The following is a 72,089-nucleotide window of genomic DNA, read 5'->3' as shown; positions in this document are numbered from 1 at the left end:
TGTGTTGAATAGATTGCGCGGATCATAAACCGGCGGGAGTCGAGACTGGGCCTTCTGATGCCTCCTTCTCATGACCTCGTTGGCCGCGTTCTGATCCATCGTGAGTTGGAAGGACTGCGCCTGAATCAACTGAGTCCGGGCGTCGAGAGCCGCCCGCTCCGCCGCCAGCCTGATCCCTTCTGCTGCAAGATCCTCTTTTGCTTTCATCAGATCCAATTTTAACTGTGCCACCTCCGCGTCATGCTGGGCTTGATCTGCCGGGTCAACCGTGGCAGTTAACAGGGCCGTCATTTTATCTGTGAGATCCATCAGCATCTGAGCCGGGGAAGGCTCCGGGTTTTCTGATCCGGTAGCGGGGTTCTGAACAGGCTGCGCACCAGCCATAAAAACTCCGACCTGACTTGGCGGCTCAAAAAGGTCCGGAATACTGTTGCCATCGGAATAACTCATGAGCCTGCCATCTTGAAGTTGGTACAACGAGTTTGACTCATCAGCGGCCGACTCGCCGTCAGAGCCGGCGGCCGCCTCATCCCCAGACCCAGATGGATCGGAGGGCCTTCCATGGATGCATCCCACAAAAGCGCGTTTAAGGCAGGCCGGGCCCGGGCGGGTCGTGCGCGCTGAGCCGTTTCGATGAGATCGGCGCAGAGACCCGGCTCGGGGCCCGGCTCACCAACCTTGCCAATGAAGACATGAATTCCGCCAAAGGGGACCCGGTACCCGTACTCCACTGAGCCGGCGTCGGGGCCCCAGTCCGCGTCGTCGATGTAGAGCCTGCCGCGACGACTCTTGGTCATCCGGCCCACAGCGTATCCCTTGAGCCCTTCGAAGCTGCCCTTCAAGAACTCAAATCCACCGTGCGCTGGCCCCACGGTGGGCGCCAACTGTCGTGGAATTGTCACGGCAGATGTCCTTGGGCTAGGACTTAGTCGTGGAGCCATCGCAACTAGGAAGCTTGAAGGGGTTATGCGGGACAAGGAACACGAGGGGTTATACTGGTTCGGCCCCTTACGGTGAAGGTAAAAGCCTACGTCCAGTTCGAGGTGTTATTGATTAGGGTTATGATCGCCAGGGAGCTAAACAGCTATCCCGGCTCTCGGAGAGATTGTTGTCGCCCCCAAACCGCTGCCGGGTCGTCCCTTTATATAGGGAGGCTGACGCCCAGCAGCCCTTAGAGTCCCGGCCGGCTCATAAGAGTGTCCGGCTCGGACTCTAAAACAATACTTGCCTTACACTACAAGTCTACTATAACAATGATTGTAACTACGGGCTTTAAGTCATATCCGGGTCTCAGCCCATCTCTGGCCCATTATCCTGAAACTTAGCTCCGGGCTTCTGGTAATGATCCTTGGAGTAACCCGGCCCTCCTGGCGGGTGACCCCCAGGTCTATATCCTCAACACACAGGTACCAATCTGAGGCTTTGGGACAAAGATTGGATACAAGAGATGAACTAGGGTTTGAGAGGAGATGGTGCTGGTGAAGGTGTTGATGGAGATTGACCCCCTCCCGACGAGAGGATCGTTGGTGATGACGATGGAGATGATTTCCCCCTCCCGAAGGGATGTTTCCCCGGCAGAACAGCTCCGCCGGAGCCCTAGATTGGTTCCGCCAAGGTTCCGCCTCGTGGCGGCGGAGTTTCGTCCCGTAAGCTATTACCTATGATTTTTTCCAGGGTAAAAGACTTCATATAGCAGAAGATGGCCACCGGAGGCCTGCCAGGGGGGCCCACGAGGCAGGGGGCGCGCCCAGGGGGTAGGGCGCGCCCCCCACCCTCGTGGATGGTGGGTGGCCCCCCTCTAGTACTTTCTTCCTTCAGTATTTTTTATAAATTCCAAAAATAACTTCCGTGAAGTTTCAGGACTTTTGGAGCTGTGCAAAATAGGTCTCTAATATTTGCTCCTTTTCCAGCCAAGAATTCCACTGCCGGCATTCTCCTTCTTCATGTAAACCTTGTAAAATAAGAGGGAATAGGCATAAGTATTGTGACATAATGTGTAATAACAGCCCATAATGCAATAAATATCAATATCAAAGCATGATGCAAAATGTACGTATCAACTCCCCCAAGCTTAGACCTTGCTTGTCCTCTAGCGGAAGCCGATAACGATAAATATGTGCACATGTTTAGAGACAGAGGTGTCGATAAAATAAAATATGGACATGAGGGCATCATGATCATTCTTATAACAGCAACATATATAAATATTGTCATATGATTTCTTATGCTCAAGTAACAATCTATTCACAATGTCAAGTATGAATCAAAAACTTCATAAAAAACTAACAAACTATAATCTCGGTCATTGAAGCAATTGCAATTTATCATAACATAGGAAAGAGTCGATATAGGATCTTTTCAGCAAGTCCACATACTCAACTATCATTTAGTCTTTCACAATTGCTAACACTCACGCAATACTTATGGTTATGGAGTTTTAATCGGACACAGAGAAAGATAGGGGCTTATAGTGTTGCCTCCCAACCTTTTACCTCAAGTGTAATGTCAACAATAATAGTTCATGCTAACTTACATCCAATTGGATATATATATATATATATATATATATATATATATATATATATATATATATATATATATATATATATATATATATATATATATATCAAGATCTTTCCAACACAATGTGCTTGCCAAAGGATAAAATATAAAAAAGGAAAGGTGAAGGTCACCATGACTCTTGTATAAGGGTATAAGGCAAGAATGAAAGATAGGCCCTTCGCAGAGGGCAGCAGAGGTTGTCATGAGCTTTTATGGTTGGATGCACGAAATCTTAATGCAGAAGAACGTCATTTTATTTGCCACTTGTGATATGGACCTTTATTATGCAGTCCGTCGCTTTTATTACTTCCATATCACAAGATCGTATAAAGCTTATTTTCTCCACACTAATAAGTCATAGATATTTAGAGAGCAATTTTTATTGCATGCAACATGACAACTTACTTGAAGGATCTTACTCAATCCATAGGTAGATATGGTGGACTCTCATGGCAAAACTAGGTTTAAGGATATTTGGAAGCACAAGTAGTATCTCTACTTAGTGCAAAGAATTTGGCTAGCATGAGAGGGAAAGGCAAGCTCAACATGTTGGATGATCCATGACAATATACTTTATTTCGGATATAAGAAAACATAACCCATTACGTTGTCTTCCTTGTCCAACATCAACTCTTTTAGCATGTCATATTTTAATGAGTGCTCATAATCATGAAAGATGTCCAAGATAGTGTATTTATATGTGAAAACCTCTCTTTCTTTATTACTTCCTATTAATTGCAACGATGACCAAAACTGTGTTTGTCAACTCTCAACAACTTTTATGCATCATACTCTTTATATGTGAAGTTATTACTCTTCATAAGATTAATGTGATCTCTTTATTTCTTTTTATTCTTTATTTTATTTTTATTCCCTCAAGATCATAGCAAGACAGCAAAGCCCTTGACTCAAGACTAATCTTTATTATATATAGCTCACGGACTCGATTACATAGAAGGATCATAAAGCAAAAACTCAAAACTAGAACATACCAAAAACATTATTCTAATAGATCAAGATATTACCAAAAGGATTGAACTAAGAAAAACGATAAAGATAGGAGTGTGATGGTGATACAATACCGAGGCACCTGCCCCAAGCTTGGCAGTTGCCAAGGGGAGTGCCCATACCCATGTGATTATGTCCATGGAGGTGATGAAGGTGGTGCTGATGATGGTGGATAGTCACACATCGAGCGTAAGAGCTCTTCCAATTTGCGGATAATGCCCTTGAGTGCGATGATATGATCCTTCAACAAAATATTTTCACGTGTGAGATACTTGTTTTGTATGTGAGCTAACTCAATCATCTTGAAAGCTTCAATCTCAGTTGGGGTAAAGAGGTTGGGAAGAGGTTGGATGTCTTCTTCTTCTCCCGCCGGAGCTTGTTCCTCCATGGCTTCCTTGATCCTATCATCCTTTTTGATCTCCCCGGGTTCTTCTCTCTTCAGCTCTATCTTCAATAGCCAAGCATCCTTGTCTTCATTGTTGGAGGAGGGTGACGTCATGATGCCTGGCCTTGACAAATCTGACAGAAAACAGCTCGAAACAAGGACAGGGGATATTTGCGTGATACGGTGGTTAAAACCTTCGGGAAATTATATAATGAATTTTTACCGACCAAAAGAAGTATCGCGCAAGAAAACAGAGTCCGGAGAGTACACGAGGTGCCCACGAGGCAGGGGGCGTGCCCTCCACCCTCGTGGATGCCTTGTGTCCTTCCCGGACTGCTTCTTATTTTCCTATTTTTGTAAATATTCCAAAACGGAGAAAAATTACCATTAGAACTATTTTGGAGTCGGTTTACTTACCGTACCACATACCTATTCCTTTTCGGAGTCTGAAACGTTCTGGAAAGTGTCCCTTATGTATTCCTCCGGGGTTACGGTTTCAATAACATTAGTTTCAACATTTATGGGATTACCTGAGATATAATTTTTGATTCTTTGACCGTTCACCACCTTCGGATTTGTGCCTTCTAAATTGTTGATTTTTATGGCACCAGAACGGTAGACCTCCTCGATAACGTAAGGGCCTTCCCATTTAGAGAGAATTTTTCCTGTAAAAAATCTTAAACGAGAGTTGTATAGCAAAACATAATCACCTACATTAAACTCACGCTTTTGTATCATTTTGTCATGCCATATTTTAACTTTTTCTTTAAACAGTTTGGCATTCTCATAGGCCTGGATTCTCCATTCATCAAGTGAGCTAATGTCAAATGACCTCTTCTCACTGGCATGTTTGAAATCATAATTGAGCTCTTTAATGGCCCAATATGCCTTATGTTCTAGTTCGACAGGTAAGTGACATGCTTTTCCATAAACCATTTTATACGGAGACATACCCATAGGATTTTTATATGCAGTTCTGTAGGCCCATGAAGCATCATCAAGTTTCTTGGACCAATTCTTTCTAGATCTATTAACAGTCTTTTGAAAAATTAGTTTAAGCTCTTTGTTACTCAGTTCTACTTGACCACTAGACTGTGGGTGATATGGAGATGCAATTCTATGATTAACATCATACTTAGCAAGCATTTTACGAAAAGCACCATGAATAAAATGTGAACCACCATCAGTCATTAAGTATCTAGGAACTCCAAACCTCGGAAAAATAACTTCTTTAAGCATCTTAATAGAGGTGTTATGATCAGCACTACTAGTTGGAATAGCTTCTACCCACTTAGTAACGTAATCAACAGCAACTAAAATATGTGTATATCCATTAGAGGAAGGAAACGGTCCCATATAACCAAAGCCCCAAACATCAAATGGTTCAATAACAAGTGAATAATGTTGGAAATATGCCCTAGAGGCAATAATAAATTGGTTATTATTATATTTCCTTGTTCATGATAATCGTTTATTATCCATGCTACAATTGTATTAATAGGAAACTCAGATACATGTGTGGATACATAGACAACACCATGTCCCTAGTAAGCCTCTAGTTGACTAGCTCGTTGATCAATAGATGGTTATGGTTTCCTGACCATGGACATTGGATGTCGTTGATAACGTGATCACATCATTAGGAGAATGATGTGATGGACAAGACCCAATCCTAAGCCTAGCACAAGATCGTGTAGTTCGTATGCTAAGAGCTTTTCTAATGTCAAGTATCATTTCCTTAGACCATGAGATTGTGCAACTCCCGGATACCGTAGGAATGCTTTGGGTGTAACAACGTCACAACGTAACTGGGTGACTATAAAGGTGCACTACAGGTATCTCCGAAAGTGTCTGTTGGGTTGGCACGAATCGAGACTGGGATTTGTCACTCCGTGTAAACGGAGAGGTATCTCTGGGCCCACTCGGTAGGACATCATCATAATGTGCACAGTGTGACCAAGGAGTTGATCACGGGATGATGTGTTACGGAACAAGTAAAGAGACTTGCCGGTAACGAGATTGAACAAGGTATCGGGATACCGACGATCGAATCTCGGGCAAGTAACATACCGATTGACAAGGGGAATTGTATACGGGATTGATTGAATCCTTGACATCGTGGTTCATCCGATGAGATCATCATGGAACATGTGGGGGCCAACATGGGTATCCAGATCCCGCTGTTGGTTATTGGCCGGAGAACGTCTCGGTCATGTCTGCATGGTTCCCGAACCCGTAGGGTCTACACACTTAAGGTTCGATGACGCTAGGGTTATAGGGAATAGAGATACGTGGTTACCTAATGTTGTTCGGAGTCCCGGATGAGATCCCGGACGTCACGAGGAGTTCCGAAATGGTCCGGAGGTAAAGATTTATATATGGTAAGTCCTGTTTTGGTCACCGGAAAAGTTTCGGGTGCTATCGGTAATGTACCGGGACCACCGGGAGGGTCCCGGGGGTCCACCAGGTGGGGCCACCAGCCCCAGAAGGCTGCGTGGGCCAAGTGTGGGAGGGGACCAGCTCCAGGTGGGCTGGTGCGCCCCCCCACCCACCAAGGCCCAAGGCGCAGGGAGAGTGGGAGACGGCAAACCCTAGGTCCAAATGGGCCTTAAGGCCCACCCTAGTGGCGCCCCCCTCTCTTTTCCCCTTGGCCGCACCCTAGATGGGTTTTGGGGGCTGCCGCCACCCCTGGGAAGGGAACCCTAGATGGGGGCGCAGCCCCTCCCCTTCATATACTTGAGGTATTTGGGGCTGCAAACACACGAGATGATCTCTCTCATAGCGCAGCCCTACCCCTCTCCCTCCTCGTCTCTCGCAGTGCTTGGCGAAGCCCTGCTGGAGTGCCACGCTCCTCCACCACCACCACGCCGTCGTGCTGCTGCTGGACGGAGTCTTCCCCAACCTCTCCCTCTCTCCTTGCTGGATCAAGGCGTGGGAGACGTCACCGGGCTGCACGTGTGTTGAACGCGGAGGCACCGTTCTTCGGTGCTTAGATCGGAATCAACCGCGATCTGAATCGCTACGAGTACTACTCCTTCATCCGCGTTCTTGCAACGCTTCCGCATCGCGATCTACAAGGGTATGTAGATGCACTCCCCTTCCCCTCGTTGCTAGATTACTCCATAGATTGATCTTGGTGATGCGTAGAAAATTTTGAATTTCCGCTACGTTCCCAACAGTGGCATCATGAGCTAGGTCTATGCGTAGTTTCTATGCACGAGTAGAACACAAAGTAGTTGTGGGCGTCGATTTTGTCAATTTACTTGTCGTTGCTAGTCTTATCTTGATTCGGCGGCATCGTGGGATGAAGCGGCCCGGACCGACCTTACACGTACACTTACGTGAGACTAGTTCCACCGACTGACATGCACTAGTTGCATAAGGTGGCTAGCGGGTGTCTGTCTCTCCCACTTTAGTCGGATCGGATTCGATGAAAAGGGTCCTTATGAAGGGTAAATAGAAATTGGCATATCACATTATGGCTTTTGCGTAGGTAAGAAACGTTCTTGCCAGAAACCCATAGCAGCCACGTAAAACATGCAACAACAATTAGAGGACGTCTAACTTGTTTTTGCAGGGTATGCTATGTGATGTGATATGGCCAAAAGGATGTGATGAATGATATATGTGATGTATGAGATTGATCATGTTCTTGTAATAGGAATCACGACTTGCATGTCGATGAGTATGACAACCGGCAAGAGCCATAGGAGTTGTCTTAATTTATTTTATGGCCTGCTTGTCAATGAATAATGCCATGTAATTACTTTACTTTATTGCTAACCGTTAGCCATAGTAGTAGAAGTAATAGTTGGCGAGACAACTTCATGAAGACACGATGATGGAGATCATGGTGTCATGCCGGTGACGAAGGTGATCATGCCGCGCCTCGAAGATGGAGATCAAAAGGCGCAAGATGATATTGGCCATATCACGTCACTTTATGATTTGCATGTGATGTTTGTCATGTTTACATCTTATTTGCTTAGAACGATGGTAGCATAAATAAGATGATCCCTCACTAAAATTTCAACAGACGTGTTCCCCCTAACTGTGCACCGTTGCGAAGGTTCGTTGTTTTGAAGCACCACGTGATGATCGGGTGTGATAGATTCTAACGTTCGAATACCACGGGTGTTGACGATCCTAGCATGTACAGACATGGCCTCGGAACACATGCGAAACACTTAGGTTGACTTGACGAGCCTAGCATGTACAGACATGGCCTCGGAACACAAGAGATCGAAATGTCGAACATGAGTCGTATAGTAGATGCGATCAACATGGAGATGTTCACCGATGATGACTAGTCCGTCTCACGTGATGATCGGACACAGCCTAGTTTGACTCGGATCATGTATCACTTAGATGACTAGAGGGATGTCTATCTGAGTGGGAGTTCATTAAATAATCAGATGAACTTCATTATCATGAACATAGTCAAAAGGTCCTTGCAAATTATGTCATAGCTTACGCTTTAGCTCTACTGTTTAAGATATGTTCCTAGAGAAAATTTAGTTGAAAGTTGATAGTAGCAATTATGCGGACTGGGTCCATAAACTGAGGATTGTCCTCATTGCTGCACAGAAGGCTTATGTCCTTAATGCACCGCTCGGTGTGCTGAACCTCAGCGTCGTCTGTAGATGTTGCGAAACATCTGACATACACGTTTTGATGACTACGTGATAGTTCAGTGCGTAATGCTAACGGTTTAGAATTGTGGCACCAAAGACGTTTTTGAAACGTCGCAGAACATGTGAGATGTTCCGAAGACTGAAATTGGGATTTCAGACTAATGCCCACGTCAAGAGGTATGAGACCTCCGACAAGTTTCTTAAGCCTGCAAACTAAGGGAGAAAAGCTCAATCGTTGAGTATGTGCTCAGATTGTCTGAGTACTACAATCACTTGAATCGAGTGGGAGTTAATCTTCCAGATGAGATAGTGATGGTTCTCCATAGTCACTGCCACCAAGCTATTAGAGCTTAGTGATGAACTATAACATATCAGGGATAGACATGATGATCCTTGAGCTATTCGCGATGTTTGACACCGCGAAAGTAGAAATCAAATAGGAGCATCAATTGTTGATGGTTATTAAAACCACTAGTTTCAAGAAGGGCAAGGGCAAAAGGGATACTTCATGAAACAGCAAATCGTTTGCTGCTCTAGTGAAGAATCCCAAGGTTAAACCCAAAACCGAGACTAAGTGCTCCTGTAATGAGGGGAACGGTCACTGAAGCAGAACTACCCTAGATACTTGGTAGATGAGAAGGAAAGCAAGGTCGACAGAAGTATATTTGATATACATTATATGAATGTGTACTTTACTAGTACTCCTAGCAGCACCAGGGTATTAGATACCGGTTCGGTTGCTAAGTGTTAGTAACTCGAAATAAAAGCTGCGGAATAAACGGAGACTAGCTAAAGGTGAGATGACGATATGTGTTGGAAGTGTTTCCAAGGTTGATGTGATCAAGCATCGCATGCTCCCTCTACCATCGAGATTGGTGTTAAACCTAAATAATTGTTATTTGGGGTTTGCGTTGAGCATAAACATGATTGGATTATGTTCGTCGCAATACGGTTATTCATTTAAGGAGAATAATGGTTACTCTGTTTATTTGAATAATACCTTCAATGGTCTTGCACCTAAAATGAATCTCGATCGCAGTGATACACATGTTCGTGCCAAAAGATATAAAATAGTAATGATAGTACCACATACTTGTGGCACTGCCATTTGAGTCATATTGGTATAGAACGCATGAAGAAGCTCCTTGTAGATGGATCTTTGGACTCACTCAGTTTTGAAAAGATTGAGACATGCGAACCATGTCTATTGGTATATACGCATGAAGAAACTCCATGCAGATGGATAGTTTGGACCCACTTGATTTTGAATCACTTGAGACATGCAAATCATACCACATGGGCAAGATGACTAAAAGGCCTCGTTTTCAGTAAGATGGAAGAAGAGAGCAACTTGTTGGAAGTAATACATTTTGATGTATGCAGTCCAATGAGTGTTGAGGCATGCAGTGGATATCGTTATGTTCTTACTTCACAGACGATTTGAGTAGATGCTGAGTGTATTTACTTAATGAAACACAAGTCTGAATTATTGAAAGGTTCAAGTAATTTCAGAGTGAAGTTGAAGATCGTCGTGACAAGAGGATAAAATGTCTATGATATGATCATAGAGATATCTGAGTTACGAGTTTGGCACACAATTAAGACATTGTGGAAAGTGTTTCACAATTAATACCGCCTGGAACACCACAGTGTGATGGTGTGTCCGCACATCATAACTGCACCCTATTGGATATGGTGCATACCATGATGTCTCTTATCGAATTACCACTATCGTTTATGGGTTAGGCATTAGAGATAACCACATTCACTTTAAAAGGGGCACCACGCAATTCCGTTGAGACGACACTGTTTAGAGAAACCTAACTTGTCGTTTCTTAAAAGTTTGGGGCTGCGATGCTTATGTGAAAAAGTTTCAGGCTGATAAGCTCGAACCCAAAGCGGATAAATGCATCTTCATAGAATACCCAGAACAGTTGGGTATACCTCCTGTTTCAGATCTGGAAGTAAACAGGTCCTTTCTCGAGGAAAAGTTTCTCTCGAAAGAATTGAGTGGGAGGATGGTGGAGACTTGATGAGGTTATTGAACCATGACTTCAACTAGTGTGTAGCAGGGCACAGGAAGTTGTTCCTGTGGCACCTACACCAATTGAAGTGGAAGCTTATGATAGTGATCATGAAACTTCAGATCAAGTCACTACCAAACCTCGTAGGATGACGAGGATGCGTGCTACTTCAGAGTAGTACGTGATCCTGTCTTGGAAGTCATGTTGCTAGACAACCATGAACCTACGAGCTATGGAGAAGCGATGGTGGGCCCATATTCCGACAAATGGTTAGAAGCCATGAAATCCGAGATAGGATCCATGTACTTTGGTGAACTTGCCCGATGATCGGCAAGCCATTGAGATAAATGGATCTTTAAGAAGAAGACGGACATGGACGGTAATGTTACCGTCTATGAAGCTCGACTTGTGGCAAAGAGTATTTTCACAAGTTCAAGGAGTTGACTACGACGAGATTTTCGCATCCGTAGCGATGCTTAAGTCCGTCGGAATCATGTTAGCATTAGTTGCATTTATGAAATCTGGCAGATGGATGTCAAAACAAGTTTCCTTACCAGTTTTCGTAAGGAAAGGTTGTATGTGATACAATCAGAAAGGTTTTGTCAATCCTAAGGATGCTAAAAGGTATGCTAGCTCCAACGATCCTTCCATGGACTAGAGCAAGCATCTCGGAGTCAGAATATACGCTTTGATGGAGTGATCAAAGTTTTTCAAAGGAAGACCTGGATAAAGCTGCTTACATATTGGGCATCAAGATCTATAGAGATAGATCAAGACGCCCGATGATACTTTCAAAGAACGCACACCTTGACATGATTTTGAAAGAGTTCAAAATAGATCAGCAAAGAAGGAGTTCTTAGCTGTGTTACAAGGTGTGAGTATTGAGTAAGACTCAAGACCTGACCACAGCAGAAGAGAGAAAGGACGAAGGTCGTCCCCTATGCTTTAGACGTAGGCTCTACAGTATGCTATGCTGTGTACCGCACATGAAGTGTGCCTTGCCATGAGTTGGTCAAGGGGTACAATAGTGATCCGGGAATGGATCACATGACAGCGGTCGAACTTATCCTTAGTATCTAGTGGACTAAGGAATTTTCTCGATTATGGAGGTGAAAAGGAGTTCGTCGTAAAGGGTTACGTCGATGCAAACTTTGACACTAATCCGGATGACTCTGAGTAGTAAACCGGATTCGCATAGTAGAGCAGTTATTTGAAATGGCTCCAAGTAGCGCGTGGTAGCATCCACAAGATGACATAGATATTCGTAAAGCACACATGGATCTGAAAGGTTCAGACCCGTTGACTAATAACCTCTCTCACAAGCATAACATGATCAAACCAGAACTCATTGAGTGTTAATCACATAGTGATGTGAACTAGATTGTTGACTCTAGTAAACTCTTTAGATGTTGGTCACATGGTGATGTGACCTGCGAGTGTTAATCACATGGTGATGTGAACTAGATTATTGACTCTAGTGCAAGTGGGAGACTGTTGGAAATATGCCCTAGAGGCAATAATAAATTGGTTATTATTATATTTCCTTGTTCATGATAATTGTTTATTATCCATGCTACAATTGTATTGATAGGAAACTCAGATACATGTGTGGATACATAGACAACACCATGTCCCTAGTAAGCCTCTAGTTGACTAGCTCGTTGATCAATAGATGGTTACGGTTTCCTGACCATGGACATTGGATGTCGTTGATAACGTGATCACATCATTAGGAGAATGATGTGATGGACAAGACCCAATCCTAAGCCTAGCACAAGATCGTGTAGTTCGTATGCTAAGAGCTTTTCTAATGTCAAGTATCATTTCCTTAGACCATGAGATTGTGCAACTCCCGGATACCGTAGGAATGCTTTGGGTATACCAAACGTCACAACGTAACTGGGTGACAATAAAGGTGCACTACAGGTATCTCCAAAAGTGTCTGTTGGGTTGGCACGAATCGAGACTGGGATTTGTCACTCCGTGTAAACGGAGAGGTATCTCTGGGCCCACTCGGTAGGACATCATCATAATGTGCACAGTGTGACCAAGGAGTTGATCACGGGATGATGTGTTATGGAACGAGTAAAGAGACTTGCCGGTAACGAGATTGAACAAGGTATCGGGATACCGACGATCGAATCTCGGGCAAGTAACATACCGATTGACAAAGGGAATTGTATACGGGATTGATTGAATCCTTGACATCGTGGTTCATCCGATGAGATCATCGTGGAACATGTGGGAGCCAACATGGGTATCCAGATCCCGCTGTTGGTTATTGGCCGGAGAACGTCTCGGTCATGTCTGCATGGTTCCCGAACCCGTAGGGTCTACACACTTAAGGTTCGATGACGCTAGGGTTATAGGGAATAGAGATACGTGGTTACCGAATGTTGCTCGGAGTCCCGGATGAGATCCCGGACATCACGAGGAGTTCCGGAATGGTCCAGAGGTAAAGATTTATATATGGGAAGTCCTGTTTTGGTCACCGGAAAAGTTTCAGGTGCTATCGGTAATGTACCGGGACCACCGGGAGGGTCCGGGGGGTCCACCAGGTGGGGCCACCAGCCCCAGAAGGCTGCGTGGGCCAAGTGTGGGAGGGGACCAGCTCCAGGTGGGCTGGTGCGCCCCCCCCCCCACCAAGGCCCAAGGCGCAGGGAGAGTGGGAGAGGGCAAACCCTAGGTCCATATGGGCCTTAAGGCCCACCCTAGTGGCGCCCCCCTCTCTTTTCCCCTTGGCCGCACCCTAGATGGGTTTTGGGGGCTGCCGCCACCCCTGGGGAGGGAACCCTAGATGGGGGCGCAGCCCCTCCCCTTCCCCTATATATACTTGAGGTATTTGGGGCTGCAAACACACGAGATGATCTCTCTCATAGCGCAGCCCTACCCCTCTCCCTCCTCGTCTCTCGCAGTGCTTGGCGAAGCCCTGCTAGAGTGCCACGCTCCTCCACCACCACCACGCCGTCGTGCTGCTGCTGGACAGAGTCTTTCCCAACCTCTCCCTCTCTCCTTGCTGGATCAAGGCGTGGGAGACGTCACCGGGCTGCACGTGTGTTGAACGCGGAGGCACCGTTCTTCGGTGCTTAGATCGGAATCAACCGCGATCTGAATCGCTACGAGTACAACTCCTTCATCCGCGTTCTTGCAACGCTTCCGCATCGCGATCTACAAGGGTATGTAGATGCACTCCCCTTCCCCTCGTTGCTAGATTACTCCATAGATTGATCTTGGTGATGCGTAGAAAATTTTGAATTTCCGCTACGTTCCCAACAAATAATTCATAGGAATTTCTTGACGTCTGCTAATATTACCAATTCTTTGACATTCATCACAAGACAAGACAAACTTACGGGCATCCTTGAAGAGAATAGGCCAATAAAAACCGGATTGCAATACCTTATGTGCAGTTCTATCTCCAGCGTGGTGTCCTCCATAAGCCTCGGAGTGCGTAGGATCTGTTCCTGTTCATGCTCAGGTACACAACGTCTAATAACACCATCTACTCCTTCTTTGTAAAGGTGTGGGTCATCCCAAAAGTAATGTCTTAAATCATAGAAAAACTTTTTCTTTTGCTGATATGTGAAACTAGGTGGTATAAATTTAGCAACAATCTAATTAGCATAATCAGCATACCATGGAGCAGTACGAGAAGCATTTATGACATCTAATTGTTCATCAGGAAAGCTATCATCAATAGGTAGTGGGTCATCAAGAACATTCTCTAACCTAGACAAGTTGTCTGCAACGGGGTTCTCAGCTCCCTTTCTATCAATAATGTGCAAATCAAATTCTTGTAGCAAGAGAACCCATCTAATAAGTCTAGGTTTAGCATCCTTCTTTTTCATAAGATATTTAATAGCAGCATGATCAGTGTGAACAGTTACTTTAGAATCAACAATATAAGGTCTGAACTTATCACAAGCAAATACAACTGCTAAAAATTCTTTTTCAGTAGTAGCATAATTTCTCTGGGCACTATCTAGAGTTTTACTAGCATATTGGATAACATTTAATTTCTTATCAACTCTTTGTCCTAGAACAGCACCTACAGCATAATCACTAGCATCACACGTAATTTCAAAAGGTAAATTCCAATCAGGTGGTTGAACAATAGGTGCAGAAATCAATGCTTTCTTAAGTATTTCAAATGCTTCTACACAATCATCATCAAAGACAAAAGGAATATCTTTTTGTAAGAGATTAGTGAGAGGCCTAGAGATTTTTGAGAAGTCCTTAATGAACCTCCTATAAAAACCGGCATGACCAAGGAAACTTCTTATACCTTTGATGTCCTTAGGGCATGGCATCTTTTCAATAGCATCAACTTTAGCTTTATCAACTTCAATACCTCTTTCAGAAATTTTATGCCCCAAGACAATACCTTCATTAACCATAAAGTGGCACTTCTCCCAGTTCAAGACAAGATTAGTTTCTTCGCATCTCTGCAAAACTCGATCAAGGTTGCTTAAGCAATCATCAAAAGAAGATCCGTAAACTGAAAAATCATCCATGAAAACCTCAACAATCTTTTCACAAAAGTCAGAGAATATAGCCATCATGCATCTTTGAAAGGTAGCAGGTGCATTACATAAACCAAAAGGCATACGTCTATAAGCAAAAGTACCAAAAGGGCACATAAAAGTGGTCTTTTCTTGGTCCTCTTTTGACACGGGTATTTGAGAGAAACCGGAATAACCATCTAGAAAGCAAAAATGTGTATGTTTGGATAATCTTTCTAGCATTTGATCGATAAAAGGTAAAGGGTAATGATCCTTTTTAGTAGCTTTATTTAATTTGCGGAAATCAATTACCATCCTATAACCTGTAACAATTCTTTGTGGGATCAATTCATCTTTATCATTAGGGACAACAGTAATACCTCCCTCCTTAGGGACACAATGGACAGGGCTTACCCACTGACTATCAGCAACGGGATAAATTATACCTGCCTCAAGAAGCTTTAGTATTTCTTTCCTTACCACTTCCTTCATCTTAGGATTTAACCGTCGTTGGTGATCAACAACCGGTTTAGCGTCTTTCTCCAATTTTATTTTGTGTTGGCATAGAGTGGGACTAATGCCCTTAAGATCATCAAGAGTATATCCAATAGCAGCACGGTGCTTCTTCAGAGTTTTCAATAATTTCATTTCTTCATGCTCTGAAAGGTTAGCACTAATAATAACATGATATATATTTTTCTCATCAAGATAAGCATATTTAAGAGCATCAGGTAGTGGTTTAAGCTCAAACACGGGATCACCCTTGGGTGGAGGAGGATCCCCTAGGATTTCAACAAGCAAGTTGTGTTTCAAAATAGGTCCCTGTTTAAAGAATTCTTCATCTATTTCCCTTCTTTCATTCATAAACATATCATTCTCATGGTCTAGCAAATATTGTTCTAAAGGATCATTAGGAGGCACGGCAATAGAAGCAAGACCAATAATTTCATGTTTGCAAGGTAATTCTTTATCATGGGGTTGTCTACAAAATTTAGCAAAATTAAACTCATGAGACATATCCCCTAAACCAATTGTAACAATATCCTTTTCGCAATCTATCCTAGCATTAACAGTATTCAAGAAGGGTCTACCAAATATAATGGGACAAAAATCATCTTGTGGGGAACCGAGAACAAGAAAATCAGCAGGGTATTTAACTTTCCCACACAAGACTTCAACATCTCTAACAATCCCAACTGGTGAAATAGTATCTCTATTGGCAAGCTTAATTGTAACATCAATTTCTTCTATCTCAGCAGGTGCAATATCATGTATAATTTCTTTGTATAAGGAATGAGGTATTGCACTTGCACTAGCACCCATATCACATAAGCCATGATAACAATGATCTCCTATTTTAACATAAATAACAGGCATGCCTACGACAGGTCTATGTTTATTTTTAGTATCAGGTCTAGCAATTCTAGCCACTTCATCGCAGAAGTAAATAACATGCCCATCAATATTATCAACCAAGAGATCTTTAACCATAGCAATATTAGGTTCAACTTTAATTTTCTCAAAGGGTTTGGGTGTCCTAATATTACTCTTACAGACCACAGTTGAAGCTTTAGTATGATCCTTTATTCTAACGGGGAAAGGTGGTTTCTCAATGTAAGCAGTAGGAACAATAGTATCATTGTAAGTGATAGTCTTTTCTTCAACTTTAATGGGTTCAACTACTTTTACTTCAATGGGAGGATGATATTTAAACCACTTCTCCTTAGGGAGATCAACATGAGTAGCAAATGATTCGCAGAAAGAAGCTACTATCTCAGAGTCAAGTCCATATTTAGTGCTAAATTCACGGAAAACATGGGTATCCATAAAAGATTTAACACAATCAAACTTAGGTGTCATACCTGCCTCCTTACCTTCGTCGAGATCCCAATCTTCAGAGTTGCATTTAATTCTTTCCAAAAAACCCCATCTGAATTCAATAGTCTTCATCATAAAAGAACCAGTACAAGAAGTATCGAGCATGGAGCGATTGTTGTCAGAAAGCCGAGCATAAAAGTTTTGAATAATTATTTCTCTTGAGAATTCATGATTGGGGCATGAATATAACATTGACTTAAGCCTCCCCCAAGCTTGAGCGATGCTTTCTCCTTCGCGAGGCCAAAAATTATATATATAATTACGATCACGATGAACAAGATGCATAGGATAAAACTTCTGATGAAATTCCAATTTCAATCGTTTGTAGTTCCATGATCCCATATCATCACATAGCCTATACCATGTCAATGCCCCTCCCTTCAAAGATAAAGGGAAGACCTTCTTCTTGATAACATCCTCGGGGATACCTGCAAGCTTAAATAATCCACAAACTTCATCCACATAGATTAGGTGCAAATCGGGATGCAATGTTCCATCTCCTGTAAAGGGATTAGCTAGCAGTTTCTCTATCATACCCGAAGGGATTTCAAAGTAAACATTTTCAGTAGGTTCAGTAGGTTGAGGAGCAACTCTTTGCTCTACTGGACGGGGTAAAGATACCCCTAACAAGCCCCTCAAAGGATTACTTTCCACAGTAACAAGTGACAGTAAATTTCAGCACACTATGTAAATTTTTCCTTACCAAATTCCACTTACCAAAGGCGCTTCACTCCCCGGCAACGGCGCCAGAAAAGAGTCTTGATGACCCACAAGTGTAGGGGATCTATCGTAGTCCTTTCGATAAGTAAGAGTGTCGAACCCAACGAGGAGCAGAAGGAAATGATAGGCAGTTTTCAGTAAGATATTCTCTGCAAGCACTGAAATTATCGGTAACAGATAGTTTCGTGATAAGGTAACTGGTAACGAGCAATAAGTAACAAAAGTAAATAAGGTGCAGCAAGGTGTCCCAATCCTTTTTGTAGCAAAGGACAAGCCTGGACAAATTCTTATATGAAGGAAAACGCTCCCGAGGACACATGGGAATTATCGTCAAGCTAGTTTTCATCACGCTCATATGATTCGCGTTCGGTACTTTGATAATTTGATATGTGGGTGGACCGGTGCTTGGGCGCTGCCCTTACTTGGACAAGCATTCCACTTATGATTCACTCCTATTGCAAGCATCCGCAACTACAAAAGAAGTAGTAAGGTAAACCTAACCATAGCATGAAACATATGGATCCAAATCAGCCCCTTACGAAGCAACGCATAAACTAGGGTTTAAGCTTCTGTCACTCTAACAACCCATCATCTACTTATTACTTCCCAATGCCTTCCTCTAGGCCCAAACAATGGTGAAGTGTCATGTAGTCGACGTTCACATAACACCACTAGAGGAAAGACAACATACATCTCATCAAAATATCGAACGAATACCAAATTCACATTACTACTAATAGCAAGACTTCTACCATGTCCTCAGGAACAAACGTAACTACTCACAAATCATATTCATGTTCATAATCAGAGGGGTATTAATATGCATAATGGATCTGAACATGTGATCTTCCCCAAATAAACCAACTAGCATCAACTACAAGGACTAATCAACACTACTAGCAACCCACAGGTACCAATCTGAGGCTTTGGGACAAAGATTGGATACAAGAGATGAACTAGGGTTTGAGAGGAGATGGTGCTAGTGAAGGTGTTGATGGAGATTGACCCCCTCCCGACGAGAGGATCGTCGGTGATGACGATGGCGATGATTTCCCCCTCCCGGACAAATATGGAACCATCCATGATCTACAGCAAATTCCGAGGACAAGTGTGCAGCAGTCGGAAGATATTCGAGTCCCATGGGATGAAGCAGAAAGGTGGCTCCCTCCACCAAAAAATTGTGTGAAAATTGACATCGACGGAGTAGTCACACGGAACAGACATGGAGGAGCAGTTGCAGCAGTCTACCGTGACCACCATGGTTTATATCTCGGTTCTTCTGCAGTGATGTTTCATGGAGTTACACCGAGAACCCTAAAGTTAGGTACAACAAGGATGACCAATTCACCTTGAGCCCGACAACATATATCGTGATGCAAATGGAACAGAAGTGTCACACAGAGAACCCTAAAGTCTCCTCGCGCAGGCCGCGCTGGCCGGGAGTCAAAGACTCCAGCTGATAATAGTGAGGGAGAAGACAGGGGATCGAAGATCTCCATGGCGGAGCAAAGGCGTTCGTTGGGAGGAGTAAAACCCTACTAGAGGGGATAGGGATCGTTCTGGAGCAAAGGCGTTCGTTGGGAGGAGTAAAACCCTACTAGAGGGGATAGGGATCGTTCTGGTAAACATGGGGTTGGATACCTTTTTCTTTTTTCTTTTTTGAGAAAAACTTGGGGTTGGATACCTTGTCCTATCCGAAGTGCCCGAGAAAAGAAAGTTGGAAATATTATTGCTTCGTGGGCCGTGATACTGATGTCCGGTCTTGAAAACAGGGTTTGGCCGACGCGTACAAGAAGTTTCATTCGATATCGTTTGTGATGGCCTCAGGCGCTCGGCGGCGCCGCCGCCGCCGCCGCCACCGCCCGCATGGAGCTCTCCCGATTTGTGGTCCAGAAGGAGATGACCGAATCAGCTCCCTCCCCGAAGACATGCTCATCCAGATCCTCGTGCGCCTGCGCTGCGCCCGCGACGCCGCGCGCACCGCCGTCCTCTCGCGCCGGTGGCGCGGCCTCTGGACCCGCCTCCCCGATCTCACCTTCCGCGACGTCCCGACCAGCAAGATCGAAGCCGCGCTCGCCAGCATCGCTCTCCCCGCATCCGTTTCTCTTCTCGACATCCGTTTCCGGTCTTTTCCGCCGACGGAGTGGGGCAGTGCCGACGACATCCGCGCCAAGTCGCTGCTGCGCGCCGCCGCGCGCCTCTCACCGGAGGAGCTCGTCTTCGTCCTCCCGCGGCCTTCTACTCTAAAACCAGACCGCCCCCTCAAGATCGCCATGCCGTGCTTCCGCCGGGCCACATCGATCGAGCTCGACACGCGTCACCTCCGCCTCAAGCCGCCGCGAGCAGGCGAGCTCCCCCTGCTCGACAGGTTGTCTCTGTCCGGCAACATTGCCGACCTTGGCACCATGCTCAGCCGCTGCCCGCGCCTACGCGTGCTCAGGGTCACCTTTCGCGAGGTCGATCCCGACTCGCTCCAAGCGGCGCTCGCCTCTCTTGAAACCGCTAGGGGGCTCGGCCTGGTGGTGTCCCTCCTCCGCATCAACACCATTACTACTATTAGTAACACGTACAATGTTGGGATGTACGACATTGGGGCCGCTCGCTACGCCTCCCTTCTCGGTGCCATGGCAAGGATCTCTCCCCAGGAGCTCGTCGTCACCCAAGGCTACCACAACTTCTATGATGTCGAGCTGCCCTGCTTCCGGCGCACCACGGCGATCGAGATGTGCTTGTGCTCCGTCTTCACACTGCCAATTGCTGGCGAGTTCGCCGCGCTCGAGAGGCTGTCCCTCGGGGGTTGCACCATGGCAGACCTCGCCACACTGCTCACCCGATGTCCCCGCTTGCGCGTTCTCAAGGCGACCACAGATAACCATAATGCGCACGACATCACGGTCTACTCGACGTCGCTGCAGGAGCTTTTCCTTGATGCTAAAAGACACACGGAATGCCGGAGCATCGACATTGTGACTCCGCTGCTTAAGAAACTGGTGCTGGAGGTCGAGGCCGACACGGACCTAAACTTGTCCATCTCAGCGCCAATGGTGGAGGAGATCTTGTTGGAGCGCACGTATACGCAGTTGCCTCTTGTGTTTGATTTTGATACTTGGTTGCTTGATAGGCTCAGGTTAATGACGTGAGAGAACTACAAATACAAAGATAACAACCAAGAAGGCGCATGTTCGCAGCAGCTCCTTCCTCACATCCGTGTCCTGATCTTGGACGGGCCAATAGCTCCTGTGCGACGTTTTTCATGCGAATTGGAAGGAGTACAACGTTGTTGGAATGAATGGCTGTGATGCGATGTTTTAGAAGCAAACAATAGCTCCAATGCGACATGGCTCTGTTTAACCATGAAATGAAAAACACGAGGGGTTAGCGATTCGAGTTATGACACGCGGGCCCTAGCAGTTACTCGCATGCGGGTGGGACCCACAACTTATCCACGCAAGCATGCCCGTGCTCATCAGCGTGCCCCGACCCAAGCCAGCCACGAGCCCGAGCCAGCCCACCCCCCCCCCCCCCCCCCGGCCCTCCATTGCTTGCCCTGCCCCTTTCCTTTCCCACCTTCTTCTTCCTCTGCTCCGGCAACGAAGCGCGCCGCCGGCGAGTGATGTCTAGCTCGACTTCGGCCTCCTGCCAATCATGGACGCAGTACGGTCCACTGCCGTTGACAAGATGCCCCGATTGCCCGCGCATGGAGCCTCTGAAGCGTTTGACTTGTGTGAGGGAAGAAAATGGCAATCGTGGGCGCGAGTTTGTGAAATGCTTGAGCAAGCCACAGCCGGGGTGGGTTAGATCTGTGTTCTTGACCAATCCTATGGTCTAATTTCTCCCGATTTCTTTCTTTTTTTCCTCGAATTAGGGCGGTGGATCTGGGTGGTGGATCTAGGATTCATGCGCCGCCGCCCCCCTGTTTTTCAGGTTCTGAAGAAATGTGGGCATTTTGAGTGGCTCGATGACTATGTTGAAAGGTTGAAATTGGAGGGATCAACCGGAACCCAAGAGCTCAATTTTGGGGGGCGGCTTGCCGTGGAACAAGCCCCCAATTTGGCGGACAGAGCCGATCCGATGATGCACAGTGCAGAACTGAAGTGTGAATTGAAGAAAATTGGCAAGCAACTAAAGCATCTGATCGATTTGAAGCAGCAAGCAAATATGATGGCTGGAGCATTTTATGGTTGTGTCATTGCTATGGGTTTATTTTACTTGATGTTCATCAATCGCTAGAATTTGTTAGAGTTTCAGTTAGTGTGTCAACTAGTTTCAGGGGTGCCCAGTAGTTTGAGTTAGCCAGGGATCATTTGTTACATGAATTTGAATTAGTGTGAAGCAAAACTTGCTTGAGTTATTGTAATGATATTCTCAGGGGCTCTATTCAGTGTTCATGCTCTGTTTCCTCTGTTTTTGTTCTTCAGTTAACAGAGTACACACCCAAATTCAGTTTCTAGTAAAAAACAAAACTGGGCTGCCGAATAGATGTTGGGCCGTGAGAAAATGGGCCCTGAGAAAATAACCATGGCCAAGACCAGCCCACCCGCGTAGGGGCACCAGCCCACCTCTAACTTCGGCAAATAAAATGGGGCCCAATAAAATGTTACTTGTTTTTATTTTGGCCTTTTCTTGCACTAAATTTTGTGATGGATCATTTTTTGATGCACTAAAACTAAATGTTAATTGTTTTTATGCATGTCTACGGTTCCATGAACTAAATGAGTTGCATGCTTGCATGAAGTGCCCGAAGTAAATTAGTTTGCATTTCCTAGTTGCACCCATGTCCATAGTGGATTTGCATGGGGCTCCTAGTTGCATGTCCATGGTTTGGCCAATATTTTGAAGATGGTGTGTGTGGTGATTGGGGTGTAGCAACCCGGGCCCGTAGCAACCCATAGCAATACACGAATAATAAGCAAGAACAACCCATAGCAATCCACAAATAATAGCACGAAACACACAATATATATAGTAGCATAACGATTATATAGAAGCATAACGATTGCAACCCATAGTTCCACGATAGCCTTACAACTCCATGATAGCCTTACAACTTAAAGTACTAATAAAACTTAATAATAGTAGCATAACGATTACAACTTAAAAAAACTAATACGATAGATCTATAGCAAGCTAGATAGATCGGGGGGCACCAAACGCGGGTTCTTCTTCGGGTTCTTCTTCTCCTCCTCCTCCAGGCCACCTCGCTCCTCCGGGTGCCGCCCTTCACTCCTCCCCGTTGTTGATGGGGTACGGGAGCGTGTGCATAACGCCGTTGTTGGGGAAGATGCCGTTGAAGTCAGTGAAGATATTGTAGGTTGTGAAAGCTATGAACTCACAACCAACCCAATACGCTCGCCCGAGGAGATGGAAAGCATCGAAAGGGTTAGTGAACGTGGCGAGGAGCCCAACCACAACGCCGTTGTGGTTGACCTCCTCAAGATGGTACATCCGAGGAGAGCCGCGGGGGAGGTGGCGGAAGCCGGCCGCAAGGAAGAACTCCGTTAACTCCCTTGCGCCCCTCCACCTCGAGATCGCCCAAACCCTAAGGGTTCTCTCTACATACACTCCGGCCGGGTAGAGCCTTTCCGGCACGATTGGGGGGAAGCGGTAGGTGGGGCCATTGTACTGCATGGTGGCGGGGTGGCTCGAGGGCTCGATTGGGTTTGATGGAGAAGAAGGAAGAAGGAGGGCAGAGGAGGCAGAGGATGGGGTGTGGATGAGGAGGGAGAGGAAGACGATAGTGCCCGGCTTAAATAGCCCAAGTGCGACGTGGTTTCACCCCGTAGAATTAATGGGCGGGCGGCGTTTGGTGGCGCCCCATGAAAGTGTGTACACGAGCGTGGGAAACGGGCTGCGATCCTTCTGTGCAACCGGTCGCGGGTCAAGGGGGACGGGCTCACGGACGCGTCTGTGCCGTCATGGGTCAAGGGGACACGCCTGCATGAAGTTCTCTGCGTGTGCCGCCCGTGCATTCATGCCGTAGCCCATTAATTTGCACATCTTGCTAGGGCCTGGCTAGAGGGCAATGTTTGGTCGATGGGAGACATGACAATAATGGACGCCTTCATTTGCCCATCTTGTAACGGGCAGCACGCCGTTTGAACTGGGCATCGATACCCCATGCCAGTATTGCGTCCTCAAAGAGGAGCACGCCATGTACAGCACGCAATGCAACGTTGGCTTTTTGGTTGTCTTCATCGGGCTGCTGCGTTGTGACCGGACGCATGCTTTCATGCGACGATGCATCAATTGTAATGGTAGGCATGCGACAGGTTACTGCGTCGATAGGGGTGGCGGAGCAGGGCTACGTCGAGGGCATGCATGCAACGCACGGGCGCAGTTCTGCGGGTGGGCATGCATGCTGCGGGTAGGCACGGGCACGCATGCAACAATGGAAAGGGCACTGCATAGGCTTGGTCCATGCACCGCGTCAACTCTTGCCGTTGGATTCAAATGAACGGTCCTGATGCCCCAACGAGAGAGGCTGATCCAAACCCCACTGATTCAACCAATCAGCGCGTCTCATGCGGATCGATGCACACTGTATCTAACCCTAGCGCCTGATCTCAACCGTCCACGCACAACGATCGACGACCCGGTAGTGTGCGGGGTTTTGAGGGGTTTTGAGAGGGGTTTTGACTGATTAGGGTTGAGCATAACTAATTCAAAAAAATCAAAAAATATAAAACTTGCGCACATAGTCTTATTATGTCATATAGTAACGAGAAAAAAATATAAATATGGTTTACATACATTTTTACGAAAAATCCTTCACAAAATTGTCATTCCTCGAACAATGTAGTATGGAGTTCAAGGGAGAGAGTAGTGGGCACCCGAGAGTAGGTGGGGTTTTGAAAATGAAAAGTGTGAAAACCTCACCAAAACTTCATTTTGGATTGACTAAGAAAGATCTTAACTTACTTTTCTCATTTTCATGTTTTAAACTTGTTTTATATATAATTTTCTATTAAACCTTGTTTTTTCAAAAAAAAAAATAGAAAATTAATTCAATAAATAGTGAGACTTTAGATTTACACTATATAGGTAGAATAGATGTGTAGAAAAATTATTTGGCTGGTTTAGACAAGGCACCAAAAAAACTTGCTTAAATATGAGGTCGTTTATCCTACCTTTGGAGGTCATTTGAGACACACTTTTCATGACTATGAGTTCAACTTACCAAAAGGACTCGGAATGATCAGCAAGCAAACATATTTCAGTTGAGGTACTTTAGATAGCATTAAAACATCAATACCCCATCCCTAATTCAAATTTGAGTCCAAATTTGAATTTAAATTTTAATTTTATTTGGCTGGTTTAGACAAGGTACCAACAAACAAGTTCGAATAGAAATACGGGGATACATAGTGACTACCAGTACGCACCAAGTTACAAATATTATTACATGCCCCAAATTTTAAACTGTTCTCTGTTCTACCTCTTCCTACCACGTCGCGTGCCCTTCTTCGCCTTAGCACTTCTTGTTTTTGGTTCTACTACACACACAAGTTCACTGATCATCTTGGTTTTCTTCACTGGTCTTTTCAACACCTCGCCAACACCCTCGTGATCAGTGTCTTCAGTCTCAATGTTGACAGCAGTTTCAGTTTCTTCGGTGTGTACCCCAACATGGGTTTCTTCAGTCTGAACCTCGACACGCTCAGGTTCAGTTTTTTCGGTGTGTACCTCAACATGGGTTTCTTCAGTCTGAACCTCGACACGCTCAGGTTCAGTTTCAACCTCGAGAGCAGTTTCTTCAGTCTGAATGTTGACTGCAGCAAGATTTTCTTCAGTCTGCTCAGGCTCAGGCACACTTCTCTTCTTTCTACCGCCATTGACTCTTGCTTTTTTGTTGGCCAACACTGTTCAACAACAAGGGGCTGACTTGCTCGCTTCCTCCTGGCCATTGGGAAAATGTTATAGATATAGTAATTGGAAAAAAGCACCAAATCAAAACACACAAAAATACACAAGAACATACTTTGGCTTATCAGGAGTGTAACGGCATTTGACAGATTCCACTCTGCGCCCAAGTTCCTGGCACAACTTGCATCTGTTTTTGTTACCTTTTTGGGCCCTTTTTGGCTTTCCATCTTCCTTTCCCTTCTTACTACTCCCACCTTTCTCAAACCATGCCTTGAATCTACTCTGTTTAGGCCTGCCAGCCTTTCTTTTCGTCAAGGGAGGACACATGGAAAATTCAATGTCCACTTCAGGCCACTGAGACTGATCTGTAAGTGCTGGAATTGGAGTAGCATATGCAGCTTTGAATCTTGCTACCGAATAATATTCATGCAAATATGGGTGCATGTTTATCTTCGGTTGGGATGCTAAGAAGAGAATGGCATGCTCACATGGTTTACCAGTGTGTTGCCACTCGAGGCAAGTGCAATCATGCAATTCAGTGTTAACAACATGTCTCCTTCCAGTTTTGTTATCTCTAACTTCAGCACCCCAAGGTGAAGATTTTTCAACAAACAAATATGAAAGACATCTGCTCCTATTGACCACCTGTTGTACCACTGCTGGAAGCTTATCACCTTGCAGACAATCACCTATCCTTCTTCTCAATTCCCACAACCGCATGAGCATGATCCTGATTTGGTCAACCATGTCATGCACAGGCAAATCTTTTAACTCCTTCACCTTGTTGTTGAAACTCTCTGCCAAATTGTTGTTGATGTGGTCACACTTGATGGCAGTGTTGAATGCTGACCTGTACCATAACAAAGAATGGTAGGTGTTCAGCCATGGACCAAACTCATCACATGCTGCCATTATCTTATCAAGATGATATTTGTGTGTCTGTCTAGTGTAGGATCTTGCTGCTGGCCACATGCGCCCAAATTCTTCTCCTCTAAATTTGTTGATCAAATTCATCCACAAATGACCGAAGCACTCCCTCTGCTCAGCATGTGGGAAAACATTTTTCACTGAATTTTCAAGCCCCTTACATGCATCTGTGTGTATAGCCAAAGGTGACAATGGCCCTAGGCATCTTTTCAACTGGATCATGAACCATGTCCATGAAGCCTCTGTTTCTGACTGAAACAAGCCAACAGCAATAGGAAACATCCAGTTGTGTCCATCTAGAGCATTGCATGCTGCCAACTGACCATTCCACTTGCCTGTCAAAAATGATGAGTCTATGCTCAAATATGGACGGCACCCTGCTTTGAACCCATCGATGCAAGGCTTCAAAGCCATAAAAAACTTGGAGAACTTGACTTCACCTTCGGCTGATACCTCTATATCTATCTTCACAACACTGCCAGGTGACCTCTTTTCCACCTCTGCTTTGAAGTTGTAAAGCATCCTAAATGTATTTGCACAATCACCATATAAATTTTTCATTGCCCTTTGTTTTGCCTTCCACACTGTGGTATATTTCAGTTTAATGGGGTACATCTTTTCCAAGTCTACTTTGAGTTTCTTGGCAGTAGTGTTTGGTGTTTTGGCTAAAATTGGGGTGATCTTTTCTGCAACCCAAAGTTGTGATGTCATGGTTGATACTCTCTGTGAACTTGTAATACAAGTATGTTGATTGGGGATTTGGTTAACCCTGACAGTACTTCCATCAGGTTGCATTCTAGCAGATATGTACCACTTGCAAGGCTTCACACTACCATCAAATCCTCTGCACCTCGCATAAAACTTCTTTCTATCAGTCCAAACAGTCTTGGCATCAAACTCATGTTTCACTGCATAAGTCTTGAAACACATCCTAAACTCCTTCATGCTTGGGAACAACTTGCCTACTTCAATGACAGGGTTTTCTTTGTCATACACATGCACCAGCTCATCATCATGTGCATCATCTACTTCATCCGCAGCTTGTTCCATCAACTGTCCATCTACTTCTTCATCAGCATTAGCAGGCAAACTAGATTCGCCCCTCTCCTGCTTATCTCTGTCATCGACTGGAATGCCAAAAAGTTTGGCCATCTCAATGTCAGGCATTGATGCAATGACCAAATCAGTAGGCTCATCTAATTCGATTACATTCCAATCAACAGTTGCTGCAGTTTCAGTTTCAGTTCCAGTCACCTGTCCCTCTTCGGCTATTACTGTAAGTTCAGTACACATGGGAATCAATGGCCTCTGTGTAGCCCAATCATCATCTACCATCTGCGCAGCCAATTGTGATGGCACATATCCAACCTTCGAAAAAATGTTCAGATCAACGAGCTCAGCAAAAAAATTAGCCCATTTGCTTGTCCAGCCGTTTTGCCGATCGATTTCTTCAACAATCTGTTCACCATCTTCTATTCTCACATACTCTCCTTTCCAATCATCAAACCGCAACAGTGATACTTCTTGCTCTGGACCCCAAACTATATTCTCCCCAATTTTTTCCACCCATTCTTCACTGCCGTCTCTCCCATGTTCTGTAGAACTTGTGGATCAATCTCTGTAAACTCAACCTCCCATTTAACAATTGTGTCTCTCTCAATGTTCTGTATGCTACCATCAACTAATTTTTCCTTTGATGGAAAGAAATTGACTATCAATTCGAAGGTCCGAGCGGCAGCATCCCCTCTGTCAGTGGCGGACAGTGTGAGACGAGGCTACCCCCTAATTGCATGCAAAATTGGATCGGAAAGAGGCGCATTACCTATTCGAAGTTGAATCTGGCGGCTCCATCTCAGTATGCCCACGGACTCCCCTCACAACCTATCGATTCCGCAAGTGAAAACAGAGGAAACGAGCTGAGATCTACGGGCCCGAGAGAGGAACGGGAGGGCGACTAGGGTTTGAATTCACTCACCATTTTCTTATGATGAAGGCTCCGCTGCCGTTGAGAACGAGGGCTCCGCCGCCGCCACCGAGAACGCAAGATCCGCCACCACCGGAGAAGAAGGGGGGCAGAGTGGCGGGCCCAGCACGGTCGGGTGGCAGGGCACGGTCAGCTGTTTTGAGGAACAATTAAGTTGGACCCACATGTCCTAACATAAACGGGCGGGCTTGGTTGACGACCAATTTAACCACATTTAACACCCCATGTGGCCCTGGGCTATTTACACGCTCAAATGTGTCGCACCACAGCCATTCGCTCGAACAACGTCGCACTCTTGCCAATTCACCTCAAAAACGTCGCACAGGAGCTATTGGCCCGATCTTGGACATATTTGACCTTGTAAGTAGTCTCTTCTCTCTCCTCTTTCTCAATCTACTACAGTAGATCTGTTGCATCAGTTCATTCTCTACTAGTGATGCCTAATAATAACCATAATGTTTTGCAGGATCATACTCAAGATTTGTTTGATGTGGATGTTTTTTTTTTTGCGGGGGTTTGATGTGGATGTGGTGGAGCTAAATCTTGAGCATGAGATGAACAAACTTTCGATTACCAACTTTTCTACCTTAGAGCTAAATCTCAGTACACACGGGCATGCTTTTGGAGCATTGATGTTACGCCTCCTTGAGATGCATCACATTCGAACCGCTATACAGGGGCTTAATTAAGGTCATACTACCGGCATGGTGCCAGGTATATATTTCTCCATGCTGCTTATATATCTTACACATACGTGCTACTTATTCAAAACACATTCTAACGTTTTTTTCATGTTCAAGATGTCACAAACATCGCAATGCCATGGAAATTGTGATTGTCATGAGCCAAAGAACTGGAGGAGCCAAAGTATCTCCTTGACTCTTCTTGAAGAAGTAGAGATCGACAACTTTGGAGGGGACAGTGGTGAGATTGATTTCATCACAATGATATTCAGATGGGCGCCAGTGCTTAAAAGAATGACCATCAAGCTGGCGTGCGACATTAAACAAAGTGACATTGGAGGTTACGTCACGAATATCAGCGATATATGTTTGGCGTATCCTTCGGTTGATTGCTTTATTTATCCCGGTAATGGTGAACTGGTTTGGCGTACCTCCTAGATGCAAGGTGGCCATGCCGGAGTGGTTATCGGGCATGATCAAAATCATGTGGGCTTTGTTTCTTCCAGGCAAGAAATGCTCCTTGGGGCAGCAAGAATATTATCTGTGGAAAGGATGCAAGTTGTATACTCCTCGTCTCATGCTTAACGTGGAACCTATTCCCTAGAATATCCCACTGAATGCTTTCCGTACGGGAGATGCAACTATTTGTTAATTAGCTCTGTATTTGGTCATGTCTCATTCTATTTGTTTTGAAACTATATATAGTTTCCTTGGTTGTCATCGAAGTGTTGATTTACCGAATATAAATTCCCTCTTACTTTTCTTGACGGAGAGAAGATGACCGCTATGACCCCCCATGTTCCCTTTAACCGTCAAGGGATTTGTTTCAGGATAGCATTACATGCAAGCAAGTACACAAAAGTGTACTCAATAAGTGGGTTTTGCAACAAACAAATAAGTGTTTATTGACATTCAAGTCTATTGCCCATACAGCCATACACTTTAAGGTATATTGCCCATATGAAAATATTTGTACTTTTTGGGGATACTTTGGTACCTTTTTCACCCTGTACAGGAGAGGCAGCATTTCTGAGGAGTATCGGCGTATGAAGGCCAAGAATACAATGCTACTACTCCCTCCTTCAAAAAAGCTTGTCTCTCAAATGAATGTATATAGCACCAAGTTAGTGCTAGATACATCCATTTGAGAATTGAGAGACAAGCTTGGGACAAGTTTTTTCGGACAGTGGGAGTATTTGTTAAATATAGGTCCATGCTTGGTAGCAGTAGATACTAATATGCACCTGCTGATGCTTATTTTCCACTACATTTCCTTGAAACTTATACTGCCTCCGTTCCTAAATACAAGTATTTTGACAGATTCCACTATGGACTACATACGGAGCAAAATGAGTGCACTCTAAAATATGTCTATATACAACTGTATGTAGTTTATAGTGGAATCTCTAAAAAGACTTATATTTAGGAACGGAGGGAGTATAATGCAATGGAAGTGCATCTAGCAATGTAGATGTTATGATCGGACTCATCTTATCTTTATACTCCTCCACGTATCCAATCTTCAGCATACTATTTCCACCCAAACATTCCATTCTCCGATGATATATAGCCAATCCATTGGGAACACAACGTCAAGCAATAACCGATGTTTCTACCGCGGCAGAAGCAGGAACAGCGTCAGATTCTGACCAGTCGTGGACTTCCCATATCTTAGGCAACGCCTCCTTGATGTTGTGGATGCTCTCCAATGCATGATCAGCCCCTGGAACGAGTGCTGACCTGCCAACCTGCAGCAAATTCACAAGAGTTACAGGTGTAACATTGACCCTGGACTTGGAAGCAGGGCTAGTTTGGAATTATGCGTGACGCAATCTTACAATCACAGTGTGGAAGCCTGCGGCCTTTCCTGTAGCAATGTTCCGGGTGCTGTCATCAAAGAAGATCTACAAAATGGAAGTAGCAAAGTAGCAAACTATCAGGTTATCATTGCCGGTGGGGAGTGTTCTTGCTCATGTATGAAAGAGGGATTGCTCGTACTGTCTTCTTAGGATCAACATTTGCGATATGAATTGCGGCTTCCATGGATTCAATAGTGGGTTTGCACAGGATGGATGATTTAGGTCTGCCATCCGATCCATAGAGACCGTCCAAGTCGGAAGATGGTTCATCAGAGAGAGCCATAGGATCCGCCTGGGACTTGCATAGGCCATTGCTCGTCACAGCTGGTGGATTCAATGTCTCGAAGCATATCACACCCTCAAAGCAGTCCTGCAAACCCAGCCTGCGCAGAACCTCTTCCGCGTGAACCTTGTCCGAGTTTGTAAATATCTGCAACAAGCAAGTTCTCCAAATTACTAATTGCCAATGCAAGGTGTAATGATTAGAAGAGCAAATAAACTGTGGCAAATTCGCTTACTATTTTTCTTTGTGGAATGGAAAGTAGAAGGGTCCTCAAAACAGTCAGGCCTCAGATTGTCATATGGCAGTCTACCATGAACATTTGAATGAAATTCATCATTGTCAAACTCATAACCTAATGCCTGCAGAGAATTAACATTCGTATTATTAGGGGCCAAGAAACATAAGCTCTTCTGCTAAAAATAATAACTGGATACAAATTGTACCTTAAGACCAGCCATTGTGGTGCCATATTCCCTATAAAGTTCCAGGCACATCTCTGCAATTTGGCTTTCTTCAATTCGCAGATGGTCACGCATGTAATCTGGTAGCCAAAATTTCAAAGTTAGTCTCTCCAATCATTTATGAAAACATAACGATTCATGAGGTATGAAGATACTGAAAAAATGACTTATTATTCACACCTTGAATATTTTTACGGCAAGCAAGATTGATGCCAGCACTAAGAGGATACAGTGTATCATCCAAATCTGCAGTCGCAAATAGTGAACAGCTTTTACTGGAGTGTACAAAACAATAACAAATAATTTAAACAAACAACTCTTCAGATTTATAAAAGCACGGTACATACCAAATAGCAAGCACTCATACTTAGGAGTGGGACCTTCAACAATAGCAGCCATCTTCTACAGTCAAAAGCAGAGGCAGTTGCTAAATGAAATGACACAATCAGATAGCAACCTGAAAGAACAATAAGCAGTTCATGAGAAAGCAATAACATAGTCCCCAGGAGATTAACTAAAATAAATTATGTAGTGTGCCAGGTACAAAACAAGCACGGCAGGCAAAACAAGTCTTTCCATACAAACAATCAAACTGAAGCAGCCAAACTGTAAACTTCAGTAAGACATGGTAGGTTCTGAAATCAGACAACTCAGCAAAAATATGTTAATGGCTTGTCTACATTCCATACCCATGCTGAAGACTTGTCTACATTCTCTTGGCTCTGAAATCAGACAACTCAGCAAAAGTATTTTAATGGCTGAACTTTGGTACTAACATCTGACATAGACATTGTAATTTTCATCTCACTATATTATTCACACCCAGTGGGAGGTATATTCTGAATTTATGATATTACCTAAGTGTTAATACATCTACCATGACACCTCAATCCAGCATGATTAGCCCAAACATATCCTGGCTCCAGCGAACATGAATAAAGTAAATAAAAACACTTGCGGAAAGCCAAAAGAGTCGGTTACCTTGCGACAATGAACACTGGAAGGCTTCTAATGAGGCAATGAATGGTGTTGAGCCTGGTAGATTTGGTGCTGTATTTATAGCAGCAGGCCAAGCTGGCAACATACAGAACATAACAGATGCACAGATGCTTTGGTAGACTGATGGCATGAAATCCAGCATTCAGAATGATCCGCAGCCAATTTGATGTCTGTCTCCAACTTTCCATCAGGTCAAGGATGCCACTTTCCTACAGAAGAACAACAGGCTAGTGTTCAAATCTAAAGGCTCTCATGTGCCCACTGGGCCACAAGCCAGAACCTCCCCGTTCCTACAAAAGTGGCATGAGAATATTTAGCACGAGTTGGAAGAACCAGAGAATATTACAGCATCTGTATCAAATACCCTGGATTTTTGCATACATGAGGGAATATACCCACTCGGTGGTGACTGGTACCCTTCCAAGAGCTGTTGTTCCCCAGCCGCCAATGTTGAAGTCATACAGAATATAAGATATGGCGAATCAGACATCTCCAAGGCTAACTTAACACATATTTGAGCATATCATGTGGCATAACCAAAGGGCACAGATGTCATCAGGATTTCCAAGGCTCCACTTGTTAAGAATCCAATAATAACCCAAATGGAACAGCCAACATCAAAGATACGTTCCAGTTTTGCGGTTCAAATGATACTTCTCGATTTCCTGTATCATGAGCATGGGAGGCTAATGTACAACCTCTATGCTCCATGAAAAGATCGTGCAGAATCTGAAAAACTATATGATCAACATAGCTCGTGTTTGAACAAAACATTTACTCCAGTTCGAGGTAATGCAAGGGGTATATGTGTATTTTGTCAGCAAAAAAACACTGGCGCACTGACAATTTTCCATATTATAGCCAAAAGGCGACCAAATACTTGCCGGTCACCATGCGACACTCTAGCAGGAAGCAGCGTTAGATGTGAATAAGTTGAAGCATTGAAGCTAATTTTCTAGATTACAAGACAAGCCTAAATTACAACCATAGCATTCACTTGACACATTCCAAGTGGCCATCTATTCTTCCTGTAGCTTGGTCACAGCTTCGCTAGGTAATCTTGAGAACCAAAGCAACTCCAGATTTAGATGAAAGAAAAGGTGGGAGGCTTCACATGAACTCCTGATTGCCTTCCCAGCACCAATGGCTTTGAACTAGAACTACCATATCTGAAACCAGAGCTTGAGCTACTGCATACTTGTACAGCAGTCCTGCTCCTCAGACCTTGTCCTGAAGCACCTAAAACACACTTGGATTCCTGTTATCCAGTAAAATACGAACGGATAAGATAAGGATCAACATTATAGTGTTTCTTGGTTTTCAGAATTGTACACGACTGTATATTGATATATTCCTATCCAACCAGATAAAATTCAAAACATGCCCAGAAAAATCATTAAGAAAATTAGGTAATAATCCAACACTCGGCTACTCTACGCCAGAAGAAATGAAGAATACTTGAAGCAATCAAATATCTGAAGAGACAATCTACCAACTGAGAACTTGTGTCCATCAAAGTTGCATAAATAATCTGCGACGTGTCATGGAGTTGGCTACATGCATCTGTGTGGGTAAGCCAGGCCAGTGCACAGCAGGTTAACCACATGGGATCGTGGATAAGAAGACCGCACGTGTGAGCGGAGTCCAATTCACGGATAGATACATTTTGTCTGCACTATTGTTACTTTGTGTGGCATTTAATTGTTGGCCTTCAATTGTTCAAACAAAAACAAAATTTGCGGGATCAATTGTTCAATTCTAAAGTGTATTAGCAGATATAGATGAGTCTGAATTGGCTATTATTGTTTGGGACACTAGATAAAAGAGGCTCAACACTTATTACAGTTTCGGTTTCAAAAGGACATCTTATTACACGAGCAAGAAGAATTTTAGCTTCTCCCATCGAAACTTCTCACCCTCAGTTAATGGTACATTTCTCTGTATTATAGTATCCCATCTTCATGGGCTTGCTCACCCTGAGCGGTATTTGCCCCATTCATGAACACCTGTTTCACTGTGCCGTGAGTCCATCTACAGAGGGCTCACTTGAATGCACATAATAATGGGCCGCAAGGAAGGAAACAAAAAGGGATGAAGCAGTTGCTCAAACTAATCTGCCGATAAGTTTTCATAAAACCATTCATAATGGACACATCCAATGGTAACTTCCACGGACTGTAGAAATTAAGCAGTACGTAATATTGTATGAGAGAGAGAGAGAGAGAGAGAGATTTATGAAGCATTATGTTTTCTGTAAAAAATGTGAAACTACCCTACTAAGAAGGAAGGGATGTCAATTTGAACCATGTGAGACAAATAATAAGTCTAGGGGACTAGTACCACACCTTATCTGTAGATCCTGATAGGTTAGCTACTGGGGTCAAAAGCTTCGCTCTGATACAATAAAAATATTATCTTATAGGTGCATCAATCTTTATGAGTTTATCCATGAGATACAAGGCAGATTACACTTACCGCCCTGCTGGGGAATATTTATCGCTAGCAGCCTTTATCTTTTCTACTGCCTAATGAATAAACATACAAACATTGTGTCAACAAATCAACAATTTTATAATTCAAATTACAAGAGATTAAATAAGAGTGCTCGGATGAAATAAAGATGCGTTCATGCCTTTTCCACTCGATCAGAACTGAAACTGTTTTCGAATGCCAGGAAATTCACAAGGCCCTGGAAATAGAAAGCAACTATCAGTTTGTGGAAAAACATGGACCGTATGACATGAGTTATCAAGCATAACCTCTTTGTCTGCTGAGGTCCACTGGAAATCTGGAATTTCTGTACAAACATTTGGTTGCTTAAACAAGGTTCGAACTTCCTGGTAAGGCCAATCTTCTGGAACAGTGTACCTATGGAACATATGAGTGTGTTCAGTAAAACCAAACATTTTAGATTACTTGGAGTGCCTCGTCAAAACTAGACATAGTTGTCTACTGCAAAGCCCAGGGAATTCAAATTTCTGGTCAAAATTTAAATTTCATTGCCTCGACAAAACTGAGAATTAACTACCACCTTGACATCGGGAGTAATAAACAATTGCCCACTGAAATGTTATGCTATATAAAAAACTACAGTGCAGTCATCACAAACTAGTCATCAAAAGTCAAGACATGCCAGATACCGGACAGATCAGCCCCCATTGACGCCATGAATCCGGGGTTGGATCCAAACAGCAGAAGGCAGGGTCAGAGAGAACAGCAGCACAGGAGCGATACGGTGGCATGACATGTGCAGGAACACCACAGTGGCATAGCACCAGAACATAGCTCATGAAGCACCGCGAAATGGCAACAGGAGTAGTTCGAGAGTGCAGGATGGTGACAGAAGCTGTTTAGGATGTATGTTAATGGACACAGTAGCCGCATTGTTACATTGAAAGGGTATGTCAGTGTTTTAGCATGCCCAGATGAAAAAACAACATTGAAACATCATTGTTACCATTCAAAATGTGTGCCTAGTGTTCAATTGCGTAGTTTTCTCAATGAGGAGTTTGATTGCACAATTAAATAGATGGACTGCAAAAAGAGTGCCTTAATACTTTGCTGCCAACATAAAACACTAGCAAGGATAAGCATACCTCTTGTGAAGATTTTGCACAACTTCTTCTATGCAACCATGCTGACGTATGAGTTTCAAGGCTCTTTGTCCCCCAATACCTATTCAACCAAGACCAAAGTCCGACAAACATTAAAATGGTTGTGGATTTTGGATCCATTTTGTTTATGTATAACGAAGATTTGTCAAGATTCAAAAATGGAAACGACATAAACAGCACCCAATTTCGCTGCACTATAAGCAAAAGCATACATTTTAATCATATACGGTGAGCGCAAACAATATATTATGAATCTGAAGCCTGAGACATTACACTTCTTCCACAGTTCTGCTGAAGCTAGATTTGGAATTGAGTATATTGTGTCCATGCATGACATAACTAATAAAGAGAAACAGCTTTAATATTTTCAGAGCTGTGCAACTTTTTAAGCAAATCATGAAGAGCTACATCATACTGTGGACTCAATCTAATATCAGAAGTGTGTAAGAAAACATATGATGCAGGTAAACCTTTAATATTCTCGCAGTAGTCACATCCACTAAGGATACATAAGTCGATGAACTGATCCATTGTGAGTCCAAGTTCCTCCAAAACCTGTCAAATAGTGAAGAGTAGCCATGATATTCAGATGAAAAAAAAAAACATTAGATCAAAACTAGAAGAATTTACCTTTGGCACTTCAAACTCTGTGACAGGAGATTTCTTAAAACTAAGGTCAGTTACATGGCGAAGAAACCTTGGAGCACCGAAAGTCAGTGTGTCCATATCCTCTGAAGCGACAGCATATGCCTGGCACTCACAATGAAATACAATTAAGTCATGCTACTTGGGTAATAAAGATAGAGTTCTTACAAAGTTGTTTGTCTGTTGCACCTTATGGTTCTTACAAAGTGATGCGCACTGTGCTTCTGCCTCACCTGGTGCCTGCATAATTATTCAGACAAAGTGATTAGGTATATACATACGACAGTAAAGCTCATGAAGGCCAGCTAATATGCTTGCATCTTTGCCATGAAATTACAGTACGGCATGCTGTTCATTTAGAAGAATTTCACTCCATGAGAAGCAGAGCCCAATCCAGTTTGTTTTCCTTTCGTGGTATTTCCTAAATTACGGGAAACATCTGTTGATTGCCAAAGTATCACTCCAATGTCCCATTTTTTCGTATGCTAAGGTCAAGCCTTTCTTTTACGCCTAAGCTGACCTGAATAGACAAGGTTAAGAGAACACCAAACAGATATCTTGTACTCAAGACAACGTGTCCATCATGACCCCCCCCCCCCCCCCCCCCCCACACACACACACACACACTCACCTCCACACAAAAAAGATAGAGACAAGCAGGGGACTGGTTCATTGCTCAAGGCTTCACATTTTGCAGAGGCTTGCAAGCTGACCATGCCTGAACAGTTTCTAGGCTTAAAACTTAGAATCCTACACTTGACTGAGAAAACATTATCAGCCCACATTCAAGAGAACTTAGATTTGAGGCAGATTTAAGGCCTCCCGAGCAGGGTGATGTTTTTTCTTTAGTGAAAACCTGGTGATTACTTCTTTATGTGCACAAGATTCTGAATGTTCTATTAATCTCCTCGGCATTGAAAAAGCACGTCAATGAGGAAACTAACTCATCTGTGACTGCAATGTACAGAAATATTTGAAGCAACTGATGAATTAAATAAATTAATAATACCTCAACTATAGGGACACCCATCAATCTTAACAACCTCTTACAGCCATCGTTGTGTTCTTTTGTGATCTGGAAAGAAAAGGAACAAAAGACCTTATCATGTGCTTGGAAGTTGGAACCACTTCAGAACATGGTAAAGAATGTTACTGAGTTTGCAGACAAAGCTCAAACTGGCAGAATGAATGTTAGGGTACTTTATCCGAATTAAATCTACACATATACACACGAAATTATTGCCTCCTTCAGTCCTTCCCCAAATTGTAGGACAATTACCTTCACGGTCCTTTTGCTAAATTTTTCAACTGAATCTTCATCTCCAATCTGCAATGCAATTGCCACCTCAGAGGTCCAACAACACAACAAATACAGAAGCATGACGACTAAAGAGGAGGGTTGGAGATTCTCGAACTACGGCAAGGAGAAAGTGACCTCAATAGCACTATGAAGATCTTTCGAAGCATCATCCCTCTTCAAAGACCTAATAAGCAGCGAACATATGTCAAAGCATGTGTTGAGACAAGACAATGAGAGTAAAGAATGGAAGCAATGGAATGGTTCAGCGTATACCTTTTGGCCAGTTCCTTTTTCTTCAGGGCAGGTGGCTCACCATCAAACACAAAACTGGCATAAACGTTCAGCAGCTAACCCCTGTTAGTGTTAGTTACAGTAAGCAAGAAATGAACAGCGACCAACCAGCCACAGAAATGGATCAAACTTACACAGGTTTTATTCCTGCTTCAAGCAATCTTACAGTCCGGTTCAACATGCCTTGCAGATGACTGCAATTTAGAAATATAAAAAAACCATATGAGCTAATAAACATCATGAGTTCAATAACATTTCAGACAAACAAATTGATGGGCAAACAATTTCTGCTTGCCTTGTGACTTCACCGGCTTCATTGGTCAGAACTTCTGTTCCTTTCCTTCCCACCACAACCTAGAGAAATGGGAAACAGTATTATACAGCAGATGAGGCAAGCAGATGGCCTAACCACATGGTTTGGCAAATGGTCCTACAATACAATAAACAAAGGAGTAACGCAAATGGGGAATTGTTTACCAGCGAGTTCTATAAGTTTTACTAATAAGAAACCCCTTTTGTCAATATAAGGAGAGCTTGCACATGGTAAACAGCATTGCCTATAAGACATTATTTTTTACTGCATTTGTTAATTTACACTCTCAACATTGCAATTTTGCTGCTGGCGACTGGCAACCCCTGCCTCCTACACAAAATAGACAGATGAAAAATGTGTTGGCATATGCTCAAGCTTTTGACAGGCGTCATGGCACGCACAATCCTCCCATGTGAACCAACCAACCCAAGCGCAATCAACCGCCCAACGGCAGCAAGCATGAAGCAGAAGCATTCCCCGGAGTGGAAGAATGGCATCTCCTAACCAATCCGATTGCACAGGCACAACTCGCACCACCCAAATCCAAGGGGAACGGGATAGAACATACGGGAGGGGGGCGGCGAAGGACGGCGACTCACCAGGAACTGGTAGATGCTGAGGCTGGCGTCGATGGCGATGACGCGGCCCCGGTAGTCCTCCACGCGCCGCTGCACCGCGGCCCTCGGCGCGTGCTCCGCCAGCAGCTTCGTCAAACCCTAGTGCGCGGGGCGCAGAGACGGAGAGAGAGTGAGGGAGGGAGAGGCCGTCACATCGGGGGCCCACAAGCGAGCGAAAACGGGAGCCGCGAACGAGAAACCCACTGGAGGAGAGTACCTTGATTCCCATTGCGCCGGCGGCGAGCAACCTCCGACCGTCTCCGCTCCCGCCGCTGCTTGTCCAAGACCCTCTTCCCGCCGCCGGGGAAGTGGATAATAGACGTTTGGGCCTCTCTCTCTTTTTTTCCAGGAGGAAGACGACGGCTAGAAACCACCATTCGCCTGTCACTCTAACTAGGCCTGGAAGAATTTAGCTCTTGTTCGTAGGCCCGGCCCATGTACAACCCACAATCAAAAGAGTTGATATGATGCCCTTTGGATGTCTTTTATCAGTTCCTAGACAGGGAGCACATGGGAATATTATCAGGGAGATGAATAGTAACCACATGACACATGTGGTAAGTAATTCAAATAATTCAAAAAAAGAGATTAATAGTAGGTCTCGATTATTTAATTGTATGTCTTCCTTTGAAGGCCGAGCTGCTAATAGCGACGCCGATAGGTTTGCCAAGTTTTCACATTCTCTTGATCAGGGGTGACATGTCTGGTTGGTCTAACCACATGATCCATTTTGTATCCCATATCATGTGCATTTTGAGCAATAAAACTTTTATACCCCTAAAAATAAGTTCCCTACAATAAAGGAGTTCCTATATGTGCTTAAATAATGATAAAGATCAGATAACTTAAACGTAGTAATGTGACTTACATTCCATCCACAATGAATGTTTTTTAGCATTTTTCAAGTGACCGTCTATCAACGAAAAATTTCTAACAATCAAAGTATTGTATTATAATTACTAGGCTTATCAAAAAATGTTATTTACAAGAGAGAGGCGTATTAGAGCCCAAGCTCCGGTGGGCACATTTTTTAATAAAACAAAAATTCAAAATTCGTATTTGGAAGCATCAAATAATTCTGACAAGATAAAATCTCATTGGGACATACTACCATGTGATCTGTAAAAAAAAGACACGTTTACGAATTTTCAAGCAAACAATGTGCATATTTTTTACTGTTTTCAAATCCATGTATTTTTTTTATGTACACATGTCTACAAATGTGTAGCATATGATAGTTTGTAGGTACATCGATACATGCCAAAAAAAGTCACAAAAAATAACACTTCAACTATATATTTTAAGAAAAATCAATAAAATGGGCTTATTGGAGCCCAACATCCTAAAGCATTTTTTAGTATTATAGAGTAAAATTGCTTGTATATGCGAAAACACGTTTGCACATTAATCATGTTTAAGGTGTCACCATAAATTATACACTTGATTAGTTTCATGAAAAAATTCTATTATAGATTTCTTTTTTTTTGTGGCATAGTCTATTGTAGAATTCTAAATAAAAAGGATTTGACACATGATTGCAATGTCCTGCTCATTTGAATCCTATGATATTTTGATGTGTTTGATTGCATAATGGAAGACGAAGGATACTTTACAAGGGATTTGGGTGGATCCAAATTTTCGACGAAACGCGATGTAAAAGAACCCTTAAAACCCTTACAGTGTTGAATCATGTGAATCAAACAAGGGATGTAGGAAAAAACTCCTTAGATTTTAATCTTCCTAGATTCTTATGAAGATCTTTTGAAACAATGAGGCACCTAAAGTAGCAACCTAATTGCATGGGTTGATATCCCATTAGCACACACTAGCTAATTGTCAAATGGTTCACCATCAATCATGTCCGGCATATACCTTACACCCACCTTATTTTAGATTTTCATAAGATTTGATTTGAGTATGGATAGGGGAAGGCAAGGGACATTTGATTTAGTTGAGATTTTGGTTAGATTTGATTTCGGTATGGGTAGGGGAACACAAGGAAAGTTTTGATTTAGTTGAGGTTTTGGTGTGATTTGATTTGATTGAGTTAATGCGGGACGTGGGGAGGGGTGACGTAAGGGGGGGACCAAACAGGGGAGGGACAGGGGTGGGAGGCGAACGTACAATGACCAACTCTAGTTCCCCTTTAATAGTAGAGATAAAAAAGGTGAAGATAAAAAAATCAAATATTGGATATGGGTCAGTGACATGTCCCTTTTTCTAGATTGAACTACGAGATACAACAAACATAATACATTAGATTAGGAGCTTACACATCTCAGCCATTGGCGGGGATTTCGCCCGGACCCGAGCGTGACCACCTATGCCGACAAAGAATAAGAATTGTTTCTTCTCCATCTTAATCAAACAACAATTGGAATTTCAAACTTGATTTTGTATTTTTTTTAAATCATATTAAACATGAGGTGGAGCACCCAAAGATTTAAGTGGATGCTTTGTAATCCTTAACATAATTTTTTTAATGACACTTCACGACGATCCCTCTCTTGCTCCGAGACCGGTTGTGGGCGGCAAGGGGTATGAGCTACCGAACATGGCAATGATCTTTTTATAGCTGTGGGCGCAGGGGGAAAACGAGCGGGAAATGTGACGAAAATGGCCATGGGGCAGTTGACATGCGACGGCCGCCATTAATTGGCACACAGGAAAGGATGGGCCGCACGGGATCTCATCCTGCGTGAGCGGTCGATGGATGGAGCGCCCTCCAAACCAACGCCCCATGGCCTCTAAATATGGAGTGTCATATGCTGGATTTGGAGCATCTTTCATAATTAGGATGATCCAAAATCATATGAACCCTGTTTGTTTGGGTTTTTGTTTCTGCTTTTGCAGCTTTTTTATTTTGACAAAAAAGCCATAAAAGCTTCTAAACAGGGGCTTTTTCTTCAGCTTTTAGCTTATGAATCAATATTGTTATATGATGGTATAAGCCAAAAGCCGAAACAAAAAGCACATACTTAGAGTGATATTTTTTCTGCCTTTTTTTGTCGAAACAAAAAATCTGAAAAAGGAGAAGCGAAAGGCCAAAAAAAGGGGCCAAAGGCTCTGTTAGAGTGATCTTTTCGGTCAACATATCAACGGTTATTATGGAGTCATACCATAACTTGGCTAGAGCAGGAGCTTGCATAATACTCTCTCCGTCCCAAAAGTCTAATCTTAGATTTGTCTAGACACGTTTTATGTTGAGCAGCTGGTTGCCCAGATTATAAGTTTGACACCGGATAATCAATAAAATGTACACGTCGTTGGTGTGAGAAGCTGTAGTGCTGTACTAGCGAGCGCTGATGTGGACCGATGTTCTAGAGTTGCGCGTCGACTGGACGAGCGACGACCTGGCACCAAGCACTTTCCTTTCCTCCTCGTTCCCACGGACAGGGCCGCCAGGAGGCACCTCGTCGCTGGCTCCGCCGATCTGCTCCCCTCCTCCGCCGCCCTCCCCATGGAGGAAGCCAAGGGTACGCTCTGCCGCTCTGCTCCGGTTATCTCGCGGGTCAGATTGTTTGCTACTCTGTTTTGTGCTCTGCTTATAGCTCAATAAAATACCCAAGTTCAAGGAGGCGGGATTTAATCGCCAGTACCAAAACAGCCCTCGTGCACTTGTTTAGCTCCTCCGTCTGTTGAATCTGGTGGTTCAGCACAACTGCAGAGCAGGCCATACAAGAGAGGGAGAGCATCTTTCTGAGTTCATGAGGATCTTGTTTGTTTATGTGTGCTAATTTCTCTATACATTGCACAAGTTGTTCTACAATACCTACTAGCTGCTTTACTTTATTTTATTTATTTATTATTCTACCTTCTGATTGATGACTAAATAAGTCCCGACTCATCTCTGTAATTCTCTGCAATTGGAGTTGGAGAGACACTCTTTCTTTCTTTCTTAAAGAAAAGATCGACTTGTTTATGCTTTGCTTCTTTGAACAGCCGCACAAGATAGGGAGCACAAGTTCTTATCGATAGCGGTAGAAGAAGCCTACCGAGCAGTCTGACCGTGGTCACGGACGCCCATTTGGCGCGGTCGTGGTCCGCAACGACGAAGTAGGAGTCAGTTGCCATAACATGGTTTTGAAGAACACCGATGCAACCGCCCATGCCGAAGTAACTGCAATAAGAGAGGTGATTAAGGTGCCTTGTGGCCAGATGCCATCCTCACCAGCCAGCCATTGGTGCTTGCTGTTTACTACATTTTTGGTTACTGAGTTTGTTTTTGTACTTCATTTCCAATGTTCACAGTGCTTTGCTTTCACTCTAGGCTTGTAAGAAGCTTGGGAAGATCGACCTGTCGGATTGCGAAATGTATGCATCCTGCGAACCTTGTTCGATGTGTTTCGGCGCTGTTCGTCTATCCCGGATCAAGGTTCGCCCCTTGCTCCAGCATTCCTCGTCTGGTAGAATGTACAGCTTAATTTGTTAATCGACAATCATGGTGAATGCTGCAATGCAGAGGCTGGTGTATGGAGCCACGGCAGAAGCTGCTATTGCCATGGGAAGCTGCTACCAGAATGCCAACCTGGAGATAAAGCGAGCAGATGGGAATGGAGCCCTGCTTGCTGAACAAGTCTTTCAGAACACCAAGGGGAAATTTCCAATGTACTAATGTGTAGATAAAGACGACATTGATGTGATTTCACATCACGGAAGCCCTTGATGCTCAGAAAAAAATAATGCAATTGTCAAAAATCTGTCATTGGTGATGAACTACAAACAGTCAAATACAGTAGCATATATAACATGTGATTCTGATTTGACCTTACTTAATTCTGAGATACTAACTGTGGATACTAACATGAAACACGCTTTGAGAGTGTGGATTTTTATACCCCTGTACCAGTGTACCCTCTACCTAGATAATTCAATTTGCGTTATGAGTCGTCTTATCCTTATATAGAAAATTTTCTTTATTGTTTCTTCCAAACAAGAGAACATTTGACCTTAAAACTTTGCAGATTATACACAAGTGTCACTCATTGTATAAATGTTTCCATTTTTTTTATGGAACATAAATTTGTCAAATTTCAAATTTTGAATGAATTCTATCATTTTTAAACATTCATTGTATTTGCGTCGTGGGCCTTGATCTCTATATAATGATGACAGAGACGATGAGACAGATGCCCTTGACATGACTATGACGAAGCGGAGGCTACAAAGATGATGAAGGAGGGGCCAAGGAGCTGGAAAGAGACCTTGAAGGATGAAGATAGATTTCCCCTTCCACTTCCAGCTCGTTACTATTTGCAGCCATCTCTGGCAAGATTAGCCCAACAAGTTCTTCCTGACTTGGTTTGAACTTGTATGCATGATGATCATCATGACGAGGATTCAGCTCCATTTATTATCTGGAATTGGAATTATTGTATCCATTCCCCCTCAATCTTTTGAGAAATGAATTGGATTTATTTACCCATTCACCTTAATGTTTGAGAAATTTGTATGCTTTAGTAGGTTTTTGCCCAAATATTTTTTATGTTTTATTCAATGCACAGTACTCTTTGATATTGTTACTCTCATGCTAGGAATATTATCTTCATAAGGAACTTCTATGTTTTTTTTTGTGGGTAAAACTTCTATGTTTTATCCATTCCCACGAAATGTTATATTCATAAGGAAGGTTATTATGACATCAATTAGCATTATTTTCACCTAGAGTTAGGTGTTTTCCAATCAATGCTCAAAATGCCCTTCTTCTTTGGGTACTTGGCAAGGCAAAAAGGGTGCGGTGCACGATAAATTTTTGAAAATCCTACCACTATTATGTAGAAACAATGGATAATGGGGATGCAAAAGTGGACTCGATCATCATCCCGCTCTTACTCCAAGAGCAGTTGTGGGCGGCGGGGAAATGGAGATTGTGCGCGATAGAGAGGGAGTTGGAGGTTGTGGACGGTGGTGATAGAGGTGGAGGCTATGAGAGGCGGGGATATGAGCTTTCCGATATGATGACAACCTTTTTATAGGCGCGGGCGGAGGAAAAATGAGTAAGAAAACGTGGCTAGCTAAGATGGCCCCATGCAGTTGGCATGCGTCTGTCGCCGTTATTTGGCATGCAGGAGAGGAGATTGGCTGCGGGATGTGAGGAGGGAGGTGAAACTGTGCAAGTAGTTGGCGGATGGGGCGTCCTCTAAACCAATGGCTACAACTTTCAAATACTGAGTTTCGTGGATTGGATTTGAGACGCCTTCCATAAATTATGGCGATATGGGGAATACTGCGGCTCTGTTAGATGGAATTTGGTCAAAATCGTCAATCCGATGATTATTATGCCGATTGAGTCCATATGACTTCGAGAGTGGAGTTTTCTCCCGTGCATAGATTAGTGCATTAATCATTTTGGATGGGCCACTTGCATGCAGCTCCACCCATCTCACCTCCTATCCTTTTAATTTTTTTATGTTCAATTTTTTATTCTTCTATATATTTTGAAAGACGAGTCCAATTTTTTTTTTCAGATTCCTGTTGCTTTCAAATAAGATAAATGTTGAACATGTTTTGACAAGTTTTTAAAAATCCATGAAGTTTCAACTGCTGAAACTTGGTACGCGTGAACGAGATAATCGCAAATTCAAAAACTAAAACTTAAAACTTGGTGTGGCCTTGTGCGGGATCCAACGACTTTGCGGATCGCGAGCTAAATTGGGTAGTCAAGCAAGTTTCAACTACTAAAATTAATAGAAACAATCATAAATAGCAAGTTTCAAAACTAAAACTAAAACCTTAAACCTTGAACCCTAAAACGCTAAGCCCAGAACCGTAAAAACATATGAAATTTGGTAAAACTTGGTAAAAGAAATAATGTTACGATTACCAAGTTTCAGTATTTGAAACTTAGATTTTTTTTAAAGTTGTTGAAAGTCTCGAAGCGATGAACACAAATATGCGAACGAAAATTAATCTAGATTTTCGGTTCAAAAGATATACTCCCTCAATTCCTTTATGTAAGATGTATTATTTTCGGTGCGGTGACCAAGGTACATAATTATAGATTAGTTAGGACTAAATTATTCTTGGCAAATTTATTGGTTAGTGGCATGTAAATCAGCCAGTTCAGTAATGTAAGAGATACATGCAATCGAGAGAGAGAGAGAGATACTTTGCTTCTTTTACTATAAGGAGAGATACACACACTCAGAAGAGAGATACTTGTTGGAGATCGTTGCAGAAATTAAAAAATTTCTACGCATCACCAAGAACAATCTATGGAGTCTTTTAGCAACGAGAGGGAAAAGAGTGCATCTACATACCCTTGTAGATCGCACGCGGAAGCGTTCAAGAGAACGGGGTTGATGGAGTCGTACTCGTCGTGATCCAAATCACCGATGATCCTAGCGCCGAACGGACGGCACCTCCGCGTTCAACACACGTACGGAGCGGGGACGTCTCCTCCTTCTTGATCCAGCAAGGGGGGAGGAGAAGTTGATGGAGATCCAGCAGCACGATGGCGTGGTGGTGGAAGTAGCGGGATCCCGGCAAGGCTTCGCCAAGCGCAAGCGGGGAGGAAGAGGTGTCACGGGAGGGAGGGAGGCACCAGGGCTTTGGGGTGCTGCTCCCATGCGCCTCCCCACTATATATAGGGGTGGAGGGGGCTGGTTTATTGCCCTCCAAGTCCATTGGGGCATTGGCAAAGGTGGGGGAAAGAAATCCCATCATTTCCCTTCCCCACCGATTGTTATCCCCCTTTTTAGGGATCTTGATCTTATCCCTTCGGGATATGATCTTATTCCTTCTAAGGTGGGATCTTGGTGCGCCTTGACCAGGGGTGTGGGGCCTTGCCCTCACTACCCACGTTCATGTGGGTCCCCCCATGCAGGTGGGCCCCACTTCGGAACCTTCTAGAACCTTCCCGGTACAATACCGAAAAATCTCGAACATTTTTCGGTGGCCAAAATAGGACTTCCCATATATAAATCTTTACCTCCGGACCATTCCGGAACTCCTCGTGACGTCCGGGATCTCATCCGGGACTCCGAACAAATTTCGGTTAACCGCATACTAATATCTCTACAACTCTAGCATCACCGAACCTTAAGTGTGTAGACCCTACGGGTTCGGGAGACATGCAGACATGACCGAGACGACTCTCCGGTCAATAACCAATAGCGGGATCTGGATACCCATGTTGGCTCCCACATGTTCCACGATGATCTCATCGGATGAACCACGATGTCGAGGATTCAACCAGTCCCGTATACAATTCCCTTTGTCAATCGGTACGTTACTTGCCCGAGATTCGATCGTCGGTATCCCAATACCTTGTTCAATCTCGTTACCGGCAAGTCACTTTACTCGTACCGTAATGCATGATCCCGTGACCAAACACTTGGTCACATTGAGCTCATTATGATGATGCATTACCGAGTGGGCCCAGAGATACCTCTCCATCATACGGAGTGACAAATCCCAGTCTCGATTCGTGCCAACCCAACAGACACTTTCGGAGATACCCGTAGTGCACCTTTATAGCCACCCAGTTACGTTGTGACGTTTGGCACACCCAAAGCACTCCTATGGTATCCGGGAGTTGCACAATCTCATGGTCTAAGGAAAGATACTTGACATTTGGAAAAGCTCTAGCAGACGAACTACACGATCTTGTGCTATGCTTAGGATTGGGTCTTGTCCATCACATCATTCTCCTAATGATGTGATCCCGTTATCAATGACATCCAATGTCCATAGTCAGGAAACTGTAACCATCTATTGATCAATGAGCTAGTCAACTAGAGGCTCACTAGGGACATGTTGTGGTCTATGTATTCACACATGTATTACAGTTTCCGGATAACACATTTATAGCATGAACAATAGACAATTATCATGAACAAGGAAATATAATAATAACCATTTTATTATTGCCTCTAGGGCATATTTCCAACAGTCTCCCACTTGCACTAGAGTCAATAATCTAGTTCACATCGCCATGTGATTAACACTCATAGTCCACATCGCCATGTGACTACACCCAAAGAGTTTACTAGAGTCAATAATCTAGTTCACATCATCATGTGATTAAGACTCAATGAGTTCTAGGGTTTGATCATGTTCTGCTTGTGAGAGAGGTTTTAGTCAACGGGTCTGCAACATTCAGATCCGTTTGTACTTCGCAAATCTCTATTTCATATTGTAGATGTTGCTACTATGCTCCACTTGGAGCTATTCCAAATGGTTGCTCCATTATACGTATCCGGTTTGCTACTCAGAGTCATCCGGCTTGGTGTTAAAGCTTGCATCGACGTAACCCTTTACGCCGAATTCTTCATCACCTCCACAATCGAGAAAACATTTCCTTATTCCCAAGGACAATTTTGACCGATGTCCAATGATCCACTCCTGGATCATTCTTATACCCCCTTGCCAGACACGTGGCAAGGCACATCGCGGTACACAACATGGCATATCGTATAGAGCCTATGGCTAAGGCATAGGGGACGACCTTCGTCCTTTCTCTTTCTTCTGCCGTGGTCGAGCTTTAAGTCTTAACTTCACACCTTACAACTCAGGCAAGAACTCCTTCTTTGACTGATCCATCTTGAACTCCTTCAAGATCATGTCAAGGTATATGTTCTGTGAAAGTCTTATCAGGCGTCTTGATCTATCTCTATAGATCTTGATACCCAATATGTAAGCAGTTTTACCAAGGTCTTCCTTTGACAAACTCCATTCAAACAATTGTTTTCCAGAAATTCTACATCATTTCCGATCAACAATATGTCATCCACATATACTTATCAGAAATTTTGTAGTGCTCCCACTCACTTTCTTGTAAATACAAGTTTCTTGCAAACTTTGTATAAACCCAAAAACTTTGATCACCTCATCAAAGTGTATGTTCCAACTCCGAGATGCTTGCTCCAGTCCATAGAGGGATAGCTGGAGCTTGCATACCTTTTAGCATCCTTAGGATCGACAAAAACTTTCTGGTTGTATCACATACAGCCTAGTTGTATCACATACAGCCTTTCCTCACGGAAACCGTCAAGGAAACTTTTGTTTTGACATCCATCTGCCAGATTTCGTAAATGAAAAATCAGCAACTGCTAACATAATTCTAACAAACTTTAGCATCGCTATGATTGAGAGAGTCTCATCACAGTCAACTCCTTGAACTTGTCGGAAACTTCTTTGAGACAAGTCGAGCTTCATAAATGGTGACATTACCATCAGCGTCTGTCTTCTTCTTAAAGGTCCATTTATTCTTAATGGCTTGCCGATCATTGGGCAAGTCCACCAAAGTCCATACTTTGTTCTCATACATGGATCCTATCTCGGATTTCATGGCTCCTAGCCATTTGTTGGAATCTGGGCCCACCATCGCTTCTCCATAGCTCATAGGTTCATCATTGTCCAACAACATGACCTTTAAGACAGGGTGACCACTGAGAAGTTGTATACACCCTTGTCGACCTACGAGGTTTGATAGTAACTTGATCTGAAGCTCCATGATCATCATCATTAGCTTTCTCTTCAACTGAGGCAAGTGCCACAGAAACATCTTTCTGTGCTGCGCTACTCTCTAATTGAAGTGAAGGTTCAACAACCTCATCAAGTTCTATCTTCCTCCCACTCAATTCTTTCGAGAGAAACTCTTTCTCGACAAAGGACCTGTTCATAGCGACAAACAATTTGCCCTCAGATCTGAGATAGAAGGTATGCCCAATCGTCTTGTTTGGGTATTCTATGAAGACACAATTTTCCGCTTTGGGTTCGAGCTTTTCTGGCCGAAGCCTATCGACATAAGCATCGTAGCCCCAAACCTTAAGAAACAACAACTTAGGTTTCTTGCCAAACCATAGTTCATACGGTGTCGTCTCCACGGACTTAGATGGTGCCCTATTTAAAGTGAATGTAGCTGTCTCTAATGCATAACCCCAAAACGATAGTGGTAGATCGGTAAGAGATATCATAGATCGCACCATAACCAATAGGGTGCGACTACGACGCTCGGACACACCATTACGCTATGGTGTTCCAGGTGGCGTCAACTGTGAAACGATTCCACCTTGTCTTTAGTGATTGCCAAACTCACAACTCAGATACTTTTCCCTTGATCAGATCGCAGGAACTTGATCTTCTTGTTATGATGATTCTCAACTTCACTCTGAAATTGCTTGAACTTTTCAAACGTTTCAGACTTATGCTTCATTAAGTAAATATACCCATATCTACTCAATTCATTGGTGAAGGTGAGAAAATAACGATATCCACCGCACGCGTCAACACTCATCGGATCGCACACATCAGCATGTATGATTTCCAACAAGTCACTTGCCCGTTCCATTGTTCCAGAAAATGGGGTTTTAGTCATCTTGCCAATGAGGCATGGCTCGCATGTGTCAAGTGATTCAAAATCAAGTGACTCCAAAACTCCATCGGCATGGAGGTTCTTCATGCGCTTTACACCAATATGACCTTAAGCGGCAGTGCCACAAAAGTGATACTATCATTATCAATTCTACATCTTTTGGCATCAATGTTATGAACATGTGTATCACCACAATCGAGATTCAATAAACCATTCACATGGGGTGCATGACCATAGAAGGTGTTATTCATGTAAACAGAATAACCATTATTCTCTGACTTAAATGGATAACCGCATTGCAATAAACATGATCTAATCATGTTCATGCTCAACGCAGACACCAACGCAAACAACATTTATCTAGGTTCAACACTAATCTCGAAGGTAGAGGGAGCGTGCGATGGAGATCACATCAACCTTGGAAACACTTCCAACACGCATCGTCACCTCGCCCCTAGCTAGTCTCCGTTTATTCTGTAGCTTTTGTTTCGAGTTACCAATCTTAGCAACTGAACCGGTATCTAATACCCATGTGCTACTAGGAGTACTAGTAAGGTACACATCAATAACACATATATCAAATATACTTTTGTTGAAGTTGCCAGCCTTCTTATCTACCAAGTATTTGAGGCAGTTCCGCTACCAGTGACAGTTCCCCTAATAGAAGCACTTCGTCTCGGGTTTGGGTTCTTGGGTTTCTTCATTGGAGCGGCAACTGGCTTGCCATTCATGAAGTTTCCCTACTTGCCCTTTCCCTTCTTTGAAACTAGTGGTCTTGTTAACCATCAACACTTGATGCTCCTTCTTCATTTCTACTTCCGCGGCCTACCGCGAACTGCTCCGGGATCATCTCCATCCCCTGCATGTTATAGTTCATCACGAAGTTCTAGTAGCTTGGTGATAGCGACTGGAGAACTTTGTCAATCAATCTCTTATCTGGAAGATTAACTCCCACTTGATTCAAGCGATTGAAGTACCCAGACATTCTGAGCACATGCTCACTGGCTGAGCTATTCTCCTCCATCTTGTAGGCAAAGATCTTGTCAGAGGTCTCAAACCTCTCAACATGGGCATGAGCCTGAAATACCAATTTCAGCTCTTGGAATATCTCATATGTTCCATGGCGTTCAAAACGCTTTTGGAGCCCCGACTCTAAGCCGTAAAGGATGGCGCACTAAACTATCAAGTAGTCATCAGAATGTGTCTGCCAGATGTTCACAACATCCACAGACGACGCTAGAGGGGTTGGCACACCGAGCGGTGCATCAAGGACAGAAGCCTTCTGTGTAGCAGTGAGGACAATCCTCAGACTACGGCCCTAGTCCGCACAATTGCTCACAATAACTTTCAACTTAGTCTTTCTCTAGGAACGTATTAAAACAGGGAGCTTAAGCACGAGCTATTGATCTGCAACTTAATTTGCAAAGACAATTTAGACTATGTTCATGACAATGAGTTCAATTAATCAAATTATTTAAAGAACTCCCACTTAGATAGACATCCCTCTAGTCATCTAAGTGATACATGATCCGAATCGACTAGGCCATGTCCGATCATCACGTGAGACGGACTAGTCATCAACGGTGAACATCTCCATGTTGATCGCATCTACTATACGACTCATGTTCGACCTTTCGATCTCTTGTGTTCCGAGGCCATGTCTGTACATGCTAGGCTCGTCAAGTCAACCTAAGTGTTTCGCATGTGTTCCGAGGCCATGTCTGTACATGCTAGGCTCGTCAACACCCGTTGTATGCGAACGTTAGAATCTATCACACCCGATCATCACGTGGTGCTTCGAAACAACGAACCTTCGCAACGGTGCACAGTTAGGGGGAACACATTTCTTGAAATTTTAGTGAGGGATCATCTTATTTATGCTACCGTCGTTCTAAGCAAATAAGATGTAAACATGACAAACATCACATGCAAATCATAAAGTGACATGATATGGCCAATATCATCTTGCGCCTTTTGATCTCCATCTTCGAGGCACGGCATGATCACCTTCGTCACCGGCATGACACCATGATCTCCATCATCGTGTCTTCATGAAGTTGTCTCGCCAACTATTACTTCTACTACTATGGCTAACGGTTAGCAATAAAGTAAAGTAATTACATGGCGTTTTCATTGACACGCAGGTCACACAATAAATTAAGACAACTCCTATGGCTCCTGCCGGTTGTCATACTCATCGACATGCAAGTCGTGATTCCTATTACAAGAACATGATCAATCTCATACATCACATATATCATTCATCACATCCTTTTGGCCATATCACATCACATAGCATACCCTGCAAAAACAAGTTAGACGTCCTCTAATTGTTGTTGCATGTTTTACGTGGCTGCTATGGGTTTCTAGCAAGAACGTTTCTTACCTACGCAAAAGCCACAACGGTGATATGCCAATTGCTATTTACCCTTCATAAGGACCCTTTCATCGAATCCGATCCGACTAAAGTGGGAGAGACAGACACCCGCTAGCCACCTTATGCATCAAGTGCATGTCAGTCGGTGGAACCTGTCTCACGTAAGAGTACGTGTAAGGTCGGTCCGGGCCGCTTCATCCCACAATGCCGCCGAATCAAGATAAGACTAGTAACGGTAAGCAAATTGAACAAATCGTCGCCCACAACTACTTTGTGTTCTACTCGTGCATAGAATCTACGCATAAACCTGGCTCATGATGCCACTGTTGGAGATCGTTGCAGAAATTTAAAAATTTCTACGTATCACCAAGATCAATCTATGGAGTCATCTAGCAACGAGAGGGAAAGGGAGTGCATCTACATACCCTTGTAGATCGCGCGCGGAAGCGTTCAAGAGAACGGGGTTGATGGAGTCGTACTCGTCGTGATCCAAATCACCGATGATCCTAGCGCCGAACGGACGGCACCTCCGCGTTCAACACACGTACGGAGCGGGGACGTCTCCTCCTTCTTGATCCAGCAAGGGGGGAGGAGAAGTTGATGGAGATCCAGCAGCACGACGGCGTGGTTGTGGAAGTAGCGGGATCCCGGCAGGGCTTCGCCAAGCGCAAGCGGGGAGGAAGAGGTGTCACGGGAGGGAGGGAGGCGCCAGGGCTTTGGGGTGCTGCTCCCATGCGCCTCCCCACTATATATAGGGGTGGAGGGGGCTGGTTTCTTGCCCTCCAAGTCCATTGGGGCGTTGGCAAAGGTGGGGGAAAGAAATCCCATCATTTCCCTTCCCCACCGATTGTTATCCCCCTTTTTTAGGGATCTTGATCTTATCCCTTCGGGATATGATCTTATTCCTTCTAAGGTGGGATCTTGGTGAGCCTTGACCAGGGGTGTGGGGCCTTGCCCTCACTACCCACGTTCATGTGGGTCCCCCATGCAGGTGGGCCCCACTTCGGAACCTTCTAGAACCTTCCCGGTACAATACCGAAAAATCCCGAACATTTTCCGGTGGCCAAAATAGGACTTCCCATATATAAATCTTTACCTCCGGACCATTCCGGAACTCCTCATGACGTCCGGGATCTCATCCGGGACTCCGAACAACTTTCAGTTAACCGCATACTAGTATCTCTACAACTCTAGCGTCACCGAACCTTAAGTGTGTAGACCCTACGGGTTCGGGAGACATGCAGACATGACCGAGACGACTCTCCGGTCAATAACCAACAGCGGGATCTGGATACCCATGTTGGCTCCCACATGTTCCACGATGATCTCATCGGATGAACCATGATGTCGAGAATTCAATCAATCCCGTATACAATTCCCTTTGTCAATCGGTACGTTACTTGACCGAGATTCGATCGTCGGTATCCCAATACCTTGTTCAATCTCGTTACCGGCAAGTCACTTTACTCGTATCGTAATGCATGATCCCGTGACCAAACACTTGGTCACATTGAGCTCATTATGATGATGCATTACCGAGTGGGCCCAGAGATACCTCTCCGTCATACGGCGTGACAAATTCCAGTCTCGATTCGTGCCAACCCAACAGACACTTTCGGAGATACCCGTAGTGCACCTTTATAGCCACCCAGTTACGTTGTGACGTTTGGCACACCCAAAGCACTCCTATGGTATCCGGGAGTTGCACAATCTCATGGTCTAAGGAAATGATACTTGACATTTGGAAAAGCTCTAGCAGACGAACTACACGATCTTGTGCTATGCTTAGGATTGGGTCTTGTCCATCACATCATTCTCCTAATGATGTGATCCCGTTATCAATGACATCCAATGTCCATAGTCAGGAAACCGTAACCATCTATTGATTAACGAGCTAGTCAACTAGAGGCTCACTAGGGACATGTTGTGGTTTATGTATTCACACATGTATTACGGTTTCCGGATAACACAATTATAGCATGAACAATAGACAATTATCATGAACAAGGAAATATAATAATAACCATTTTATTATTGCCTCTAGGGCATATTTCCAACAATACTTTCATTTTTCCAGAAGGATAGAAAGGGAATTATGAGGAACTAGAAAAAATGCATCTTACATTGTGAAACTTTATCAAAAAACAAATACACCTTAAACAGGGAGTAGTAAATTAAAACTAGAAGATGAAATGAAAAAACATGAAAGATGGGATGGATGGCACATGTAACTCTCTAACAAAAGTATGCATGCATGAGGCCTTCATAATTAATTACTCCCTCCATTCCATAATGTAGTGCGCCCGCGTTTTCCGAGATCTAAGTTTGATGATAAATTAAACTAACGAGACCAAGTGCGGCGGGAGCAAAAATTATACATTGAATTTGCGTTTTGATACGAATTCAATGGTATAATTTTTGCTCGCGCCGTAGTCGGTCTTGTTGATTAAACTAATGGTCAAAGTTAGATCTCGAAAAACGTGGCCACACTATATTATGGAACGAAGAGAGTAATGATTAAGACAGGCGGAGAGAGAAAATAAGCATGCATGCGTACATATCTTCAATCAAATGGACGGTTGAGACATCCATAGGAGAATCTGTTTTCTCATATGACTCCCCTAACTCTAGGAGCTTGCATAGCGCAGAACGAAACAAATTCGGAGATTGTAAGTTTGATATTAGTGGATAAGCGATCGTTGGTGTGAGAAGCTCTAGTTCTGTACTAGCGCTGATGTGGACCGATGCTCCAGCTTCAATGCTTCATCAGCCTTCCGCGTCGGCGAGCGACGACCGAGCACCAGCACCAACACCAGCAGCTCTTCCCTTTCCTCCCCCACTCCCACGGACGGACGGGGCAGGGCCGACCGACGCGCATCTCGTCGCTCGCTCCGCCGACCCGCTCCCCTCCTCCTCCCATCCGCTCGCCATGGAGGAAGCCAAAGGTACGCTCTGCCGCTCCGCTCCGGTCATCTCGTCTCGTGGGTCTGGGATGGTGGGCTTGGATCTCGATCTCGATCCCTGGTTCCACACCTGAATGGGAGTGTGCTGAGGAGACTGCACTGAAGAAGACGCACTTCTCAGCCTGCTTTGAGGGGGCGAGTTTGGTGCTCTATCTAGCTAGCAGCTCCATTGCTTTGTCGTTCGTCAGTACCAAAACTCTCCTCGGACACTTGCTTAGCTACTCCAAACCAGAGCAATGATTTGTTGGTTCTGGGCAATCGCAGAGCAGGCCATACACTCTTTCTTAAGGAGAAACACTATTTCTTTTCTTTCTTTTTTGCGGGGTGAGAAACACTCTTTCTTAAGGAGAAAAGACTGACTTGTGTATGCTTTGCTTCGTTGAACAGCTGCACAAGATAGAGATCACAAGTTCTTATCGATAGCGGTAGAAGAAGCTTACCGAGCAGTCGACTGTGGCCATGGACGCCCATTTGGTGCGGTCGTAGTCCGCAACGACGAAGTAGTAGTCAGTTGCCATAACATGGTTTTGAAGAACACTGATCCAACTGCACATGCTGAGTTAACTGCAATAAGAGAGGTGAGGTGCCCTGTAAATAGGTGCACTTGGTGCTTACTGTTTACATTTTTTTGGTACATGAATATTTCCAATGTTTAGTCGTCTGTATCAAATAATCGGTGTTTTGCTTTCCTCTAGGCTTGCAAAAAGCTTGGAAAGATTGAGCTGTCGGATTGCGAAATGTATGCATCCTGCGAACCTTGTCCGATGTGTTTTAGCGCTGTTCATCTATCCCGGATCAAGGTTCCCCCCTTACTTCAGCATTCTTCATGCTGTAGAATGTACGTAGCTTAATTTGTTTAACTAATAATCATGCTGAATGCTGCAATGCAGAGGCTGGTGTATGGAGCCAAGGCAGAAGCTGCCGTTGCCATTGGATTTGACGCCTTCATTGCTGATGCTCTCGGAGGAACTGGGCACTACCGTACGGCCAACCTGGAGATAAAGCGAGCAGATGGGAATGGAGCCCTGCTTGCTGAACAGGTCTTTGAGAACACCAAGGGGAAATTTCGATTGAAATAATGTGTATATGAAGACATGATGGGATTTCACATCACGGAATCCCTTGATGCTCAGAAAAGAAAGATACTGTAATTGTCAAAATTATGTCATTGGTGATTTGGGCAGATTTGATTCTAATTTGCTCTTACTTAATTCTGAGACAATAACTGTGGATACTACCATGAACATATACTGCCTCCGTAAATTATTATAGTGATCTAAATGCTCTTATATTAGTTTACAGAGGGAGTACAAAGAAAAACAGAACTACAATTATTATGTTTTGCAGGAAAACTGCCATGCACACTTTCGACACTAACATGAACATGTACAAAAGAAATTCAGAACATTTTAATTTTTTTGATTTATTGTTCATCACATTTTATTCTAACTAAAACTTAAAAAGGCAATTCTTTTGCTAAAATCCTAAAACATGCGTTTATATAAAAAAGATCCTCGACATCGTATTAACAAAACAATTTTAGGTTTACAATACCTTAGAACGTCACCTACCCAAAAAATCTAAAATTTTGGAAGTGATTAATATTTTTTTCCTCGTTTTAAGATTGGCAAAAAGGTATTACAATATGTGTTTTCTTTTTGCGGGGACAATATGATTTCCTCACCTCCAAAAATCTTCAAAATTTAACATCCTCTTCCCTATCACATTCTTGACCTTCACAAAATAAATCAACCCACTAGCCTTGCTGTAAATTTCAAAAGCTAAATTTGAATTACAGAATCGGCCCAAGTTAAAAACTGGACATGGCGACGATGAACATCTGGAAAATCTCAAAATAATTCTGGAGATGAACCTTACTAGTATGTAGTAAATCCTAGTTGACGTCATTTCCCCCTTGGATCAAGGTCATTTTCTTTAAAAGGAGGAAGTCCCCCGGCCTCTGCATCTGGACGATGCATGCAGCCACTTTATTAATTGTTCACACAAGACCTTACAAAGTAAAAAAACAGTAAGACTAAAGCCACCGTCTAGGCAACATCTGTCGCTACTTCTATCCAATTGATGAAGGGATGCTAATAGTCTGGGCCTAATACCAAACAGACCTCGCAGTCAAACCTAACATCTAAGACCTGAGGTCCCATCCAGGACGCCTGGCGGGTATGGGGCACCCACCGGTCCGACGCACTCCTCAACCAGGACGCCTGCCGGGTATGAGGCCACCGTAGCCACCTGCCACCAATCCATCTTCAGAGTTGTACTGCTGCATCTACCTTGCCCGGTCTAGCTGTCGTCGACGCCACCACGACGCCAGACCACGTCACCCTTCTGCGCGAGTCCATCTCCGCGCATCGGACGCCGAGTCACCACAGTGCCATGCCCCCGAGACCCACCACCATCAATGAGTGAGATGGCGCACCGCTCCACCAAAGAGTCCGTCCTTTGGTCCCTCGATCACGTGTGTACCTCCAAGAATGACGCCCCCAGGGGGGAACGACACTAGAGCGCCGCCGTCATCCGATCATCCGATCTAGGGTTTCCCTCGCAGGTAGTAGAGCGTGGTCTTGAACGATGCAAATCGCGCCGCCACCGCCGGCCTTGGCAGTAGCCGAAAGCAAGTTTTCACCCAGATCTGTTCGAAGGAATCCAACTCCCGTGCACGGCCGCCGCCATCACCGGGTAGAGCACACGCCGCCGCCGGCACCTCCACGATGCCCAGAGGCCGCGAGACTCGCCGCCACCACGCCTGACAGGCAGCCACGGCCAGGCCCGAGCACCACCCAGATCCAATCCGGGGTCAAGAGCCCTAGGCCGCAGCCGCTGTCTAGGCGGCACCACAAGACGGGGACAGGCCCTCCAACCTGCCGCAAGGCGAGCCACCGCCGGAGCTTCGAAGCGCCGCGCCACCAAGCCCACAGGGACTGACTAAGCCGCCGCGAGGAAGGAGGGAAGCCGCGCCAGGGGAGAAGCCCCGCCGCCGCCGACATTGCCTGGGCTTTGCCCAGCGGTTGCTCTCGGTAGCGGCGAGGGGGAGGGGAGGGTGGAGGAAGGCCGGCGGCGGGGGCGGCTAGGGTTCCCCCGTGTCGCCTCGGAGAGGGACGTGGGGGACGGGAGTGGGACGGAGAGGAACGGTGTATCCAGCTAGCTAGCTGGTGAACGGCGGCTGGATCAAGGTCATTTGGAGCCAAACATCAAAGTTCATCCATTTGTCCCGAGATTGCCATGTGGACTCTGGTCAAAATCTTGCATCTAGCCACCCATCTTCCTTGCTCTCACTGCCCATAGGCCCAGGACCCCACATGGCAGCCTCTGGCGCAACCTGAAGATGATCCTGAGCTCTCCCTCTTTCTCCCTTTCTTCCGTCTGGCGCATGGCTCGCCCGTGCACCCGCCTGTGCCCGCTGCAAAAGGAGCTGCACTATTGCCGCGTCGCGCCAACGGCCACCTGCTGCCAGTGTTGCACCTCACTGTTTATCGTGGGAGGCTCAACATGATCCGCATGTATGGGTTAATAATCATCCATGTTTTATTGTTAAAGTCTTGTTGATGATGTACATACTCCTCTGTTAGCAAAAATGTCTTATGTTACGTGACGAGGGAGTATTATTTAAGGGGCCAAAACAATTTTTTTAATTTTTTGGTACTTCTATGTAAGTACAAGCACATTCATTTAATGGGAAAGCTTTCCTTGGCTAAAGCTAAAGAAAGCCATGCTGGAATTCCCTTCGAAAAAAGAAAGATTATAGATTGAGTGTGGATCCTTCTAAGTTAAACTTTATAAATCAGTCGCTCTTCCTTGTCCTAGTCGGTGCTGGTGGTGCCAGCACGCGGTCGGCTTTCTCTTCCTGTCTATCTCCGATTGGGTGAAAAGATCGATATAGGCGACTAACAAATTTACCTTCTTTTAACAATATTACGACTCAACAAGAAAATAGGTTGTACAAATATGCAACTAGATGAACAACCTAGATGACAAGCACAACAACAACAAATGCAAGCACAAGATAAACACATAATATAAGGTTGCTACAAGTAAAGGCACGAAATAACCGCAAGTGGAGCCGATGGAGACGAGGATGTGTTTCCTAAGTTTTCTCCTTTGAGGGAGGTACGTCTCCGTTAGAGAGGTGTGGAGGCAGAATGCTCCCTAAGATGTCAATAGGACCGCCTTATTCTTCTCACGCCCTCGCACAATGCAAGATGTCGTGATTCCACTAGCGATGCCCTTGAAGGCGGCAACTAGATCTTTAGAAATAAGGTTGGGGCTCTTTTCACAACTTAATTCGAGGCTTCCAACACCTCCACGAAGCTTCACCATAATGGAATGTGGCTCCAAGGTGACCTCTTCCGTCTAGGGTGCCCAAACATCCAAGAGTAACAAGATCCACAAGTGAAAGTATGGGGGAATCAAATTTCCTTTGATGAAAGTGTAGATCTAGGCCTCCCTCAATCCCTAGCAAATCAAAAAATTTGGTTGGCTAGAGAATGAGATCGGGGGCAACAATGAAGGAGAGAGAGAGGCAAGAGGTGAGAGGAAAGGTGGAAGAACCACTTCTTTCATAGCGCCCCTCAAATGCAACCGTTACAATTTTACACAGGAGCAGTACAAACTGGACCATGGTCTGGTACAACCACTCCCTACGGTTATGCCAGCAGCGATGCACAGGGCGGTACAATCATCGGGACCATCGGTAGTGTCGTTGAGTCAACCTCGGCCGGGAAAACCGGACACATACCGCCATAGTATCTGAACGGAACCACCCGTGCGCGGTACAAGGGCTGGTACAATAACCGGTACAACCACTTCTTCAGGGTTTCGGTGGTCGCTAAGTCTCGGGAGGTACAACCGTACCAAGACCACCAGTTGTAGCGCTGCTTAGAGAGCAGCCGGGACAACCGCCGGGGAACACAGTAATTTCAAAAAAAAATCTACGGTCACGCAAGATCTATTTAGAAGAAGCATAGCAACGAGCGGGAAGAGTGTGTCCACGTACCCTCGCAGACCGAAAGCGGAAGCGTTTTATCAACGCGGTTGATGTAGTCGTACATCTTCACGATCCGACCGATCCTAGCACCGAACGTACGGCACCTCCGTGTTCAGCACACGTTCAGCTCGATGACGTCCCTCGTACTCTTGATCCAGTTGAGGCAGAGGCAGAGTTTCGTCAGCATGACGGCGTGGCGACGGTGATGATGAAGTTACCGGCGCAGGGCTTCACCTAAGCACTACGACGATATGACCGAGGTGTGTAACTATGGAGGGGGGCACCGCACACGGCTAAAAGATCAACTTGTGTGTCCTAGGGTGCCCCCTCCCCACGTATATAAAGGAGGGGGAGGAGGAGGCCGGCCAAGGTGGAGGCGCGCCATGGGGGGAGTCCTACTAGGACTCCAAACCTAGTAGGATTCGCCCCACCCCCCCCCTCTTTCCTATTCCAAGTGGGAGAAGGGGGAAGGAGGAGGAGAGAAGGAGGAGGGGGGCGCCGCCCCCTCCCCTTGGCCAATTCGGATTGGGGCAAGGGGGGCACGCGCCACCTCCTGGCCAGCCCTCTCTCTTCTCCACTAAGGCCCATGGTGGCCCATTAACTTCCCGGGGGGGTCCTATAACCCCCGGTACTCCGAAACTTATCCGAAACGACCCGAACCATTCCGGTGTCCGAATGTAACCTTCCAATATATGAATCTTTTGTCTCAACCATTTCGAGACTCCTCGTCATGTCTGTGATCTCATCCGGGACTCCGAACAAACTTTGGTCATCAAAACACATAACTCATAATACAAATCGTCATCGAACGTTAAGCGTGCGGACCCTACGGGTTCTACAACTATGTAGACATGACCGAGACACATCTCTGGTCAATAACTAATAGCGGAACCTGGATGCTCATATTGGCTCCTACATATTCTACAAAGATCTTGATCGGTCAAACCGCATAACAACATACGTTGTTCCCTTTCTCATCGGTATGTTAGTTGCCCGAGATTCGATCGTCGGTATCATCATACCTAGTTCAATCTCGTTACCGGCAAATCTCTTTCCTCGTTCCGTAATGCATCATCCCGCAAATAACTCATTAGTCAAATTGCTTGCAAGGCTTATAGTGATGTGCATTACCAAGAGGGCCCAGAAATACCTCTTCGAGACACGGAATGACAAGTCCTAATCTCGATCTACGCCAACTCAACAAACACCATCGGAGACACTTGTAGAGCATCTTTATAATCACCCAGTTACGTTGTGACATTTGATAGCACACTAAGTGTTCCTCCGGTATTCGGGAGTTGCATAATCTCATAGTCATAGGAACATGTATAAGTCATGAAGAAAGCAATAGCAATAAACTAAACGATCATAGTGCTAAGCTAACGGATGGGTCTTGTCCATCACATCATTCTCTAATGTGATCCCGTTCATCAAATGACAACACATGTCTATGGCTAGGAAACTTAATCATCTTTGATTAACGAGCTAGTCAAGTAGAGGCATACTAGGGACACTCTGTTTGTCTATGTATTCACACATGTACTAAGTTTCTGTTAATACAATTCTAGCATGAATAATAAACATTTATCATGATATAAGGAAATATAAATAACAACTTTATTATTGCCTCTAGGGCATATTTCCTTCAGTCTCCCACTTGCACTAGAGTCAATAATCTAGATTACATAGTAATGATTCTAACACCCATGGAGTCTTGGTGCTGGTCATGTTTTGCTCGTGAGAGAGGCTTAGTTAGCGGGTCTGCAATATTCAGATCCGTATGTATCTTGCAAATCTCTATGTCTCCCTCCTTGACTTGATCGCGGATGGAATCGAAGCGTCTCTTGATGTGTTTGGTTCTCTTGTTAAATATGGATTCCTTCGCCAAGGCTATTGCTCCAGTATTGTCACAAAAGATTTTGATTGGACCCGACGCACTAGGTATGACACCTAGATCGGATATGAACTCCTTCATCCAGACTCCTTCATTTGCTGCTTCCGAAACAGCTATGTACTCTGCTTCACACGTAGATCCCGCCACGACGCTTTGCTTAGAACTGCACCAGCTGATAGCTCCACCGTTCAATATAAACACGTATCCAGTTTGTGACGTAGAGTCATCCGGATCAGTGTCAAAGCTTGCATCAACGTAACCATTTAATGACGAGCTCTTTGTCACCTCCATAGACGAGAAACATATCCTTAGTCCTCTTCAGGTATTTCAGGATGTTCTTGACCGCTGTCCAGTGATCCACTCCTGGATTACTTTGGTACCTCCCTGCTAAACTAATAGCAACGCACACATCAGGTCTGGTACACCGCATTGCATACATGATAGAACCTATGGCTGAAGCATAGGGAATGACTTTCATTTTCTCTCCATCTTCTGCAGTGGTCGGGCATTGAGTCTGACTCAAAACTTCACACCTTGTAACATAGGCAAGAACGCTTTCTTTGCTTGATCCAGTTTGAACTTCTTCAAAACTTTATCAAGGTATGTGCTTTGTGAAAGTCCAATTAAGCGTCTTGATCTATCTCTATAGATCTTGATGCCCAATATGTAAGCAGCTTCATCGAGGTCTTTCATAGAAAAACTTTTATTCAAGTATCCCTTTATGCTATCCAGAAATTCTATATCATTTCCAGTCAACAATATGTCATCCACATATAATATTAGAAATGCTACAGAGTCCCACTCACTTTCTTGTAAATACAGGCTGAAGGAAATATGCCCTAGAGGCAATAATAAAGTTATTATTTATTTCATGATAAATGTTTATTATTCATGCTAGAATTGTATTAACCGGAAACATAATACATGTGTGAATACATAGACAAACAGAGTGTCACTAGTATGCCTCTTCTTGACTAGCTCGTTAATCGAAGATGGTTGAGTTTCCTAGCCATGGACATGAGTTGTCATTTGATTAACGGGATCACATCATTAGGAGAATGATGTGATTGACTTGACCCATTCCGTTAGCTTAGCACTTGATCGTTTAGTATGTTGCTATTGCTTTCTTCATGACTTATACATGTTCCTATGACTATGAGATTATGCAACTCCCGTTTACCGGAGGAACACTTTGTGTGCTACCAAACATCACAACGTAACTGGGTGATTATAAAGGTGCTCTACAGGTGTCTCCGAAGGTACTTGTTGGGTTGGCGTATTTCGAGATTAGGATTTGTCACTCCGATTGTCGGAGAGGTATCTCTGGGCCCACTCGGTAAATGCACATCACTATAAGCCTTGCAAGCATTGTAACTAATGAGTTAGTTACGGGATGATGTATTACGGAACGAGTAAAGAGACTTTCCAGTAACGAGATTGAACTAGGTATTGAGATACCGACGATCGAATCTCGGGCAAGTAACATACCAATGACAAAGGGAACAACGTATGTTGTTATGCGGTTTGACCGATAAAGATCTTCGTAGAATGTGTGGGAGCCAATATGAGCATCCAGGTTCCGCTATTGGTTATTGGCCGGAGACGTGTCTCGGTCATGTCTACATAGTTCTCGAACCCGTAGGGTCCGCACGCTTAAAGTTTCGGTGACGATTGTATTATGAGTTTATATGATTTGATGTACCAAAGGTAGTTCGGAGTCCCGGATGAGATCGGGGACATGACGAGGAGTCTCAAAATGGTCGAGACGTAAAGATCGATATATTGGACGACTATATTCGGACATCCGAAAGGTTCCGAGTGATTCGGGTATTTTCGGAGTACCGGGGAGTTACGGGAATTCACCGGGAGAAGTATTGGGCCTTATTGGGCCATACGGGAATAGAGGAGAGAGGCCAAAGGAAGGAGGCGCGCGCCCCCCTCTGGCCCGAATTGGACAAGGGGTGCAGCCCCCTTTTCCTTCTCCCTCTCCCCCTCTTTCCTTCTCTCCTACTGCGGAAAGGAAAGGGGAATCCTACTAGGACTTGGGAGTCCTAGTAGGACTCCCCACACTTGGCGCGCCCCCTCTAGGGCCGGCCTCTCCCTCTCTCCTTTATATACAGGGGCAGGGGGGCACCTCTAGACACAACAATTGATCTCTTGATCTCTTAGCCGTGTGCGGTGCCCCCCTCCACCATATTCCACCTCGATCATATCGTAGCGGTGCTTAGGCGAAGCCCTGCATCGGTAGCAACATCATCACCGTCATCACGCCGTCGTGCTGACGGAACTCACCCGTGAAGCTCTGCTGGATCGGAGTTCGCGGGACATCATCGAGCTGAACGTGTGCTGAACTCGGAGGTGCCATACGTCGGTACTTGGATCGGTCGGATCGTGAAGACGTACGACTACATCAACCGTGTTGTGCTAACGCTTCCGCTTTCGGTCTACGAGGGTACGTGGACACACTCTCCCCTCTCGTTGCTATGCATCACCATGATCCTGTGTGTGCGTAGGAATTTTTCTGAAATTACTACATTCCCCAACACAGGCTTCTCCAAAAGTCCGTATAAAACCATATGCTTTGATCACGCTATTGTCGGTGTCAAAACCGGCAGATCTCGGGTAGGGGGTCCTGAACTGTGCGTCTAAGGATTGAAGGTAACAAGAGGCAGGGACACGATGTTTACCCAGGTTCGGGCCCTCTTGATGGAGGTAATACCTTACTTCCTGCTTGATTGACTTTGATGAGTATAGGGGTTACAAGAGTTGATCTACCTCGAGATCGTAATGGCTAAACCCTAGATGTTTAGCCTGTATGATTGTGATTGCCTCTATGGACTAAACCCTCCGGTTTATATAGACATTGGAGGGGGCCAGGGTTGTACAGAGTCGGTTTACAGAGAAAGGAATCTTCATATCAGAACGCTAAGCTTGCCTTCCACGCCAAGCGGAGTCCCATCCGGACACGGGGGAATGCCTTCCATCTTGTATCTTCACGGCCCACGAGTCCGTCCCAAGTCACATAGGCCGGACGCCCGAGGACCCCTTAATCCAGGACTCCCTTAGTAGCCCCTGAACCAGGCTTCAATGACGATATGTCTGGCGCGGAAATTGTCTTCGGCATTGCAAGGCGGGTTCCTCCTCCGAACACTTCAAAGCATCTGAACCAAAGGACTGTATTCGGCCTCTACATCTTCGGTCTTGGTAAGGTGAATTCGGCTATACATTAAATGTTATGCCCTTTGGCTTCTGCGCCATCGTCGCCCCGGCTCCCACGCGTCAAACGAATACGAGGGGTCCAAGCATTTTTACACATAACACCCGGGCCATGTAGGGAAGGCGTCTATTTAAGGAGATTGAATCTCATATGCCATTCCACACTAGGCGGAAAATCCTTAGAGCTTGCCACAAGAAACAACGCCAACATGGCTAGCGTTCCCAGTTCTTCCTCCCGCCCCCATGGCCCTGAAAAAGGCGATTGGGAGAGCTGCTCAGTATCCCACGCTCAGCTGGCCAAGCTCCAGATGCAGGGATATCTCCCTCCCGCGGATCTAGTCCCTATTCGGGCGGGATTAGCTTCCATCAACGGCGAAGCCCTGGCGGAAAACTTCCCCAATCCTACCGAGGGGGAGCGAGTGTGCTTCGTTTCCTTCCTGTTAAGAGGCGTTGGATTCCCAATCCACCCTTTCCTCCGAGGTCTCCTGGAGTACTATGGCCTCAAATTGCACAATCTCACACCGGGCTCCATTCTGCACATCGCGGGCTTCGTTGCTCTTTGCGAGCTGTTCCTGGGCTGCGAGGCCCATTTTGAGTTATGAAGGAAACTTTTCTACCTCGTCCCTCGCTCCCAAAAGAGATCCATATTCGAGGTGGGCGGTGCCGAAGTGTGGCGCATAGCTGGGACAGGATACCTATCCGGCACTCCGAAGAAGACATCCGAAGAGTGGCCCTCGGAGTGGTTTTATATTGAAGACGTCGTTCTCTCAGACCCAATCCGACGAGGCCTACCCGAATTCTCCAACGTCCCGTTAAAGAAACGCCACAGCTGGCGCCCCCGGAGCCTCGAGGAGGAAGATAGTGCGGAGGTTAAGAAGTTAATGGACAAGATAAAGATACTCGCCCAATCCGGACTGTCCATAATTGAGGTTATGGCGATTTCCATAACGCGGGGTGTCCAGCCACTCCAATCCAGAGGACTCCCCATGTGGAACTACAACGGGGAGGATGACAAATCTCGCTACGGGCGCAAAGGTCTGGACAACTTTGCCGCCCTGGCCGGCATGTTGGTCGATCTTTATAAAGGGGAGAAAGAAGAGTTCACTTGTCCTAAATGCCGAGACGGCTTTTCCATGGACAATCCTCCTAGCTGGGTGAGCCTTTGTTTTGTAACTTTATTCGATCTCCTTCCCGAGTCGTACTTATTCGAACTTTAATCCAACTATCTTTAACAGGAATGGAGGAAAGCCATCGCAGGGATTTACAGCCCTGCTCCGCAGCCAGAGGACCATATTCGGGACCTGGATCCTGGATTTGAAGAGGATCCGGATATATTTGTAGAGCTCAAGGAGGGGGTCTTCTATCAGGCGAGCTACGATGGTACGGAAGTAGCCATTATCGCTGATTACCCCGGCCTTCTCCCTTCCTCTCACGTAAGTGCCCCGAAGACGTCCCCTTCAAAAGAGTTTTCTCACCGCGCTTCACCCACCACACTATCTCGTGCTTTAAAGGGGTGGCGCTCGTCTCGCCATTCCGCACCAGAGGCATCCCCTAAACGGACGAAGCCTATGCGAGGCGGGTCTTCGAAGAGAAAGGCGGATGGCGACACTGCCAAGCCTTCATCGAAGAGGTATGGTTTTGAATATGCCCAATGGTAATCATACCATTCCTTACTACGTCATACTTCAAGAAGAGCGTTCGCCGGACTATGTCCGAAGACCACACCGGGCACACGTCCACCAATCCGGCCCCGGACCCTACCTCCAAGACTAGAGTTGATACAGGTGCAATGCCGGATTGTCCTCTCTTCGAAGATTCGGATAGTGTATCCGTCACCAACTCCGAAGTGGAGAGTGCAATGAACCATCGACGCTGGAGGGCCGCTATGCGCGACCCCCATTTTACTGAAGAGGCGTTCAAGCTCGGCGGATGCATACCTCCGAGCTGCTCGAGATGGGCTTGCTGGAGCCACTTACCAGCTTTCAAAGGATATGCGGGTAAGATCATACTGTGTAGATTTAATAATCATATACCAGTAGCCCCCGAGACTTGAAAGTTGAAGCAACTGATTTTAAGGATCGTTGTATAACCAGGTACTCACAGAGAAGAACAACAAGCTGTCCCAGGAGCTGGAAAAGTGTCGGACCCAGCTAACTATTGTTACCGCCGAACTGGAAAAGTCCAAGGAGGCACCGGCCGATAATGTCCCTTCTGTCCGGAAAATATAATCATGTGCCAGTAATGTTTATTCAAATAAACACAATTGTATTTATGATGGCAGGATCATCGGATCAGCTGGAAGAGAAACTAAAGGCCGCGCAGGCGGACAAACATCATGCCGAAAGGCAAGAGGCCGCTGGTCAACGTATACTGACACGGACCAGGGATGAGAAGAACAAGCTGCAGGATGCCAACACCCGGCTAGGCGAAGAGCTGAAAGACGTTCGAGCCCAACTGCCGGACGCTTTGAAGGAGAACAGAAAACTGAGAGGCGGCATATTCAGTATGCCTTTTAACTGACTTTCATACAATTCGGTAAAACGAATCGTAACAAGTTTGTTTCTGTAGGTGTGCTGACAGGGTGACCCGAAGACGAGGTGTCCGGATATCAAGGCGACCTACTACAAGAGCTGTCCAAGATGCATGAGCGAGATCGGAAGGCAATGAGAAACATCGCGAAGGCTTTATGGCCAGCCGATTCTCCTCCAGGAAGTATGGAGGAACTCGTGAACTTATTCAAGGGAGCTCGGCACCGTTTTGCGCTATGGAAGATATCAGCATGCCGAGAAGGTGCTCGGGAAGCCTGGGCCATGGTGAAAACACGGTACACCAAACTTGATCCGAATCATATGGCGCGGGTCGGACCTCGAGGATAAGATGGACAGGAAATTCTGGTCAGCCTGGTGTACGACCAAGTGAAGATGGCCACCAAGTATTCACAATAGGATTGTGAACTAGACAAACTGTTAGAGGGTCTAGAGGAAGAAGAAGTTTTTGAGTCCCAGTAGCAATGTACTTTGATCGACAAACTTGTCTCCAACCGAACTTGTAAAACCATTGTCATGGCAGACTTTCTGCTTCGACCTCCGAGAACCCGAGGTTTGGAGTGTTTCCGAATACTATACCGCAGGTAATCACTGAAGTATGTTCGGAAACCAGGCAGTCCGGTCATAGTTGCTTGAACAGACAAGTTGTATTCGGGGAGTTATGTTATATTACATTTAATTTGTAAGAAACATCTTCCAAAGAGAATAGTTCCGTTAAGAGTTCCTTTCCCTGGGCCAGCATGCTTTTTTTTGCATGTCGAAGTTGTGATGCTAAAAGATCACAGTACACGTTATAGTCTGGGGGTTGTGTATTGCAACGAGGTTAATGCGTCTTTTGTCTGCCGACCATTTATTCCCTTAAGAACGCTAGCTTTCGGCTTCACCCAGTCTGAGGTACATGTCCGGATAACCCGGTTGTAACAATCGCGGAGGTGCTCCCTTTATGCCCTAGCCGAACAAGCGGGAACGTAGGGCATAAGCACAGGAGCCAGGCAACCCATCTTGGAAAAATCTAAAGTCATAAAAGGTGAATATAATGGTGGAGGAAAGACATATATGAGTAGACAAACACATATATACGGTGAGCTCGATGCTCGAAAAATAATAATGAAAATAAGCTTCTTGTGAAAAGAAGCCCCCAGGTATTGTGGGGTATGTACATTTAAAGATGTATACCCCTCAAGTGTGCGGTTTATCCGATCACAAGCTAGAGGTCGTATAAAAACGAAAAAGAAGGAAAAAAGTGGAAGGGAGAAAAAAAGGTACATGTGCGGACTCAGGCGTAGAATCTTCGGAGCCGGGCAGCGTTCCATGGGTTTGGTTCCAAGTGATTATCTAAAGCATTGCGAAGGCGATAGGCTCCTCCAGTAAGAACTTCATCTATAATGAAGGGACCCTCCCATTTGGGCTTGAGCTTGTCTTTTTTCTTCTCTGGTAGGCGTAGAACGAGTTCGCCGACATTATAAGTCTTTGCCCGTACTTCCCTACTTTGATATCGCCAAGCCTGCTATTGATAGAATGCGGAACGGGCCTTCGTGACATCACGCTCCTCTTCCAGGCCGTCCAGATCGTCCTGCCGATCGAGCTCGGCTTCTCTCTCTTAGTACATGCGCACTCAAGGTGAGTCATGAATAATGTCGCAAGGCAAGACTGCCTCCGCGCCGTACACCATGAAGAAAGGTGTATATCCGGTCGTGCGATTCGGCGTGGTCCGCAGCCCCCAGAGTACGGAATCGAGTTCCTCAACCCAGTGCTTGTCTGATTCTTTCAAAGATCGCACTAGTCTGGGTTTGATGCCGCTCATTATTAGGCCGTTAGCCCGTTCGACCTGGCCGTTTGTCTGAGGGTGGTATACGGAGGTGTAATCGAGCTTGATGCCCAAATTAGCGCACCAAGTTTTCACCTCATCGGCCGTAAATTTAGAGCCGTTGTCAGTAATAATACTGTGCGGGACACCATAACGGTGTACAACACCGGATATAAAGTCTATCACCGGTCCGGCCTCGGCCGTTTTGACTGGTTTGGCTTCTATCCACTTAGTGAACTTGTCGACCATAACCAGTAAATATTTCTTCTTATTGCTTCCCCCTTTAAGGGGTCCGACCATGTCTAGCCCCCAGACCGCAAAAGGCCAAGTAATGGGGATTGTTCGTAGGGCGGTGGGTGGCATATGGCTTTGATTGGCAAAAAGCTGGCATCCGACGCAGCGTTGTACGAGGTCCTGTGCATCCGCTCGGGCCGTGGGCCAATAAAAACCCGTACGGAAGGCTTTACTTACAAGGGCCCGAGCTGCGGCATGATGGCCACCAAGACCAGCGTGTATTTCTGCCAAGAGCTGCCATGCCTGCTCTTCGGAGATACATCGCTGAAGGACTCCGATAGTACTTTTCCTGTATAGTTCTCCTTCATGGACTTTGTAGGCCTTCGAGCGTCGAACGATGCGACGGGCCTCAGTCTGATCGTCAGGGAGCTCGTTCCTAGTAAGGTAGGCGAGGAAAGGTTCGGTCCATGGGACAATTATAGCCATGATCTCGTGGGTCGAGGGTGTTACTTCGGTGCCTGAGCCCCCGATGATATCGGAACTGTGTTCAGGATCTGGGGGTGTGATCGGCTCTGGACCAGGGTTGCCGCTCTCGTCTTGCCACACCACCGATGGCTTGAAGAGCCTTTCCACAAAGGTGTTAGGTTGGATGGGGTCGCGTTTAGCGCCCATGCGAGCCAGGATGTCCGCGGCTTGATTACTTTCTCGAGCCACGTGATGAAACTCGAGCCCCTCGAACCGAGCTGATATTTTGAGTACGGCGTTGCGGTAAGCCGCCATCTTCGGATCCTTTGCGTCGAATTCTCCGTTTATTTGGGATATTGCGAGTTTGGAATCCCCACGTACTTCGAGGCGCTGTATGCCCATGGAGACGGCCATCCGGAGACCGTGCAGTAGGGCCTCGTATTCGGCTGTGTTGTTGGAGTCTGTGTATAATATTTGTAGCACATAGCGGACTGTGTCTCCTGTGGGGGATGTCAAGACGACACCAGCCCCAAGTCCGGCTAGCATTTTAGAGCCGTCGAAGTGCATCACCCAGTTGGAATATGTGTCGTACTCTTTAGGGAGTTCAGCCTCTGTCCATTCGGCGACGAACTCCGCCAACACCTGAGATTTAATGGCTCGGCGTGGTTTGTATGTTATTTCAAATGGTAAGAGCTCAATGGCCCATTTGGCAATCC

At 44.9% G+C, this 72,089-nt stretch overlaps 2 protein-coding genes and 2 pseudogenes across 4 annotated transcripts; 2 read left to right on the top strand and 2 right to left on the bottom strand.

Annotated features, from left to right (window-relative positions):
* Window positions 1-30,365: 30,365 nt before the first annotated feature.
* On the bottom strand, window positions 30,366-33,052 carry LOC123123642 (uncharacterized; annotated as a pseudogene).
* A 559-nt stretch (window positions 33,053-33,611) lies between these two features.
* Window positions 33,612-39,920, bottom strand: LOC123123641 (flap endonuclease 1-B). 3 transcript variants are annotated; one of them, XM_044544189.1, is made up of 17 exons: window positions 39,770-39,920; window positions 39,535-39,651; window positions 38,918-38,976; window positions 38,757-38,816; window positions 38,605-38,658; window positions 38,467-38,515; window positions 38,311-38,358; window positions 38,041-38,106; window positions 37,221-37,271; window positions 37,017-37,136; window positions 36,857-36,941; window positions 36,369-36,447; window positions 35,532-35,640; window positions 35,405-35,461; window positions 35,248-35,297; window positions 35,118-35,166; window positions 33,612-34,030 (listed from the first exon to the last, which is right to left on the bottom strand). In XM_044544189.1, the coding sequence occupies exons 1-17, from the start codon at window positions 39,779-39,781 to the stop codon at window positions 33,857-33,859; spliced, it is 1,239 nt and encodes a 412-aa protein (XP_044400124.1). In that variant the 5' UTR covers window positions 39,782-39,920; the 3' UTR covers window positions 33,612-33,856. The 3 variants fall into 3 exon arrangements, with proteins under 3 accessions (XP_044400124.1, XP_044400126.1, XP_044400125.1); XM_044544191.1 differs by having other exon boundaries at window positions 33,612-34,011; XM_044544190.1 differs by lacking the exon at window positions 33,612-34,030 and adding an exon at window positions 34,147-34,778.
* A 2,942-nt stretch (window positions 39,921-42,862) lies between these two features.
* LOC123126082 (guanosine deaminase-like) lies at window positions 42,863-44,389 on the top strand (annotated as a pseudogene).
* An 11,496-nt stretch (window positions 44,390-55,885) lies between these two features.
* Window positions 55,886-57,449, top strand: LOC123123640 (guanosine deaminase). The gene is made up of 4 exons (XM_044544188.1): window positions 55,886-56,191; window positions 56,597-56,787; window positions 56,905-57,009; window positions 57,100-57,449. Exons 1-4 carry the CDS (start codon window positions 55,981-55,983, stop codon window positions 57,286-57,288), a joined length of 696 nt encoding a protein of 231 aa, XP_044400123.1. The 5' UTR covers window positions 55,886-55,980; the 3' UTR covers window positions 57,289-57,449.
* Window positions 57,450-72,089: the final 14,640 nt, after the last annotated feature.

The sequence above is a fragment of the Triticum aestivum genome, chromosome 5D (genome assembly GCF_018294505.1).
Source record: "Triticum aestivum cultivar Chinese Spring chromosome 5D, IWGSC CS RefSeq v2.1, whole genome shotgun sequence".
NCBI lineage: Eukaryota > Viridiplantae > Streptophyta > Magnoliopsida > Poales > Poaceae > Triticum > Triticum aestivum.
The sequence above is the reverse complement of the archived record's forward strand: the minus strand, read 5'-3'. Positions and strand labels throughout refer to the sequence as shown.

Excerpts from the sequence above, each read along its gene's own strand:
- LOC123123641 (XM_044544189.1), bottom strand. Across the intron at positions 38,359-38,466 it reads ATCTTCATAGTGCTATTGAG|ATTGGAGATGAAGATTCAGT; the intron begins GTCACTTTCTCC and ends ATTGCATTGCAG. Across the intron at positions 36,448-36,856 it reads CTACTGCGAGAATATTAAAG|GTATTGGGGGACAAAGAGCC; the intron begins GTTTACCTGCAT and ends TTGGTTGAATAG.
- LOC123123640 (XM_044544188.1), top strand. The coding sequence starts at position 55,981 with ATGTGGACCGATGCTCCAGCTTCAATGCTTCATCAGCCTTCCGCGTCG. Across the intron at positions 56,192-56,596 it reads CGCCATGGAGGAAGCCAAAG|CTGCACAAGATAGAGATCAC; the intron begins GTACGCTCTGCC and ends TTCGTTGAACAG. Across the intron at positions 57,010-57,099 it reads TTCATCTATCCCGGATCAAG|AGGCTGGTGTATGGAGCCAA; the intron begins GTTCCCCCCTTA and ends GCTGCAATGCAG.